We start from the raw sequence: 60948 nt of genomic DNA, 5'->3' as shown, positions 1-60948 counted from the left end.
GCACTAAAACAGCGGAGCAATGCCTACGGTCTGCGAAATATACGAGTGCTGACATACTATTTGATGACACAATGACAGCCACTGTCACACAAGGAAAGTTTCTGGGCAACGCAAAAAATAAGACCCGATTGATTTCAATGTTATCGGAAAAATTTGAGGCTGAAGGTTTTACCGTTAAACAGGCTATAGACGATGCTGATACTCTTATCGTCACAACAGCGATAGAAGTATCTTCTTCCGAAGAAGCTGTGATTGTCGGTGAGGACATAGACCTTCTCGTTCTACTAATTGCTCTAGCTCCACGAGAACGGAATATTTATTTCCTGAAACCAGGAAGAGGAAAAGCCGAACGCAAGATCTACTGTTCTCGTACTTTACAATCATATGGAGGACTTCGAGATAGAATTTTATTTGCACACGCTTTTAGTGGTTGTGATACAACATCGTGTCTCTTCCAAAAGGGAAAACTAAAATGCTTTAAACTATTGAGGCAACGAAAAGATTTACATGATATCGTAACAACATTTAATGATGACAACGCTTCTCATGATGATATTACTCGAGCTGGAGAACGTTTTTTCTTGGCTATATACGGTGCACCTATAACTGAGACATCTTTGAATCGACATCGGTACAATCTTTTCACAAAGTCAGCGTACAAGAGTAAATCGAATTTAGCTTCGTTGCCCTCTACAGCTGCAGCAGCTCAGCAACATTCGTTCCGCGTGCATTACCAGGTACAAAAGTGGCGCGGTAATGAGAAATGCCCTGAACTTTGGGGTTGGAAAAAAATCAATGACTTTCTGAAACCTGTACTGACACTCAAGGCACCAGCTCCGGATTCATTGCTGACATTAATATCATGTAATTGTAAAAAAGGCTGCACTTCATCATGTGGGTGTAGACAAGCAGGACTAAACTGCGCGGCTATATGTGGCCACTGCCATGGTACATCATGTCTGAATTCAAATTCTACTTTTGACATGGAAAAGGAGAGTTCCATTGAGAGGGAGCTTGACGAGAATGATTTCTTCGTGATCGATGCTGAAGATCGAGATGATGATCATAGCCCTGCAGATTCACAACCTCAGGAAACGGCTCAGAAGAATCTTATAGATGACGCTACCCTCAGTACTAGTCGTGTACTACAATTTTAAATAGTAAGAGTTGCCAAATTTTCATATGTACGAGAAATATCACGCACACATTTGATATTTTCTATCTATTTAAATTTTTTCTTACAGATTTTACACCGAGAGTGATTTTTACGATAGCCTGAGACATAAAATACAAATATCCATATATTAAACAGTGTATTACAAAAAAACTATTAAAGATATGAAAAAAATGTATTCGACCTTTTTTATAGAGAATTTAATGAGCTTCATTTTTCATTATAACCTTCAATACGATAGGATCAACGATTACCGAGATATGAAGAAAAAACTGAATTGAAGCACTTTTTTTCCAAGATGGCGGATCGAGCCCTGCAGATAGAGATCCGGAGTTTCAGTATGTTCAATAGTATGCTAAAATAAAGGTCTCCACCAATTTATAGCTTTTTACCGGTTATTTTTTTAAATAGCTATATTTTGATCTAATTTGACTGGACTATCTGGCCGTTTACCAGAAACTTTCGTTAAGAGTTGTTACAATCGCGTCACCGAATAATTACCAGTAATGTTAACGGGAACTACAATATATCTAACACTACGACTTCCGCAAGCACTAACAAGCCCTGTGGTTGTAACGAGTCGATCGGCCCGCGGATATAATTAATCACGCGACGATATTCTTTCGTAGCCCGGGAACAATGGCCGCCGATATGCGCACGGTACACGTGTTACACGAATGGACTATTAGCCGACTGAACCACGAACAGTGCGTGGTCATCGCTTATATACTCCGTTAAGCTCCTCCCATTGGTCGCTACGGAGTGGCTTCTACTGCGCATACGGTCGCCTTCCCAGAGCATCACATTCTACCCATAAGCATGATTTACCCGATAACAAACTTGACCTTGACACAAAATATCCGGATAAATAATGATTCGACATTCTTGACCTTGACATAAAATATCCGGAATAATAACGCCATGACAATCTCAACTCGTGTCATGATTTACCAAGTATATATAATATTTGTTGTGTCAATCTTGACCCTTGTGGTAAAACGTTATCTCTCATCTGGGCAAATCGTGCTTTCACAATCTTAACATCCTGGAACCGTCATAAATGATTATAAAATCGCAAATATATCTAGTCTCGCATACATGTGTCTCGAGAAAAACAGATATGCTCATTACGCATGCACGCGAGTCTACAACGGTCATACAACATTTGAACTCTTATACATAGTCCTTATATATTAAAACATCGGTACGCATAACGCTCAATAAATAGTTCAATAAATAACATGAGCCAATAATATATATGCGGCTTATATCAATGTCTGGGAATGATTCGACTATATATATATATATATATATAACAAGATAATATTTGACTCTATCTTTATATTAAGTGAAAAATGACTCAAATATAACAATTAAACATATTTAGATTAATAAGGTAAGTTACTCAAAATAATTAAAGTATATTAAATAAGTACTGAAATTATATCAACAGATAAGTATATTAAACTTATATAAGTAAGTGTCAATAATAAAGAGTACATGGTAAGGATGATCCCGGTAAGGTAATATATGGTAAGTATTATTATTGGTAAGGACACAAGTAAGTACTTTATTACTATCATAATACTATGGTAAGAAAATCACTCATCCGCCAAGCATTTCCCATTATAGATTCCTCAGCACGCTCACTCTCAAGACTCGCTTGACATTCTTCGTTATACGTTAAGGAGTAGAACTTACTAGAAAAGAGTTTTAATTAACGTAGTCAACAAAACATTGTAAAAAATAAAACATAACATACTCAAAACTGAGTATATACAGGACTATAAAACTAATTATCCTAAAATACGCTATTCGTAGCGTTCAAGCAATGCGGTCAATGCTTCGCTAAGCAATACCGGTACAAAGTTTACTTCGACGAGTATCCCGAAATGGATGACTTCCTCGAACGGCCTTTCTCCCCTCGGGAAGGATGTTCGGTCCTCTCCAGCCTCACTTGGGACTGCACGTCCCTTCCTGGTGTTGGTGGGCGTTGATTCTGCAACGGGGTCACCTGTGATGCCGGTTGCACATGTAGCGTACGCTTTGCCCTCTGTAGTATTTCTCGAAACTGCTCTTCCGGGTCGGGGTTCACGTTGTTCCGTCTCCTGGAATCGACAAACATTACCCTATCCCGTAACTCGGGATGTAAGTTTTATGGGTAATATCCGGTACTTCTGTGTTCTGTCGAATTGATTGTCTTCTCTGTCCTCTCGATAATTCTGTCTCACGACGTTTGACGGTCATGAGCGTACAATCGGATAATTCTGTCCAACTCTCGCATCACTCTTTCCACCGGATTAGATTGTGGATTGTAAGGTGATGTTTTGCGACACTCTATACCTTTGCTTGTCAGGTACTCGGACCAACGGTCAGTAATAAATTGACCCGCGTTGTCAGTTAATATTGTCACAGGTATTTGCATATTACGAAAATAATGCGTTTCAAGGACTTGTATAATCGAATCGAGTTTTTGATTTTTCATCGGATACAAATGTACGAGTTTCGAAAATTGATCTAACAAAACTAAAATGTATTTATTACCCCTTGTGTTTGAGGTAACTGTCCGAATATATCCATCGATATCGCTTTATTCGGCGCATCGGGTAAATCGTAATATTCGACTCCCCTCGTCGGTCTAGTATAATATTTAGTTGCCAAACATTCGTGACACGACGCTACTACATCTCTTACGATGCGCTCTAAATTTTTGATCATAAAAAATCTATTCGCAAAATCGATTACTTTATTCGTGCCAAAATGTAACAAATAATCATGTATTTTTCTAACAAAATCCCATTTGATTTTATCGGGGATAATTATTCGATCTTTCTCGTTGTATATTACTCGAATCAATTCTTCGCGTACAAAATATTTGTCAGGTTCGGTATTTAACAGTCTTTGTAACTCCGGATCGTTATATTGCGCTTCCATCACAACCTTGACCCACCTGTGAGTTTCGACTTCGTCGTCGGGATAACGAATAGCTGCTATACATCTACTCGTATCGCGCTTTTTTAGAAATTCATTACCAACATTATTCCGCAATAATATATCGGCAATAATGTTTTCCTTACCCGGAATGTGTATGACTTCCAAGTCAAACTCTCGCAAGAAAGCCAACCATCTAGCAATTCTTGAACTATCGTCTGCGCAAAATGACAAAAACTTTAGCGCTTTGTGATCCGTGTATACTTTAATAGGTGTACCTAATAACATTACGTGCCATTTGCGTAACGCCCATACGAGAGATAGACATTCTAATTCAGTAATGGTATAATTTACCTCGGCTCCTCGCAAACTACGACTAGCGTAAGCTACCGTAAATTTCTCGTCCGGTTTTGACTTATGATATTGAAAAAGTCTCGCACCTAAACCATTCTTAGACGCATCCATTGATAAACCGAATTCGAATTTCGCTCTTATTATGAACAAACTATTCGCTACGCGAAACGCTTCTTTAATGCTGTTAAACGCGCTTTGTTGTTCCTGATTCCAAATAAATTTTACATCTTTCTTCAAAAGATTTTCTAAAGGCTTGGTCATTTTCGCAAGGTTACCAATAAATCTACGGTCCCAGTTAACTAGACCTAGAAACGATTGTACCGCTTTTTTGTTACGCGGCATCTTAAAATTCTCAATCGCTTGTTTAGTATCGTTGTTCATGTCAACCTTGACCTGGTTAAAAATATGACCCAAGAATGATATTTCTGGTCTAAAAAACTCACATTTTGATTTATTCAGTTTAAATCCAGCTCTACTTAATCTAGACAAAATTATATTTAAATGACGCATGTGATCTGCAATCGAATCTGAAGCTATCAATATATCGTCTAGGTAAATTATTGCAAATTCGTTACAATCATCACCTATGGACTTAATTATCGCTCGCATAAAAGATGATCCCGCGGTTTTCAATCCGAAAGGAAGTCTCTTAAATACAAACGTCTGATTATCAAATTTAAATCCCGTATACTTTTTATCACACTCTCGCCAAGGAATTTGCCAGAATGCTTTGGCAACATCTAGAGTTGAAAATATCTTTCGCGATCCAATACGTCTGAAAATTTCGTCTATAGTAGGTGGTTGTTCATGATCGTTCTCCATCCGTTTATTGATTTCGCGCGCGTCGAGACACAACCGAATCTCACCGGATTTCTTTATTACGACCACTAACGGATTTATATATTGAGTGGCTGTTCGCTCAGTAATGCCCGTTTTCTCCAAGTCAAACAGATGTTGATTCACTTTTTCTCTGTGTATGTCGGCGACTGGATACGATTTCGACTTAAACGGTGCTCTCGATGTTACATGAATTTCATGCTCATAATTATTTACACACCCTATAGTATCCTCGAATATCGCACTATATTTGTTTGTAATATTCTCGAGTCCGATGTTTGACTCGTCTAAAGTCATTACGTTTAACGCGACATTCTTGACCTTGGCTGTTTGATCAAAATCGAGTACCATATTGTACGACAAATTTTTTACCACGTATAAACCATACGAGAATTCGCGATTGTCTATGCTAAATTTGACAAAGATCTTTTTCGCAATCGGCTCCCCCTTCTCCGAGAAAGCTCCTACTAAGTTAAACTTGCGTATGGGTATAACTCATTTCAATTTTTTTGTCGGTCAGTTTATCGTAAAATGTTTTGGTTACCGCCGATATTTGCGCACCAGTATCTACTAATCATTTTACACTAACCGTATCAAATTTGACCGTAGTATAAGGTCTACGACTACGTATCACGTTCTCTTGATCCTCGCGCGTAACCTCATCCACGTCGCGAAGAATATTTCTCGTTCGTATTATATTTAGTTGATAATCCGGGTTTTTGTCATTTTCGACCTCCGAATTTATATCTATTTCGCTATTATGTGATTATCGTCCTCTTCGTACGAATTATATTCATCCGAATCTACTGATTCAGCGCTTTCACTATTTTTATCGATTACCGCTACTTTTCTGTTTGCGTTCGACAAAGTTGATTTATCGCGTTGTCACGAAACGACGAAGAAGTCTTGTCATTCAGTATTTCCGTAATCCGAACCGAAGTTGGCGCACGACCTCCGCTCGAACCCACGAATTTGTTAGGATGATATTCAACCGCTCTACCGAATTTATCGCTCTGTCTATTATCACCGTAACGAGGTTGACCGCTAAAACGGAATATATTACCCCGATTTCTTTCATTATTTTCCGCGATGTTTTTGCGGTTTCTCTCCTCGCGATCTCTTTTGAAATCATTATCAATCTCGTCGAAAGTTTAATAAAATCTTCGATATTAGATGCGGTCGTCGGTCTTATCTCGCGTGTTATATTGGTACCAAAATGACGTCTAACACATCTAATAATCTCTTTTCCCGACAAAGATGGTTCTAAATTTTTCGCTTGTCTGGATAAATCCAGAGCATAATCGGCCATTGACAATTTTGATTCCGCTCGATTATATTTACCGATATAAATTTTTTCTCGCAATCGCGCCTGTTGTTTGTCGCCCCAATAATGATCTTTAAACGCGAGAAACGCTTCTTCGATGTCGAACGGGTCTCGAACGTCGAACCAATTCGAAGCTGACCCCCTAAGACATTTACCGAAATAATGCATTTGATCGGATCATTTATACCCTCGTACCGAGCTGTACGTTGAAATTTTCTAAGAAATTTCATTGGGTTCTGTGTGTCGTTTCTACCCGAAAACGTTATGTCTTCGAATGAATCTTTAAGCCATCCGCCTCTGGGTAGTTTGAGGTTACCAACGATATTATTGTGGTTCGGATGATCATTGTTTTCGATCAATAAATCGCGATTCGCGCCACCGGTATCACACGAACGCAACCCTGACCTGCGAACTTGATGAGCAAGTTCGTCAGCAGATATTTCCGCCATTTTTGTTCGCCTATCTATTTCGTCGAGTCTCAACATCATAGCGGCAAACATTGACTCGATATAGTCGTTCCTACTCGACGACAAGCTTGCACCTAAGCTTGTTATTGTGCTACTAGATGCCTGTTGCGATTTACCTGCAACAGCATAAACTTTTTCGGAAGTTATCGCGGTCACACGCTCTTCCGGACTATGGGTTACCGTAGGCTCGCTAACGCTTTTCGCGGTTGGTTTCCCCTCCGCGTTTTTAGCCTGTGATCTTGTAGTCACTTTTTTACTAGGTGATCTCTCTACACACGACATGACGATATTAATTCAAAACGTTTCGCAAGGTAAATTTCGAGCTCTCAGTCTCGAGCCAAACTAGGTAAACGCAGAGATAAACACTTATGACTAGCATAAGCATGAATGTTTACCTGTCTATGCTCTCTTCCTTTCCTCTAGGCTACGTAGGAGTTACTCACTATCGCAATTACAAGCAAGCAAAGTTATTCTGATTTTGACGTCGTGCAAAATCAGAATATTAGAAATAAAATTTTACTTCAAATTTGACTTCAATGTCAATCTCGACCTCAATGTCGAATATAATCTGCTCATTTATGAGACTTATTTTAGTGTATTTCATCATTATTTTTTTAATGAAATATTGTGCAACTTTTTGCTTGCTTGTTTGTCTGCTCAACACTGTGAGACTTACTGTAATAATTTATAATGATAATGCAACTAAGCCTACAAATCATTTATTTGCTCATTCACGTAAGACTTTATCTTTTGCTCTACCTTGAGACTTTTTTATTTTGCTCGTTTACGTGAGACCTTTTATTAGAGGTAATATTTGCAATTATGCTTCTATCGCGCCTATTTTATGGCAATTTATTTATCTATCAATAAGATTTATATTAACGTAAAATTACTTCAAACAACACTTTGATCTTATTAGAGCTCCCCCGACAGCTGTACCTTATCGATAATCTGTCGCGGTTTTCACTTTACGTATATCGTTTACGAGTTTACGAAATTTCCGGATATATGTTGCGAAACGGATTGATACGCGTTACAATCCTTATTGTCGTTCGCACTCCAGAATAACCTTACACACTTGACTTCCGCCGTCACGACATAATTTATCGCGCACGCGATACAGCGGTCCTGTCACGGTCGCCAAAAAACGAAAAAACGTGACACTATTCTGTTAAGTTTAGGTACGTCCGCTTTAATAAGGTCTATTTCCCAACAATGAGAAATATCGAACTCAAATCCGAAGTATACAAGCCCTTGAGTCGCGTGTGTGCGAACAATATACGCATTAATTACTGTGACCGGTCGACTATGACTCGAATCAACAATTTTATAATATTTGCCTCTCTGGCTTATTTCACGAGGTATCAAGTACTCTGACTCATCTTATATAAATGTTCCCTTTCAGGTTCTTCACGGTCGCCAGCAGTTTTGACCACCAAACTGCAAGGTTGGACCGGAACGTCAATGCGCCACGCCGACAAAATTCCACTCGAATATAAGCGCCGAGTTGTCGTACACCTTCTCGCTCGATCACCGTCGTTCCCTCTCACCATATGCCGCAATATAAGTTAACGACGGACAAGGACTAGACAGTAAAAGGTTTAGCAGGGAGAAAAAGTTCAAACACGCACTTCGATTCCAGTAAATATAATATTATTTATTATATATGAGGAAATTTTCCTCTCATATGAATCCACCGGATCCACAATGTTTACACAGGGTAACCTTAACCCCAAGGACGATGCTGTGCGACGTCTTGCTACAGTCAACACTATTTTCCACACGGGAAGTTCACGTGATCACGATTTATGTATACGTACGTCACAATGACGACGTTTATTAATATGTTCGCTCAGCGCCGCGGTAAAGCGTGACGATTCAATATAGAACAGAGTCCATGCACGAGGTAGACAAACACTCGCTTCGCGGTTGCATGAATTATGCTGGCCCGAAAGTATATCCAGCTTTGTTAGAAACCGGCAGAAAAATATCTCCGAATCGACCAGGCTGACACGTTCAGCTAACTAGCTTTATTTAACGAGAACGTATTCCCGGGACAACGACTGTCTTGCTAATATTACGAGTTCCCGTACGAACCAACTTTACGTCGGTTGACCCGCTACTCAGACATTACGCCGACTGACCCCGAACAACGCGTGGTCCTAGCTTATATAATGTTAAGCTCCGCCCTCATTATGCTACGGAGCATCGCCATCGCGCATACACTCTGAATCCGAGTGAACAAAATTAATACGCGACAAAATTTACCCGCGTCTGTCTTGACCTTCACACTGACAATCTCGATCTCTCATAAATTATCAAGTATTAAATAATCCATGTCAATGTTGACCTTCACACATATTATCGAGTATAAATTATTACATGTCAATGATAACCCCTCAAATATTATCGAGTATAAAATATCATATGTCATTCATGACCCACAACAAATAATGACAATATAAATTATGTCATGTCAATCTCGATCCAACATGTCAATTATAATATGCCGGGCAAAATCAGTCTTGTATCATTATAAAAGAAAAACTGGAAGTATCATGTTATATCATTATTCCACAGAACCGCATACATAAGTCTGCAGAAAAACAGAAACGCTCCAAATATATGCATGCCTTTCTATTTACGTCATTCAACATCTTATAACATTCATATATACATTATCTAGCCCGTTCATAAACCCGCGTATATAAACTAATAGGTTAATATCAATAAATAATGTATAAATATTCAATAATACTCTTAAAAAATTGCAGCACTTTGAACAAAATAAAAGGAATGACCAACAAATATCAGGATCATATTTCGGTAATTATTCATTAACCCAGATAAAATATGTTCTCCAAAAGTAAGTATAATATTATTCTAAGATAAAATATGTTTTGCAAAATTAATTAAATATTAAGGTAAGTATAAATAAAATTTGTTTTATATAACAAAAGAAATTAATAGTTTAAAATATTGGTTAGGATGAAAAGAATAAAGACATAATTAACCCCCACTTGGTCAGGTGTAATTACCTTGGTCGACAAAGTCACACAAGGTAATTACACACATTTTATGGATACATATATTTTATTATAAATCAGGAAGGTTTAATGTGCAGCTGCTATATAATAGTATTTCTCCTTCATATATTAACTTTGCATTCAAGCAAAATAAAATCTCTTCTACGCATAGTACAAACATATCACATTCTGTTGGCGCGGACTAGAAAGATTATCAAAATAAGAGAACGTAGTCAAATAACATTTGCAAAATATTGCACGTAACATCATATAAACTTATTTAGTAAATCGTTACTAATTTTTTCTTGTCAAAACTAAAAAAACTAATAAAATAACAAAATTGATATATCTAAATATCAGACAAAGTGTATAACTGACTTAAAACTAATGTACGCAATATATGCGTTCAGTCTTTCTTGTCGTGCTTCAAGCACATTTTACCGTAGAAAACATTAAGAATCGTTTTAGCCGGATGATGCCTTCCTCGTTTTACTTCCTTCCTTCTTGGAAGCGTATGGTGTTCTCTCCAGCCTTACGCAAGGCTGAATATCTCTACCCGGAGTTGGCGGGCGTTGAGACTGCGTCGGGACCACCTTTGGCACCGGTTGCAACCTTACTTTCGCCCTTGTCAATTATCTCTGAAATTATAACCGCATCAGTGAATTTCATATTCATGAGAGTTTCGGGATGAATATATCTTTTGTGTCGTCGATTTTTGTTCGCAGGTATTAGCCTATTAGGACTTTTTATATCAGATGTTACATGGATTGGCGAACAGAATCTTTTTGCGGCGACGGAGGGAAGATGTTCGTCGATACTGTCGAGATCCATACGAATTTGTGCTTTTGATACAACGAAAAAATTTTTCCGCCTTTGCCACGATTCTTTCGCCAAATCCCAATAAACATTTTCGTTCTGAATAGTCTGTCGTCCTGTGTCACTTAAAGCCTTTTTTTCATGACGTTCTTTTTTTTGTCTTTCTATCCTCAATGAATATTTTCGTTCTAATAAGCGTGGTTTTAAATATTGCTCCAGTTTGGCAATAAATCGAGCAGGATGTGTGTTTATTTTTTGTTCAAATAACAGGTACTTGATCATTTTAAACTAATTTTCTGCTACAGCATTTGTATCACGCAGAAGTCCGACATGCCGAATGATTAATGCTGACCACAAAGGGAAAAAAGGCATAATATGTTCAAGGACATATTCGATAAACTGTGGACAGTAGAACGGATTTTTTATTTTTTCGGGTTCTTCATGCCCGCTGTTCACGATACTGATCTCGTTGGCTTTTTCGGCGATATAAATTTCATTAAAATATCGATAAAATGTGGAGAACCGTGACGCAATTTCTTTTCACTGTTCAGGTAATCGTCGTCGATTATTTCCTCTCGAATCTTCTCCGTGTAACAATCGATCTTTGATGCGTGCATATTAGATAATCGATGCAATTGTTTTTCCAATTCATCTGATATAAATTGGGTTTCGAAAACAGTTATTCCACACTTAAATACTGCCTGCGCTTCCGTTAGGTTTGTAGTGTGGATGAGTTTTGTGATAAGACACTGCGCAGCGCAAAGGAATCTTCGGTCCTTTAAAAGTTCGTTGCCTTTTCGTTTTACGGTTCGTAATATATGGGTGGAACAGACATGAACTATCGTGAAGTTTGGAATGCTGTTAACGCTTTCGGAGCGAAGTCTATGGGTCCGTTCGGTTTCACGCATTGAACGCATACATCGCAGTCAATGCGCTGCGCGCATTAATATCGTTCCGTTTTGTTAATGTGGCTATGCGCTCGTAAGAAACGGAACGACTTTTGATGCGTTTGTTTTACAAACGAAAATGGATGCTAATTATGGATGATAAAAAAACATTAATAACGATAGCCTCATTTTTATTATTAAATAATGATAATGATGAAACCAGTAATAGTGATTCTAGTGAGAGTGAAAATGAAGATGAAAATACACTTTTTAATTTAGAACTTGAAATATTATATACAATATTAATTATTAACGAAACACGTGGAGAGATGATGTTTGTGGAAAAAATATCAGATTATGTAGAACGAGTTATTCCTGGTTATTCAAGAACAATATTCAAAGAACATTTTCGGTGAATAATAATTATATAATTATATATATATTTTTGTATAAAAAAATGAAAACATGAGATAAAATTTTTCTTGCAATATCATACGTAGAAAAGTAGCTGTAAATTATTACAAAATTTAATTGTTTTTATTACTTTTTTAAATTTTCATTATAGTTGAACTTTTCTATTTTAGAATGTTTCCTGAAACATTTGAAATGGTGCTGAGAATAATCGGTCCAGGATTACATGCTATTAATAATGCATTGATAGAAAATGCAACTAGTAGAAAAACAATATCAGAGGAAAAACAATTACTTATTGCCATCTGGTTTATGGCTACACCTGATTCTTACAGGTATATTTTGATGTGATTCAAAACAACGTATTCCTGACTTAATTCTAAGATAATTTTTCCTTTATCAAAATTTTGTCCAAAGCTTATAATTTTTAAATTATAAAAAGAAATAATTATAGCGAATTACGGAACAAATACAAAAGTATATACTGGCTAAATGTCATTTAAAAAGGGATAGCATTATTTAATTTACATATGACATTATTGTAGATCTATAGCGACGAAATTTGGTGTAGGAAGAGCAACTGCTTTTCGAGCATTACGGCGAGTAACATATGCTCTACATTGTGTTTCACCTCGTTTCATTAGATGGCCGAGAGATCAGATTGCTCTAAATGTGATGGAACGATTTCAACAATCATGTGGCTTTCCCAATGTAATTGGCGCTATCGATGGCACGCATATTAAAATCCGAGCTCCCGTTGAAGATGCAAACTCTTATATTAATAGAAAAGGATTTCATTCTATCAATGTTCAAGTTGTGTGATTCTCTGGGCCTATTTACACATTGTTATGCTGGGCAGGCGGGATCTGTCCACGATGCTAGAGTATTTCGGAACTCACCGGTAGCTCAATTTCTTGAATTGCCTGAGGAGTATTTTCCGAATGATTCCCATATCATCGGAGATACTGCCTACGGTATTCATCCACATATAATGGTGCCATTCCGAAATAATGGCCATCTTACAATTCGACAAACAAATTATAATTATTGTTTGTCATCAACAAGGATGGCAGTTGAAAGAGCAATAGGGTAATTAAAAATTCGTTTTAGAATATTATTAGATTGTTTGCCATTAACTGATATAAAAAAAATTCCAGAATTTATTATTGCATGCTGCGTACTTCATAATATTTGTAAACTTCAAAATGATGAAATGCTCATTGGCGTATATGAACATGACGATCAAATAAATCCCATTGTATATGATAATGCGGTAAATTTAGGCAATGAAAAAAGAAATAGAATTATGAATGCCTTGCCAATGAGAGTGTAAGAGAAAGTTATATATATACATATATGTTTAATAAAGTTTTTTTCTTATTTGAATTCTTTTGATTTCTTATTTGACATTTTTCTTCTTCTTACATTTTTAAATTTTTATAATAATATTATAAATATATATTATTATATTTATATATATTTTAATCTTCTTTATTAATTTTCAAATTATTTATATTTATTCAAAATTTTGGAATAATTGAAAAATACAAAAAAAGAACAATAATTAATAAACTCTTAACTACTTATAAATAACTCTTGAAAATAGTAATAGGATAATTAGAATATAAATAGGATAAATAAAGTAATAGCTAGGATAAAAAGATACATTTTACTTCTTCGCAGCAACTATAATAGCTTTTGTAAAATATTTACTAATGATTGCTTTATTTTCATTCGATCTTCGTGCATTTTTTCACGTTCAGCTCTTCTTTCTTCGTGCCTTTTTTGTCTACGTTGTTCGCGACATTGATTCTCTTCATTCCTTTGAGTCTTCATTATTTCTCTTTTTTGACGAATATTTTCAATGTAATTTTCTAAAATGGTTTCAACTCTCCTTTTTTTAACTGGATCTAACGTATAATTTATAAGATGTAAGAAAATAATATTAAGAAAATAAAAGCCCTTGCACAATGTCAAGTATAATAGACAATAGAAACAGAGAATAGAAAATATCCATCAATAGAAAAAGAGAATAGATTTTATTACTTTGGACTTCACGAGCTGGTGACAATGAGGCACTCGACATAGCCGAGGTCGAGGGTACAGGTGATGTTGGACCATCACTCGAAGCCTCAGAAACAGGTTTAATACTAGCTTTCTTTCCAAATATCGAATCCATCACCTAATCAAATAACAAAAGATATAATGTAAGGAATAGTTTCTTACAATTGAAACGTTAGTATATTAAATGTGTGCATGTTTATAAAACATATAATTACTAATAAAAACGGCCATGAGCTATGGCAATTGCCGCTCCGTTTGTTTTGATCAGAAATACTTTTATATGTACGCTTTAGTCCTGCCAACTTATTTGAACACTGCTGTTCACTTAAATTATATATCTGATTGGTTTCCTTTATCGCCATAGCAATTTCTGCCCACAAAATATTATGACGCTTAAAACCTAATAGAAATTCTTCTTCTCTCTCTCGATATAAATCTAAAAGCAGAAACACTGCACTCTCCGGCCATGAGAAACCCTTTCCAAGTTCATCTAAAAATATCATTAAAATACATTTTAATTGTATATATTTTTATATCGAATTGTATATAATTGTATATCAAATATATCATTGGAAGAGTGCTTAAAAAAACTAACCTGAGTCTTTCAAATTGTTTGTATCACAATTATTTTTATTAGAACAACTTTCATCAGGCTGCGGAGTATTTGGTGTTTTTATCACAGTATTTGATTTTTTTATCACAGTATTTTGTATGAGTTTTATCAAGGAACTTTTGTCTTTATAGAAAAATATTTATATATATATACGTCAATTTAAAAATATAATTTATTTATTTATAGAATACATTTTGTAACTGTATATTTCAAAAATAACTAACCTGAGCCTGAGCTTTTCAAATTATTTGTATCACAATTTTTATTCGAATAATTTTTATCAGGCTGTAGAGTATTTGATTTTTTTATTAAAGTATTTTATACAACTTTTATCAAAGAACTTTTGTCTTTATAGAAAAATATTCATATACATACCATTAATTTAAAATATATAATTAAAAATATAATTTATTTATTTATAGAATATTATTGTAATCATATTGTTGCGTCTCCCTGGACGCCTCTTGCAATTCTCCCGAGATATCTCACTCACACAAGCACTCTCACTCGCGCGCGAAATAAATCAAGACACAGTTGTGAACAGATTGGTGTTTAATGGAGTGACGACCCTTTGAGATACAAATAGAAGAAGTACAATTAATATTGGGAAATTAGTCAGAGGTCTCGTAACGTCAAAACAGTATGACAGCTAGACCAAGACTGACATGGCGAAGGAAAACAAAAGTAACCCGGGGGTTGTTTATCAACAACCCTCTTGACGACGATCTCCCGGAAACATATAGGGGATGATCTTGAAATATAGATCTGAGAATGAGGATGCAGATCCGAGGGGGCGCAACACTACCCCCCTTCTCCAAGATTGTCGTCCCAACAATCCAACACGGAGACTGCTGAAGATCCAGGACACTGACGCTAATTCCAGGGCATCGACGATTCTCCTGCTCTTCCCAAGCTGCTGCTATGGGTGGTCGAGCGAAACGCCTGGTCCCAATCCTTGCGTCTTCTTTGTCCGGACGAATTCTGCCCTCCCTGAGCTGCTGCTACAGGTAACCGGGCTTCGCCCTCTCTTCTCCGTACTCGAACGGTGTCTTCTGAGAAAAGTTGGCCAGACTTTTCCCTACACCCGCCGAGGTAAAAGAAAATCCCTGCCGTCCTCGCTGTTGTTCTGCTGCTCCCACTGAACTGTCTTCCGGGGAAACATCGAAGAAGAAACGTCGAATCTTCAGACAAGGGGGGGGGGTATCATCCGTGGACCCATCGTTCCTTGTGGACTCCCCAAGTCCCTGCCTCGGCATTTACGTCCCACGGGAAAACCACGGACCAAAAACCGTGGGTGAGACAGTCTTCTCAATCGAAGAATCAAATGATCGAAACGAAACAAATGGGAAGTCTCCTTCTGGAAGGTGTCAGCTGTTCTTGAGCTTCGGCCACAGGAACTTTCTCAGGAGATTCTTCTCTTACCGAAGACTCAGACAAACCTCTCGAAGACTTCAACTGCAAAAGAAAAATATTCCTTACGCAGTACAAATTCAATAATAGAAATACGCTCATACACGCACACACACCATACGCCCCCATTTCCTAATAATCTTTATGGGCTCCAACCTAACTAACAATTAACAATATTCCTTTCTAAAAATAAAGCTAATCTATCCGCGTGAACCACTTTCTTCCTATGTCTGGGCGTTTTTTGGATACAATACACCACATCGTTGAACTTTTTCACTATAGAGAAAGGTCCTTCCCAATTACTCTGTAACTTAGGAGCTTTACCTTTGACTCTTTGGGGGTTATAAAACCAAACTCTCTCTCCCTCCTGAAAAAGAATCTTTCTAACTCCCTTATCGTACCAATTTTTCACCCGAGAAGATTTAATAATCATCTTCTCTCTAACTTCAGAATGTATTTTATCTAATTTTTCTTTCAAAGTTCTAGCGAAATTTCCTAACGAAGACGATTCTTCTTCTTCCGGTCTAGGAGGATTTCCCCGTAACAAATCCACAGGAAGTATTAAATCTCGACCAAAATATAACTCCGCAGGAATCATCCCTGTGGTTTCGTGTTTTGAAGATCTGAAAGCAAGAAGGAACATGGGAATCCATCGATCCCAATCTTTTTGATTTTCAGAAATATATTTCGCTAGATAATTGATTATAGTCTGATGTTGTCGCTCGACTTGTCCATCAGACTGAGGATGTAAGGCCGAGTTTTTCTAATTCCTAGAAGTTCCATTAATTCTGCGAAGAGTTTTGACTCAAAATTCTTCCCTTGATCGGTGTGTACCTCTAAAGGTACTCCATGTCTTGAGACAAATTGATTGATGAAAATTTCTGCCACCGTTTTTGCCTTAATATTCTTCAGAGGAAAAGCTTCTACCCATTTGGTGAAGCAATCTACGATGACAATCAAATATCTATTCCCAGATAAAGTTGTTGGAAGTGGACCTAAAATATCCATCTGAACTCTCTCGAAAGGATTTCCAACATTATAAACTTGCATAGGAGATTTTCCCTTTCCTGTGGGGCCCTTCTTACAAGGGACATGTCACAACTATCCGGAACCGATTTGATTCTTCTTCAAATATGTTGTTAAATACACAAATCTAAAAGACACGTATTTTTTTATATGTGCGGATATTGAGTTTTAAGGGGTGAAACACCCCTTTAAAGAAAAACGGTATTTTTCTTTAGGATCGAATATCTGGTAAACTATAAGAGGTAGAAAAAAAAGACGTACAACAAATTTTAATGGCTTGAAGAGTACTTTAAAGTTATATGAACAAAATTTTGTTATTTTTCTTTTTTTTAAATACCCCCATCACTTAATTTTTTTTTTTCAAAATTAAAAAAATTTTTTTACCTAATTTAAAGCTTATTTTTTTCCAAATTCAATCATGTGTAATAAAGTTATGTTACGAAATATCATTTTCGATAATTAATTATAAACGCTCACGTATATACACTCATCCATGCTATGTGCGTAAGTAATTACCGTCGAACAATAAGATATATAAAAAATGTTTATATATAATTTTTATTTATGTTTTCTATGTATTTATAACTGCGTATTGTGTATATTTAGATTAAAAAAAATATATATTTGCATTTTATATTATTCACTCATTATATACATTACAATAATGATATTCGACAAAAAAATGTTTCAAGCATAATGACTTTTTGCACCAAGAACATTTTACTACAGCTATATTATTGCAACCTTCGATATCACATTTTGTTGACGTTTCGTCTAAACTAAAGTGTACTGGATTTTCAAATTCGTCTGGTCTTTCATTCGTATAACCACTTTTAAACCACGAATATTTAAATAAGTTTTGATATCGTGAGGATGACAATTGATTATGTATCAAAGATTGCAATTTTATTATATGATTTTTCTCGCCTATTTTTCCATTGTAAGTACGAGGTTAATTGATAATTAATCAAATGGGACTCAGTGATCTCAAACCAAGAGATACTGTTCCGAAAAATTAGAAATTAATTTTCGCGCTTGGCTCTATTGGCCGACATCTATAACATCAGATCACATTTATTTATTTATTATTTATTATATTATTTCGTTCATGTAAATTTATATTACTTTCCAACAGTAAAACCGCATCTGAAAATCTTTTAGCAAAATTTTTCCAAATTCTGAATCCATAAACATCTTATGGTTGTATTTTCCCTGTAGTTCCTTTCGGTATTATCATAGTAGTAATATGTGTTCCTGGAGGTGTTAAATCCGAAATAGTATTGGGGCAATGTCCATGAATCAATAAGAAGAACGCTATTAGGACCAATGTTTGCAAAATAAGCTTCTTCTAACCACATTTTAAAATGATCTGTATAAAATATAAATGTTAATTTAATAGTTTTTTATGACTCTTATTAAATTGTTAAATGAAATAAGTTTGTTAAAGAAAGTAATTATAAAAGGAAAATACATGATGTCATTTTACCAGATTTCGATGCTTCTACAATAACATTTTCTGGTTTAAATAAATTTTCTTCTACTCTTGGTCCAAATTTACCATTAGCTTCTTTTAATACAATAAATAAAGGTGACAACAAATTGCCATTACAGGATATTATTGGTTGTATCGTATATGAATGGGTTGTTGATGATATGGATTGCACGACACGTTCTACCTTTTTTTCTCCCTGGTTAGACAATGATCTTCCAGAATGAATTTCCAATTGGAAACCACTTTGATCTGAATTGTAAATATTTTCAGACCCAAACTGTTCAATAAGAGGTTTTACTATTTCCAGAAAATCATCAGCTGATTTTTGCAAATCAACAGAATCTTCTAATGTTCTTCTAGTGACAAACTTCGTAACTTTTCTTGAAACAATTCGGTGAGACTTCTTGAATCTTGCTATCCAACTGTGAGATGCTTTAAATATAGGATTTAAATTTCCTATTTCTTCTTGAGCTTATAAAGCCCATCTTTTTAGATCAATGTCATGAACCATGAATCCTGATTCAACAGCTGCAGTAAATTTATCATGTGTAAATTTGGAGATGTAAGATAATTTTTTTATACGACTTCCACCTGATTGTATTTGTTCTTCCCATCGCCTTAACTGACGTTCAGATGAAACTCTTCTAAATTTACTTTGTACTACTTTTAGAGGACGATTCCTTTTTTTGTCATTACTGTTTTCATCAGTGTCCCGATGTCGCCAATACTCAACAGCTCGTCTTTTATAAGAACTATCAAAATTTGTATCATCATTTGAACAATGAGGACGAGAATTTAAATTATCTTCATTCCATGCTTCTTCGTCATCTTCAATTATTTCAAAACTATGTAATTTATAAGGTTCTTCATAATCGAGATATATTTCTTCCGTTACTTCCACCCCATTATAAAGAAAAACGCTATCCAGCAATATTTTTTTTATGTTTTCCTTTAATTCCACTTCTGCTTCAGTTACTGGCGTTTCTGTTAGATAAATTAAATTTATTGACATCAATAAAAGTCTAACAACGTTAAGCTGATTGATAATCATATTCAAAGATGTTAAATTTTGCTTTTTATTGCAATAGAAAAACAGTTTACACAGATATTATTACAACGAAAAGACATTACTGAAATACATATTATTACAACGAAAAGACATTACTGAAATACATTGGCTGTGAGAATTATGCTGCTACATGAACAATTTATATTAACTTATCAGAAACACGTAATCACATAATCTTATGATTCATTTAACGTAAGATATAAAATTTGTTTATGCCAAATATTGCGACATGTATTTATTTGCAAAGATTCAATTGTAAAATAATTTTATTATAGAATAAAATTGTTTTTAATGTTTATAGAAGAAATTAAATATTAAAGAAATAATAAAAGAACTGGGGGTATATTTAAAATAATTCTTATTAATTATATTTAAAAATGTTTTTAAAAATTTAAATATACACAATACGCAGTTATAAATACATAGAAAACATAAATAAAAATTATACATAAACATTTTTTATATATCTTATTGTTCGACGGTAATTACTTACGCACATAGCACGGATGAACGTATATACGGGAGCGTTTATAATTAATTTTCGAAAATGATATTTCGTAACATAACTTTATTACACATGGTTGAATTTGGAAAAAAATAAGCTTTAAATTAGGTAAAAAAATTTTTTTAATTTTGAAAAAAAAAAATTAAGTGGTGGGGGTATTTAAAAAAAAAGAAAAATAACAAAATTTTGTTCATATAACTTTAAAGTACTCTTCAAGCCATTAAAATTTGTTGTACGTCTTTTTTTTCTACCTCTTATAGTTTACCAGATATTCGATCCTAAAGAAAAATACCGTTTTTCTTTAAAGGGGTGTTTCACCCCTTAAAACTCAATATCCGCACATATAAAAAAATACGTGTCTTTTAGATTTGTGTATTTAACAACATATTTGAAGAAGAATCAAATCGGTTCCGGACAGTTGTGACATGTCCCTTGTTAGAAATACAAATTTTGCAAGACTTACACCAATTTTCAACATCTTGTTTGTAAGTCGCCCAATAGAAACGTTTCCGAACCTTCTCTAAGGTTTTATTTATTCCGAAATGACCTTCCGAAGGAGAATCATGTACTTCTTCAAGGATCTCTTTCACTCGTTTTCGAGGAACAATTAATTGAAGAAAGCTAGATTTTAAACTTGGGGCTTCCCACTTTTTGTAAAGGATTCCATTCTGAAGAACTAATGCATCCCAATAAGTCCAATAAATTTGAGCGGAAATATCATGGGTCATTAAATCGGAACGAGGTGGACGTGTGCCTTCCCTTTTTCCTCGAATAATAATAGTAACACTTGGATCTTCCTCCTGGTCTGTAAAGGAATCCTACGGGGTGCCTGTTTAATGGGGAGAGAGTCTTTGACATTTATAACATGTTTAATAACGTCACAATTTCCAGCAATAATATTGCAAGAGAATAAATCTTGAAATTCGTTTAAGAAAATAATAAAAGTTTCTTTTTGAATTTCTTCCAAATGAATAGAACTTTTTTCATAAAGTTGGTTTAGAATAGACGGGATTTTTTTAGAAAAATTTTCCATTCGTGAACATTGAAAATCTTTTTCAAACGTAGATTCATTAAAAGCTTCATTAAAAACATTGTCTAAATTAATTATCTTAAGAAAATCAATTCCAAGTATATATTGATCATTTATTTCTGCAACAAATAAAGGAATTTCAACAGAATAATTTCCAATTTCGATCTTTACTTTTACCAAAAATTCGATTGAAATTTTCTCTCCCGTCGGATATTTCAAATTAATATTTTTAACTCGAATTTTTTCAAGATTCTCTTCTATCAATTCACTATTTAATAACGAAACGTCGGAGCCCGTATCTATTTTAAATAAACAACTTTTTTCCATTTACTCTTCCAAAATACGAAAAATAATTTCTCTGTTCCATCCTCCTAACACTATATTCTACAAAATCAAAAGTCGGGGTGTTATCCGCAAAAGTCAAACTTTCCCCGAAAAGCTCGACTAATTCGAGTTTCCCTTTCCGTCGGGACACTGAAAACGAAGATGTCTTTCCGCAAGACCAACATTCCTTCTGTTTAGAGGAAAAAGAGGAAAAATTATTCGCTTTCTCTCCCGAATTTTTCGAGAATTCGTCCTTCTTTTTCTCCGCGTAAGTTCGCGCGTCGTTCCTCTCCGCCTTTTAATAATTTTGCCGTTCAAAATTCTTATTAAACCTCCCGTTATTTCCGAAATTTTCTCTTTTCCGATCGTAATTTTCTCCTTGAATAATTTTAATAGTCTTTGCTCTTTCAATAGCCAAATTTAAGGAGGTTATCCCCTCCAATTGAAGAATTCTTTTTACAAAACCGTCTAATAAAGCAGAAACAAATTGAGCGCAAGCAATTTTATCGCGGACCGCGAAAGGACATTCAGGATAGGCGAGTCGCGATAATCTTTCGAGTTCGGCTCCATATGAAGCGAAATCTTCCCCGAATCTTTGCTTCCTACTTGTGAAGAGAGAATAATAATTTTGTGTCAAATTCCCTTCCCCAAAAAGCAACTCTAATTTTGATCTTAATTCCGCGAAGGTTATTTCTTCAAAATTCTCGACATTTTCTAATACGGTTCGCGCCTTTCCCCTTAAATTCGCGGCGAGAGCAATCGTTTTCGTTTTATCGTCCCAGTTATTTGCAATCGCTATCAAAATAAATTGAGAGAGGAACTCCCGCAGCGGAACTTTTCCGTCGTATACATCGGGCTTTAATTTAAAGTGCGTTTTCGCGCGGAAATCGTAATTCGGATCACCCGCGATAATCACGGCACTCGCGGTACTCGCGCAAGCTCTAGGATCGTTTTGCGTGTCTCCGCAAGCTCTATTACTAGAAGGACTTAGCTGTTCATTCTGACGTGCTGAAATTCTCGGCTGTAATCGGTGCAGGTGATAATCCTTCTCTCGAAGAAGAGCCTCGAAGCGAGCTTGTTGTTGTTCTCGCTCTGCACGCATTTTTTGTAGCTCTCGTAATGCGGTCTGCAACGCATCCGTTTCGGAAGTCTCGTTGACAGTCGTTCGAGATCGTGTCGTTCTTGGAGAATGCTGCGGTGTCATTTCGTTGTTGATATTATCCTCGTTGGTCTTCTCGGTTTATCCCGGACGAGCCCCCAAAATGTTGCGTCTCCCTGGACGCCTCTTGCAATCCTCCCGAGATATCTCACTCACACAAGCACTCACTCGCGCGCGAAATAAATCAAGACACGGTTGTGAACAGATTGGTGTTTAATGGAGTGACGACCATTTGAGATACAAATAGAAGAAGTACAATTAATATTGGGAAATTAGTCAGAGGTCTCGTAACGTCAAAACAGTATGACAGCTAGACCAAGACTGACATGGCGAAGGAAAACAAAAGTAACCCGGGGGTTGTTTATCAACAACCCTCTTGACGACGATCTCCCGGAAACGTATAGGGGATGATCTTGAAATATAGATCTGAGAATGAGGATGCAGATCCGAGGGGGCGCAACAATATATATCAAATACATTAAAGAGTCCTTAAAAAAAACTAACCTGAGCTTTTCAAATTATGTGTATCACAATTTTCATTCGAACAACTTTCATCATCAAACTGCAGGGTATTTGATTTTTTCATTACAGTATTTTCCACAAGTTTTTTCAAGAAATTTTTCTGTATAGAAAAATATTCACATATATATTAATATTATTAAGTTAATTTAAAAATATTATTTATTTATAAAATAACTTTTTAAAACTTCAATTTTACTTTTCGATGCTCTTTCAGCGGTTTCTTCTTTAAGAAACAACGTGATAACCTCGTTGTTTAGTAATACAGGAAATTCAATTAAATTATCCATCTTTGCGTGGACCAAGGACAGAAACACGGGATGAAATAAATTCATGTATTTAAAAAATAAATGAGCAAATACGTATCTGCGCATGCGCGCATTAACTGCTTCAAGTCCGAGCTGTAGTAGCTGATGCGTGTTTGATGCGTTGGGGATGGGGAGATTCTAGGGAATTCTTTGCGCTATCAATGCGCACATTAGCTGAAACGGAACGGTTGTCTATGCAATTCATGCACATGATGCGTGAAACGGAACGGACCCTATACGTTTCCTCCAAGTATTTAGAAAGATTCATGTCATTAAACGATTTTAAGACAGCTTGAATTAGGGCTATGCTGAAATTGACTTCGATCTTATTTACAACGAGTTCACGACTTGTCCGTTTTCTGATAGCCGTAGTGAACGTTGACAAAAAATATGCAATGTGCAAAACACTGTGGACGGATGAAATGAACTCGGCCACAGGTAGAGATCCAAATTCTTTTGAGTCAGGTATTATCAATGCATAATACATGACAGGACCCGTTGAATTAAGTGCTTTTGCGACTACTCGTCCGGTTGCATCCAAGTGAAGAAATACCTCTCCATTAGCCGGAAGCGATAGCAAGTAATCTATTTACTGTCTCGTGAATAATATTACGTAAAATGGATCCACCGAAATGCTCTGGATATATCCTTCGGTAATGCGGTCAGGCCATGCGTTAATAAACTTTTCTTTTAGTTTCAAGAGAAACATTACAACATCTTTATCGAGGTCATCTCTCGTATTATTTTCACTAGAAATCTTATGAAGAATCATAAGACTTAACCCATCATTGTGATTCCCTGATTTCATAACGTTTTCGGAAACAGATCCGAGAAGATCGAGTTTGACGATTGATGGTTTTTTACTTTCTAGTTGTCGTGCTATATCGGCTCTTCTACTTCCTTTAACAAATCTGCGATGGATTTCATTCGGTACATGGCACAATGGACCTGCTGTTGTAACATGAACGATTTTATCTTGATATGGATCAATAATTTCGGTTTTTACTACAAATTTAAACGATGTACACTTACAATTAGAATGCTTACAATTAGCTTTAGCATAAAAATAATAAACGTGCCTTTTAGTATCGCCACTAATTGTAAAACATTTATGATCTTTGAATGAGATGACACATTCGATAAACCATTTTTCAAAATATTTATGAAAATCATCGGTCCAACCATGCTTAAGGCGTTTCAGGCCGGTCCGTACTTTTGCCAAAATTCACGTGGTACAAGAATTGTATCTGAGACGCCACAGGTTACTCCATTGATTGAGTCGCAAGTAATCTCGGTACAATCGTTTGATATATTATAATCATACTTATTAACGTTTCCGTCGCTATCGCTTGAACAACAAGAATTATCAATTTTATCATTTAGGTCCATGTTTTCATGAACATCTTGCGACCCTTCTACTACAGTATTTGCATTTTGTTCATCTCTCGCCCCGGAAAATGGAAGTTTTGTTCCACCCAAACAGCGCAATTCCAATTCTCCTGTTTCAATAAAACAAACGTCATCAGGATTTTTGATCTTTGAATATCTGTTATCATGAGCAATATTTTTTTGCATTTCATCGCGCTTTGTGTTATATCGATTATTGATCGTATTGTAATGCCTGCGGAAAGTCCAATAACATTTGGAAGTGTGCTGTTTAAGTGTGATCCGATGTGAGCACGAAGGCATTATATGTCTACATACTTCTTCCCATATACATCCATCCTTTTTATACAAGCAGGCTGCAGCCGAATTTCTAAATTCGTCGAGATCTTGGTCTAAAATGTCAGCCAGAGAATCGGCTACTTGATCCGGCGAAATATACGTTTTGTCAAAGCAAGAAATTGAAACTAAAATATATTTTCAGCGACTTATCGAAATAGAAGCAAACAAAAAATTCGAGCTCCGAGTGCGTAGAGCAGGAAATAATTTCCCATTAATGTTGGATATTTGGCGAAAAAAAAAATATTTTGATGAAGTAATTGATGAAAAGTGCGATAGATCAAAAGAAATGCGGAAAGAAAAACTAAAACGAAAATAAAAAATTTCGAGCAGTTTATAATTGCTTTTCTCAAGCTGCTTCTTCATGCTGTTCAAGAACATAAGGATTTCGGCCCGATACCGTAACAAATGCCTGTTATTACCGTCCTCAACTCACCGCTCGTGCGTTAGCAACGAGTCACCAACACGCGTAACTAAGGAGAGCGCTTCGTCTCAGGAGCGTTCATATGTAATAATACCTAGACAATACTTTTCTAAAAGCATCGCAAAATTCTCAAAATTAAAATTTTTTCTTTAATATTTTACATTTTATTGATAAGGCATGTAAAAATTGATGGACGTGTACATTGGCATACGCCATGTCGGTTATTTGCTAAAAACATTAATAAATTCGTTCAGCTCCCAATTTTAACATACACCATTCGATTCAGAAGATCGAAAACCATAAGAAACTATATTTTCCATAATTTATTTTTACTGCGAAAACATCGAACAAGACATGCAAAGATTGATGAACGTGTACATTGGCATACGCCATGTCGGTTATTTGCTAAAAACATTAATAAATTCGTTCAGCTCCCAATTTTAACATACACCAATCGATTCAGAAGATCGAAAACCATAAGAAACTATATTTTCCATAATTTATTTTTACTTCGAAAACATCGAACAAGACATGCAAAGATTGATGAACGTGTACATTGGTATACGCCATGTCGGTTATTTGCTAAAAACATTAATAAATTCGTTCAGCTCCCAATTCTAACATACACCATTCGATTCAGAAGATCGAAAACCGTAAGAAACTATATTTCCCATAATTTATTTTTACTAATAAAACATCGAACAAGACATGCAAAGATTGATGAACATGTACATTGGCATACGCCATGTCGGTTATTTGCTAAAAACATTAATAAATTCGTTCAGCTCCCAATTTTAACATACATCATTCGATTCAGAAGATCGAAAACCATAAGAAACTATATTTTCCATAATTTATTTTTACTGGGAAAACATCGAACAAGACATGCAAAGATTGATGAACGTCTAAATTGGCATGGGCTATGTCGGTTATTTGCTAAAAACATTAATAAATTCGTTCAGCTCCCAATTTTAACATACACCATTCGATTCAGAAGATCGAAAACCATAAGAAACTATATTTTCCATAATTTATTTTTACTGCGAAAACATCGAACAAGGTATGTAAACATCGGAGAACTGGAATGCCGTTTATTCGCTTAAAACGTTAATAAGTTTATCTAGGACCCGATTTGATGGTACACTGTTCGATTAATTGGATCCATAACTATAAAAATGTGTATTTATTTTTTTATTTCCTTTAGCTGCAAAAAAATTAAACCTGCAAATTCAAACATTTGTGACTCGCGATATACACGTTACACGCTTCTGACTCGCTGCGCCGCGCTGTTGCCACTTCAGCGGCGCGGCGGCTACTACTAGGCGGCTAGTTTCAGCGTCATATAAGCGAATAGACTAGACCGTTTTTTCAAAGAGCGCGTGGTCCAGCGGTTAAGTATCAGACACATAATGTCAACGTTGCGGGTTCGAATCCATTTGAGTATTTTTTTTCTTTTTTTATAATAAAATGCTATTATGACACACAATAAATGTACATTAATACACTTTATGGATTAATACGGCTGTTTTATTTTACAAAAATGCATTTTTTATTTACGTTCTCTCTCTTTAGACAATCTACTTGTGGAATAGCTTCTGTAGAAAAAGTACCATACACAATATAAATAAATGTAAAACTTGTTTTGGAACAATAACTTATTTTTAAAATAACGTTTAACATGTCTCCTTTGTCGAATGTTTTTATGGTTATACCCTCGAAACAGGTAGAAAAGAAGAGGGTCGGCAGGCTAGAGAACAAAGAATAAAAAGGAAAAGGGAAATTCCGTTACACAGTGACGAAGATTTGGTTCATTTTATTGCCAGTAAGAATAGAAAGTAGATGGTAAAGGAACGTGTGCGATAATTTACAAATATAATTTACAAGTAGATTGTCTAAAAAAAGAACGTAAATAAAAAAATGCATTTTTGTAAAATAAAACAGTATTAATCCATAGAGCGTATTAATGTACATTTATTGTGTGTCATAATAGCATTTAATTATTAAAAAGAAATACTCAAAAGGATTCGAGCCCGCAACGTTGACGTTTTGTGGCTGGTACTTAGCCGCTGGACCACGCGCTCTTTGAAAAAACGGTCTAATCTATTTGCTTATAACGCGCTCAAAATTTTTATTTTCGGTTTTCTCGCAAACGCTTGAGAAGCGCATCTTATCCTTTTACCCAATATTACTCGACATCAATACCTACCGCTACAACGAGTTTCGTTCAAATCGATTGGTATCACGTCGTAATGTCCCCTTGTGAGATGGCTGGGATTGTCCGTAGATTAAGGGCCCGGGGAAATAAAGCCCCGGGTCCCGATGGAATTCCCGGCAGGGTCTGGGTTATAGTCTTGGCCCATCTGTCCGGACAAGTTCGACGGCTATTCACGAGCTGCCTCCGAGAAGGAGTATTCCTCCCAGTCTGGGAGAGGGCCAATGTGGTCCTCATCCCGAAGGGGGGCAGGCCAGCGGGGACACCTTCCGCGTACAGGCCCATGTCTGATGGACGAGATCGGCAAACTCCTTGAGAGAGTTATCGCCAATCGTCTCGTCCGGCATCTCAAGGAGGTGGGACCAAATCTCCACGAGGAACAGTACGGGTTCCGCGAGGCGAGATCCACTACGGACGCCATACTCCGAGTGAGATCCCTCGTGAAATCCGTCACGTGTGAGGGCGGGGTGGTGGTGGCGATATCACTCGATATCGTCAACGCCTTTAACACCCTGTCCTGAGGGAAGGTGATGGACGCCCAGAATCATCATGGCGTTCCTCAGTACCTCGTGGAGATGGTTATGTTACGTCCAGACTCAAGGAAGGAAGAGTCGAAAGGAAGGACGTAACTACTTAAATCGAACAACGTCAGGTAGTGCGTTTTGTTCGAGCCGAACGAACGTGTTTAGGCCCCAAACAGGTCAACGACCGCGAGGGTCGCTCTTACGTTATTTAAAGGGCGTTCGCTCGGTGGTCCCTTTTCGGCAAGAGAATTTAATCTCTTTTGCGCGGGATGGGACCTTAGTGCGATCTCTGGACGGAGGAAATGAGAGCGGGTTAATCAATTAATTAAACGCGAGTTCATAATAAAATTAAGTTTTATTTATATAAATAAAAACGGTGAAGAGACGGATACATAAGTAACAATTAACTCGCGCGCGGGATTTAATCTATAAAAAGGTGTGTGTGTGTGTGTGTGTGTTTCGCGGGTGTTACATAAGTACGGAGGTCGTCAATCGGGACATAAAGGGGGGAGAGTTTATTGTCTAAATATATTATGGTCCCGATTGGTTATTACAATAATTTTTCATTTTAATAGTTAGGTAACAAATAATAATAATGTATACATGTGTGCGCGTGTGTGTCATGGGAGTTCCCGAATCTGGATGGTGGAGGGAGGATAGGATCTTAATAAGACGCGCTGGGACGGCCAAGGGATATCTACGCTCAGGAACATACCAAGGGATAATCTCTTCAGGATTTACGTCGATTAGATGTTGACACAGGGCCTCATGTTCTACTGGCCCCGGACCGATTGTAAAGGTTCCTTCCGGGACTTCCCTTATCCCCGGGAATTGATTAATTAACCAAGCTCTGAATTGGTCGTAGGTGAGCTCGGCGTGCGATTCTAGTTCTTCCGAACCGTCATCGCTGAGATTTATCGTCTCAAAATCTTCCGGTAGTTCCCGGTTTTCGGAGGGCGTTGGGGAAGAGGGAGGTGAGTCCCCAAGGGTAATAATGGAGGGAAGCGGGGACGGAGATCGAGGTGAATCTGGGCGTGCGGGAGAGAGGGGAAGTGGAGGAAAAAGGTTCCGCTGAGATTCAGCAGGTGATTCAGGTGAATCAGCGAGAAGGAAGGGAGGAGTTCGCTCCTGTTCGATGGGTTCGAAGAGAGAGGGAGAGGGAATTCGCGGGGTTCCTGCGTATTCGGGGGATGAAATCGGAGAGTAATGAGGTGGGTCGCGGTTAGGTGTATTACAATTTTTTTCTTTGGCGTAACTATTAATAGTATTAATGTTTTCTCTAGTTAATATTTCGAGTTTTTCGCGGAGTAATTTATGGTCGTCGGTTGTAGAAAATAAGTCCGCCGTAGCCCGAGCCAACTCTCGCCTTAGACGACGATTGCGACGATTTCGGGACCGCTTTATGACCCGTTGGGAATGGCGCGTAGTCTCCACTAACAACAGCGATATATGAGAGCTGTTCTTCGAGAAAGAGTCCTTGAATTCAATATTTATTTAAGAAGTGAAATTTTAATATTTATTCCGAAGAAATTTGCATCTTTGCAATTTTGTTTAGGGTGAGGGAACTTTGCGAGGGCTCTCACTGCAGTTATGCAGGAAACCCGACGGATACAAGGGAAGGTCGCGGCTTGCGCTGCAGCTATACAGGAAACCGTGAAATCAGGGCTTGCACTGTAATCATGCAGGAAACCGTGAAACCAGGGCTCGCACTGCAATTATGCAGGAAACCGTGAAATCAGGGCTTGCACTGTAATCATGTAGGAAACCGTGAAACCAGGGCTCGCACTGCAATTATGCAGGAAACCGTGAAATCAGGGCTCGCACTGCAATTATGCAGGAAACCATGAAACCAGGGCTTGCACTGTAATCATGCAGGAAGCCTTCAGCGGGGGAAGGAAGGGTTCAGGAATAATTAATACGAACTTCTTCGAATATTAGGTAACAGCTTTGAATAAATGAAGTTAATTTATTCAAGAACTCTTTCTAGTAGAGTGAGATTGTATATGCATATAAGGGGACTTACTACTTATGGCGTGCGTCGATAAAATGTTCGGTTCAAGATCGGCCCGTTGTAGGATCAGTGGGCCTCTAGGTCTGGCTGGTATATCCAATTGTTGCTATGCCGGAAGTTCACAGAGTTTCTCACTGAGTGTTCACGCTGATTTCACACTGAGAATTCGCACTGAGAATTCTTTCGCGCACTAAGTGTTGCGGTGAAAACGCAAGGAAACTGTGGATGTTCGACGAAGAACGATAAGTGACGCTCCGCAGAGAAGTTCGCGTTTATATCCCGGTTTTTGATTCACGCCCTCCGTTCCGCCTTTTGACAAAATCCTGCGAATAGAAGTTCATAATCGCGTTTTTAATATTTTTACTTTCCCTTTCTATGGGGAGCGTTGCAAGGATCGACGAATCAAAAGTTTAGTGCAGGCGTCTGCGAATCGGAGCTCGCTTTCCCAAAAACGGGGATGTCTCGAGATTTCGATATCGGCGGCGGTGTTTGTTGTTAGTTTTTCCTATATCGCGATATTTGTCGTTTGTTAGTGCCGCTTTTATCGGCGGGTTCTCGCTTTATTGCCCTCACGTGCGGCTTAGAGCTTGTTTGCTGAGAGGCGATGCGTGTGGCATCTTTTAATCTTTATATTTTTCGCCGCTTTCTCGCGAGAATACTCGCAGGTGTGCTATCTTATTTTGCACACTTTCGTTTTCATTATTTGTTTTCCCCTAATCTTACTAGGGAAGGATTTGCTTTCGGCGCGTTCTCGCCGTTGTTGTGTTTTCCCGATTTACAATGTTTGTCAGTTTCTCGCGAGAGTTTCCGCTGCGGTGCCGCTTCGCTTGGCACGTTTAATTTTATCAATTCGTTGTTCTAGTTTTCCCCTCAAAGGTGGGCTCGCTTTCGGCCCGCTCTCGCCGTCTTTATGTTTTGCCGATATGTGATTTTAACTTATTATTCGCGAGGGTGTCGGCAAGAATCCGCTTTCGGCATCTTTCCGCCTGGTCTCTTTTATTTACCGATTTTGTAATATTTATCGGTCGCTCACGATATCTGCAGCTGTCCGTTTCGCTGGGCACGTTTTCGTTTTATTATATACGTGCCGCTTAGATTATTATTATCTCTTTTCTTCCTTTTTTATTTACCTAACAACAAACTTCGCCTTGGTCGTGGGAAAGAAAAGAATCGTGAAGTCCGCCGGACGTAACAGTTAATTACTTTCTAGAGAGGGGCCTGCAGTACCGAGACAAACTCGGTACTGCACGCGGGAGGGCGATGTACTGCGGGTCCCGCAGGGGTCAGTGTTGGGCCCCTTGCTGTGGGACCTCGCGTACGATCGGGTCCTCCGCACTGCCCTCCCCCCCGGCTGCAATGTAGTCTGCTATGCAGACGACACACTACTGCTAGCCGGGGGACGAGACTGGGGGGAATCGAGAGCGACGGCAAACGTCGCGGTGGCATGCGTTGTGCGCGCAATAAAAGGCATGGGCCTTAAGGTGGCTCCAAGGAAAACGAAAGCCATCTATTTTCATGGCCTCCGAAGAAACCCACCCGACGCCCATGTCTTAGTGGACGGCATCCCCGTTCAGCTGGGCCCTAGTCTTAAGTACTTGGGGCTCCTGCTGGACGGTTCTTGGAAGTTCCGCGATCACTTCGATCGTCTGATAGAAAAGACCGATAGGGTAGCGGCGGTACTTTGCCGTTTGCTGCCCAACATTGGTGGACCGGACGATCGGGTACGTCGACTTTATGCGAACGTGGTGAATTCGGTAGCCCTATACGGGGCACCGGTCTGGGCGGGCGAAGCGGTGGCTACGAGGCGAATACGCGATATCCTACGTCGCGTACAACGCCGAGTGACCATCCGCGTCGTCCGCGGTTACCGCACCATGTCGCACGCGGCGGCTTCGACCCTAGCGGGCTTACCTCCCATGGAGCTCATCGCTAACATGCACTCTCGTGTGTATGAGCGAGTCAAAGAGCTCCGTAGGATGGACATCACAATCACCGACAGAGTCAGGGGGATCGTGAGACTGCAGGCCCGATGACGCATGGTGGATGAGTGGAAAGACTACCTTTCCACCATCCCCCCGAGTCAATCGGGGAGACGCGTCGTCGGGGCCGTGAGGCCTATACTCGAGGGATGGTTGGAGCGGTCTCACGGCAAGTTGACGTTCCACCTTACGCAGGTGCTCGCCGGACATAGTTGTTTCGGCGAGTACCTGCATAAGATTGGAAAGAAGCGCACAACTGCATGCTACCATTGTGAAGAGGAGAGGGACACGGCGCAGCACACGCTGGAATTTTGTCCAGCGTGGACGGACGAGCGCCGTGTCCTAACCGACACTGTCGGGGTGGATCTCTCGCTCCCGACCGTCGTTATAAAGATGGTCGAGAGCGAGGAGAACTGGAAGGCGGTCGTCTCCTTCTGCAACGTAGTAATGTTGCGGAAGGAGACGGCCGAGCGTGAGCGGGAGAATACCCGCGAGGAGGAGGATAAAGAGGACGACGACGGGGCGCCGAGACGAGGAAGACTTCGTCGAGGACCCCGTCGGCGTCCTAACAACCCCCGTAGGGGGACGTGACGGTGAAGGGGTGGTATAATCTTCCTTCCCAACACCGTCAGGGGATTGAGGAAAGACTCGGCTGAATAACGTTAACCGAGTCTCTCCCAAAGTTAAAGGGTGAAACCTCCCCCCTATCTACTGGAGGGGGGAGATATGAATGGGGGTTTGGACGGGTGATCCGAGCCCTCATTCCGCCCCGGGGGGATGATCAAACATCCTTCCCGCGTCGGCGCGGCGTGGAGGCGTGGCCCCTCCGCGCCGTAACAGTTACAAGAGTGGGCTCCTCTCCGCCAAAAGAGAGGAGCGGGGGTTGCAAACTACACGCGACCCCACGGGCAGACAACAGTAGGCGAGGGGCCCTCCAGAACTAATGCAATTGCAAGTTTCTGGAGGGCTCCCCAACCAACGCCCGAGATGGCCACCGCAGTGGTTTTAGTGGGTCGGTGGCTGATAACGCTCCTAAAACCCACATAACCCTATGTCCCTTCTCCGAGGGCTTAAGGTATCTCTTTGGAGATATCCACTGCGTTAAAAAGAAAAAAGGGGAGTAGGGCCGCCCTTGTTGAAGGGCCTCTATGACCCGGAAGACCGGAATCAAAAAAGCCTCTTCCGATGGAACAGGCACCACCTCCTGGACCGTACGTACCCCGGTCGCACAATCCACAGACACCCGCAAAGAAAACGGAGTGCCCGCGGTCCGACGGATAGCCGCACGGACCCGTCCCAAACGGGTGGCCGGTAGCTCCGGCCCTACCCAAGCGCGCGACGCACTACACGCACGCACCCGGAGCATAAGGGCTCCCACACGGGCGTGATCTCATCACAGCCCAAACCACTACTGAACTTTTTTTTTACTTAATATACCTCCCGGCATCAAAATCGTCAGAAGACTAAAGGATGAGATTCAAAAGCACCCCAGGACTAAAGAGTCACACACATGAACTAACACCTTTCTCAGCTGATAAAAAGTTGCAAACCAAAGTGACACCATGAAAGATATAGATAATGACTTACAAAACAACGAACAAAATTTATATGCAACGACACAATTTATCTATACAATGACATCTAGCGCGGAATAATAATAATATTAATTATAATATCCACTATAATATTTTGGATAATAATACGGCGAAGAAATAAAAACATAAGACAACCATCAGTTAGGATAGTCGATGACTTTGACATACCAAGATCAATATTATAAAAAAGCCAAAGTACTATATTTTTGAAATAAGAAACGATTATAATACTACATTGTAACCGGGAATTATAATTGTACGTAGCATTAGAAATAATTTTAACGTAAAATAAGAAAGGAAGCAAAAAACTTCGTACCTCCGTTTTTCTTTTTTTTATGGAGGAGGGATGTTATAGCCCGAACTATAACCAATATTAAAATAGTATTAGAACTAAGAATTTATTATAAAGCATTATGAAATAAAAGAGTGCTCTCGCCAAACACTCGTCGCGCGAAAACGCTAACACAGCGAGACACGCGCGAAGCACCGGAAATCGCGAGATGGAAGCGAAGACCTGCGACTTCGACCTGCTTCGCTTGCACTTAGACCAAAAACGCGTGAATACTATTAACCAATCAAAGACCTGTTTCCAAGGGCCTCTCCCGAAAGAAATCCAAGAACCAAAGAATATATGAGACCGAGAGTCAGCCCGCGAGGGCAGTTGCTAACAGGAATCTAAAAGACTAAGACGAAGAATCGCTAGGAAAGACCTACGCTTGTTAATTAATTGCCGATTATATATATATCTAACTGGAAAGAAGGACCAATAAAGTGTAAACCTGTTCAACTCAAATAAAAGTATATTTTAAAAGAGAGAGAAGAGTACAACACTCCTAACTTCCTACGAAGTTCTGCACGACCCGTCGATCCCTATCCTTAAATTCGGCGCAACCCCAGTGTCGTAGAAAGGCACACAACAATTTATTAAAAATGTTAAATATACTACCAGTGCCTCAATCTCATCTTCATCATTCTTTAGCACATTCTCATAGTTTAAAAATTGATCTAACGTTTCAATTGGAACTTTGACAGACAAACGTGTTTTTGTTGAAGTTAAATTAGGTCCAGCTGCAGAAATCAAATTCGCACAAATGATCGTATTTTTTAATTCTATTATTTTTGTTCTCAAATCATATCTGATTCTATCTCGTAGATTATCCAATTTTTTATCAATATAGTATTTCAAATCATGGAATAGTTTAATATTATCAGCAGTCGACGACTCTAGATTTTTGTTTAAATTATTTTTTTTATATTATGTATCGAGAATTTTTAAAAATTATTTTTTTATATTATGTTTTGAGAATTGTTCAAAAGTAGACTTTTAATTATGTTTCATACCATTGGATACATTTTCACCGCTGGATTTTTTGGTTTTTTCTGTCATGGGTAACTGTTGGTATTCTGATTTTAGTTTTCCGTTAGAACTTAATAAATTTGACTCAATGTCAGTGTCATCTTCACTGTGCATTGATTCCACGCTTTCGAATAATTGTTTCTTTGGATTGCTTGCTATAAATAAAATAATAACATGTGTCTGTTATTTTCCATTATTGTGGCATAAATTAATTAATTAAATTCCCGATTTATTATTTGAGAAGTAGTAAGAAACAGCAAAAGAGAATTTTACCACGAAACTTTTCACGATTTGATAAAGATTGTTTGGTATGAAAACTTGACGTTTTGTGCAACTTTTTCGGTGGTGATAAATCTGTGGAATAAGAGGATCTGTGTTCCTCATTTTCACTGTCAGTATCACTTGAAATTGCTGTAATCCTGCTAAATCGTGACTTGGATTTTAATCGTGTGCCTAGAGAAAATTTAATTTAATAAATATTTGAATTATGACTTTTTTTATAAGAAGTTTTTGTTACATCCAGACTCACGGAAGGAAGAGTCGAAAGGAAGTAAACTTATTTCGAACGACGGCAGACTATCTGTCGATCCGAACGAACGTGCCTAGACTCAAATAGGTCAACGACCGCAAGGGTCGCTCTTACTCTATTTAAAAGGCCGTTCGCTCGGTGGTCCCTTTTCGGCAAAAGAATTTAATTTCTTTTGCTCAGGATGGGACCTTGTGCGATCTTGGACTACGGGAATGAGCGGGAACGGGTTTGCTAATAAATAGAAATCATTTAAGTTTAAATTTATAAATTTATTTTTAATTTCGCGACGAAAGAAATTCTATACATAATAATATAATAGGCGGACTTAGTTGCTAATAAAAGTGTGAGTGTATGTGTATGGGTCGCGGGTGATACATTAGTACGGAGGTCATCGACCGGGACAGAGAGAAGAGAGAAGTTATTGTAAAAAAAAAGACTTGTGTCCCGGTTGGTAATTACAATAATTTTTCTATAAGTAAATATTAGATATATATATATATATATTGTTGCATCCGCTGGCAATCTCACATTCACTCTCACTCACGCCCGAAATGAATACGCGCTCGTAAATTATAAAGAAACTTTAATAAGAGGAATATGTATAAGATTATAACGAAATGTAATAAGAGGATTTGTAATAGTCGGGAATAATAATCAGCCGTCGGAGGAAACGTCCTCACGGCACGACAGCGCGAGACCAAATCCATCATGGCGTCGGAAAACCAAACGAAAGCCAGGGGTTGTTTATCAACAACCCCTTAACGACGATCCTCCGGAAACGTTAAATGCATGGATTCAGGATGCAGATCCAGGGGCGCAACACTGCCCCCCTTCTTCAAGATTGTCGTCCCGACAATCAGATACGGAAACCGTTAGTGGGATTGCTAATTTCAGGGCACCGACGATCCTCTTACTCTCCCCAAGCTGCTGCTATGGGTTACCGAGCGAAACGTCCCAATCCAGCATCCACATTGCTCAGACGATATCTTGCCCTCCCCGAGCTGCTGCTACGGGTTACCAGGTCCTCTTCCTCCGTACACAAACGGTGTCTCTTTCGAAAAGAATTGACCAGATCCTTTGCTATTCCCGCCGACCAAAAGAAATTTCTGCTATCCCTTCCGCAATTCACCGTCTTTCTTGGAGATTTGTCGAATAAGGCTTATCAGGTTTATTTTCTTCGGACATGAGGGGAGTATCCACCGTGGACCCATCGTCCCCGAAGGGACTCCTCAAGTCCTTGCCTCGGCATTCGCCCTACGACCCACGGAAAAAACCACGGATCGAAAACCGTGGGTGAGACAGTCTTCCTTTATTAAGAAATCTTCCTCAGGAAGGTCCTAGCTGTTCTTCAAGCTTCAGTCACACTGAAATTCTCTTTAGGCAGACCTCTCCTTGGAACGAAGATTTCTTTCTAGAAAATAATACGTTTCTCACGTAGTATTTTCATAATTACAAAATAAATGAAAACATTCACACACTCCTTACTTTCAATAATTTTTATTGAATTGAACAGACATTAAAAATCTATTTCATTTCTATCTGGGCTCTGACTTATTCTAACAATTCTTTACATTTCTTTCTATAAAAAGAGCTAACCTATCCGCATGAACCACCTTTTTTCTAAGCCTAGATGTCTTCTGAATACAGGGGGTCGATCATGTAACTTTTCTTTAGAGCGAAAACGTGAAAAGTGAACAATTTCACTATGGAAACTAATGCGTGATTGGCGGAACAGAGCAAAATTTTTCACTTTTGACGTTTTCACTCTAAAGAAAAGTTACATGATAGACCCCCAGTACACTACATCATTGAATTTTTTTACTATGAAGAAAGGTCCTTTCCAATTACTTTGCAATTTCGGAGCTTTACCTCTAACTCTTCGGGGATTATAAAACCAGACTCTCTGCTCCTCCTAAAAAAGAACTTTTCTAACTCCTCGATCATACCAATTCTTCACTCGAGAAGATTTTATATTCATCTTCTCTTTGACTCTAGAATGAATTTCCACCATCTTCTCCCGTAAGGTCCTAACGAAATTTCCTATTGGAAGCGACTCCTCTTCTTGACGCTTTGGAGGACTTCCTCGTAACAAATCCACAGGCAATCTTAGATCTCGAGCGAAGCATAACTCCGCAGGAGTCACTCCAGTGGTCTCATGTTTCGAAGATCTGTAGGCTAAAAGAAACATGGGAATCCATTGATCCCAATTTCTCTAAGTTTGAGAAATATATTTCGCTAAATAATTAATTATAGTCTGATGTTATCGTTCGACCTGACCATCAGACTGAGGGTGCAAAGCGGTAGTCCGCGTCTTTCTAATACCAAAAAGTTCCATCAATTCCGAAAACAACTTTGACTCAAAATTTCTCCCCTGATCAGTGTGAACTTCCATAGGTATTCCATGTCTGGAAACAAATTGACTAAAGAAAATCTCTGCCACTGTTTTCGCTCTTATATTCTTCAAAGGAAAAGCTTCTACCCATTTAGTGAAGCAATCTACAATGACAATTAAATATCTATTCCCAGATGAAGTCGTCGGAAGTGAGCCAAGGACATCCATTTGAACTCTCTCGAAAGGAACCCAAACATTATAAACTGGCATCGGAGATTTCCTCTTTCCTATGGGACCCTTCTTTGAAACACAAAGGAGGATGGGTAAAATCATCGGATTTTGGCCCAAGCGATGGAACCTTTTTTATGCATGTTTTCGTATATTTTTGGATGTGCTGAATTCAAATCAAACATTATTTTCAAGGTACACCAATGTGAAAATATTGAAAATCGCATTTAAATTGCAGATCTGCTCTTAGCATGACCCAAGATCAATGACGTAAACGTGGCGGCTATCTCATCTCGTGTGTGTGTGTGTGTGTGTGTGTTAAAAGTCAAGCATTACAAAAAATATTGTATGTGGCATGTGCGGAAGACAACGAATTACGTCGCGCGTGAAGTTGCCGCATTCGCCTCAGCTTATGATACAGATACATTCACACTCGTACTCGTGCCTTCGGCTTGTGCTACAACTTCACGCACGACGTAATTCATTGTTTTCCACACTTGCCACACAAGATACTATTGGGATATTTCAGAAAAAAATTAGTTTTATTCTCACATTTAGACTGACTTAGTCAAATTCGGCTCTATTTAAAAAAAAATTATTTTTATTAGAGCGCTTAGATTTATCTTTTCATATTTTCCGGCAATAATTACTGCGGCGCGGTGTTATAATATATTTCTTCAATTTTTTATTGATTGGAATGGATAAGATTGTAACATTTGTGGCGTGAGCTTAGCTAAAAAAGCAAGATCATCATATCGTCATGTACGTGATAATATGTTTGAATACGTAATATGTTACAGAAAATCTCATCGTGACCAAACTCAAGCTGTTCAAAGCACAATTCCAAATAAGTACGACGAAGGGTCATGCTAAGAAGAGAACTTCAATTTAAATGCGATTTTCAATATTTTCCCATCGGTGCACCTTGAAAATAACGTTTGATTTGAATTCAACACATCCAAAAATATAAGAAAACATGCATAAAAAAGGTTCCATCGCTTGGGCCAAAATCCGGTGATTTTACCCATCCTCCTTTACATGACTTGCACCAATCTTCAACATCTTGTTTGCAAGTCGCCCAATAAAAACGCTTACGGACTCTGTCCAGAGTTTTATTAATTCCAAAATGTCCTCCCGGTGGAGAATCATGTACCTCTTCTAAAATTTCCTTCACTCTTTTTCGAGGAACAACCAGCTGAAGAAAACTAGATTTTAAATTTGGAGCTTCCCACTTCTTGTAAAGAATTCCATCCCGAAGAACTAAAGCATCCCAATACGTCCAATAAATTTGAGCAGAAATATCTTGAGCCACTAACTCAGAACGAGATGGACGTACTCCTTCTCTTTTTCCTTGAAGAATAATTGCGATACTAGAATCTTCTTGATTTTTACGCCATTCTTCTAAATTTTCTCTTTCTAACATTACTCGAGCGACCATCTTTTCATCCTCAACTGTGCTCTTTCTCTCAACCTTAGCACAATATTCACATCCAAAAGTTTCGCATAACCGTCTGGACAGTCCATCGGCATTCATTGGAATTCTCCCTTACGATGAACCACTTCAAACTCATATTCTTGAAGTCTTTCCAACCAACGAGCCAGCTGTCCTTCTAAATCCTTAAAGGACATTAGCCATTTCAAGGAAATATGATCAGTGCGAATTAAAAATTTCCGACCTAAAAGATAATGACGGAAGAACTTCATGGCGTCAATAATCGCTAACAATTCGCGGCGAGTGACGCAGTAATTACGCTCAGTTTTACTAAACACCCGACTAAAGAAAGCAATAACTTTTTCCTTTCCTTCATGTTTTTGTGATAATACCGCACCGATACCGATATTTGAAGCATCCGTGTCCAAAATGAACTCGCCCTCTCCTTTTGGAAAAGATAAAATCAGAGAAGATGACAACATTCGTTTTAATTTTTCAAAAGCATTATTACAATCATCTCCCCATACAAATTTAACTTGATTCTCCGTCAATACATATAAGGGTTTAACTATGGAAGAAAAACCTTCATAAATTTCCGATAATATGAACAAAACCCAAGAAAACTCCGTAATTGTTTCTTTGTATGAGGTGTTGGCCAATCTCTCACGGCAGTGATCTTTTCAGGATCTGTAGCAACGCCCTTTGCCGAAACCGTATGTCCCAAATATTTCACGCTTCTTTGAAATAAAACACATTTCTTGGGATTAATTTTTAAATTTACTTTCCGTAATCGTGAAAATACAATTCTAAGATTCTCTAACATTTCATTAAAATTCTTTCCGAAAATTATTACATCATCCAAATAAATTAAACATTTCTTTGGCAAAATTCCTTGTAAAACTTTTTCCATTAATCTCTCAAATGTAGCAGGGGCGTTACACAAACCAAAAGGCATCACTGTAAATTGCCATAATCCCCTACCGATTGAGAAGGCCGTTTTCTCCTTGTCCTCCGGACGAACTTTCAATTGCCAATAACCTTTTTTAAGATCGAGTGTAGAAAACCAAGTGTTACCTGAGAGCTGGTCCAGACTATCATTTATTCTAGGAAGAGGATACGAATCTTTTATCGTTACATTGTTTAATTTCTTATAATCCACACAGAATCTTAAAGTGCCATCCTTCTTTCTCACCATTACTGCTGGAGAAACCCAAGGACTTTGTGATTCTTCAATAATTTTTTGCATCTTCATATCCTTAAGAATTTTATCAACTTCTTTTCTCATATAAATAGGAATTCGACGAGGTGCCTGTTTTATGGGGAGAGAGTCTTTTACATTTATAACATATTGAACAATATTGCAATTTCCTGCCACAATATTGTCAGAAAACACTTCCTGAAAATCATTTAGAAAATCGGCGAAAATTTCTTTTTGAACTTTCTCTAAATCAACAGAATTATTTTCAAATAGCTCTTTCAAGACAAATGGAACTTTTTCAGAAGAATTATATAATACGAGAATAATGCAAAATTTCTTCTTTATTAAACTTTGATACATTGAAAACATCATCGAAAATATTTTTCAAATTAATCTTTTCTAGAAAATCTACTCCTAATAAACCTTCATCATTAATTTCTGCTACAAACATTGGAATTTCAACAGAATATTTTCCTATTTCCACTTTAACAATAATTTTAAATTCTACCAAAACTTTTTCTTCTGTTGGATATCTTAAATTATGATCTTTAATTCTAATTCTCTTCATATCTTTTTCTACCAATTTACTATTTAAAATGGAAATGTCAAAGCCCGTATCTATTTTAAAGGAACAATCTTTCCCATTCACTTTTCCGAAATAACAAAAATTGCCTTGTTCAATTCTCCTAACACTATTATCTACAAAATTATTAATAATCGGGGCGTTCTTTTCGTAAGTCGAACTCACCCCGAAAAGTTCAACTAATTCAAGTTTCCCTTCTCGTCAGGGCATTCAGAACGAAAATGTCCTGTTTTTCCGCATTCTTTATTCTTTGAATTAAAATTATTTCTACGCCATTTCCCTTTCTGAGAATGTTTATCCTTCTCCTTCTCATTTTTCTTTCCTTCAAATCGCGCGTGATTCCTTTCTCCTCTCTCAAAATTATTCTTTTTAAAATTTTTACTGTTATCCCAATTTCTTTCTTTTCTTTTTTCAAAATTTTCTCCTTGTATAATTTTAATTGCTTTAGCTCTTTCAATTGCTACATTTAAAGAAGTTATTTCTTCTAATTGAAGAGTACGTCTAAAAAAATTGTCTGACAAAGCCGAAACAAATTGAGCACACGCGATCTTATCTCGAACCGCGTATGGACATTCCAGATATGCCAAGCAAGATAAGCTTTCTATCTCAGTACCAAAAGTTGCCAAATCCTCCCCAAATTTTTGTCTTTTATTCGTGAAGAGGGAGTAATAGTTCTGAGTTAAATTTCCTTCCCCGAGAAAAAGCTCAATTTTAGATTTTAATTCTGAAAAATTCAAATTCTCCATATTTTCTATCGTTTCTAACACCATACGCGCCTTTCCCCGCAAATTGGCAGCTAACGCAACCGATTTAGTCGCGTCATCCCACTTATTTGCTCGCGCGATGAGAGAAAATTGGGAGAGGAATTCCCGCAGCAGTACCTTTCCATCATACGTATCGGGCTTTAATTTTAATCCCGTTCGCGTTTGACAATCGTTTTCATTAATATTCCTTATTTCTACGTCCCCTAACGCTTTATTATCTGAACGACTTATCTGGTTTTCCTGTGCTGCGATTCTCTGCTCTAAACGACGCAGCTCCCCATCGCGTTGATGTAGTAGAGCTTCATACTGTGCCTGCTGCTGCAATCTTTCCTCCCGCATCTTCCGCATCTCACATAATGCAGCCTGTAATGCGTCCGTCTCCGAAGAAGCTTCACTGGCAGTCGCTCGAAACGGAGATCGTGTCATTCTCGGGGAATGTGTCGTCGTCATAATTATTTCCTGGCGTGATTTTCCTTATCGATCCCGGACGAACCCCCAAAATGTTGCGTCCGCTGGCAATCTCACATTCACTCTCACTCACGCCCGAAATGAATACGCGCTCGTAAATTATAAAGGAATTTTAATAAGAGGAATATGTATAAGATTATAACGAAATGTAATAAGAGGGTTTGTAATAGTCGGGAATGATAATCAGCCGTCGGAGGAAACGTCCTCACGGTACGACAGCGCGAGACCAAATCCATCATGGCGTCGGAAAAACAAACGAAAGCCGGGAGTTGTTTATCAACAACTCCTTAACGACGATCCTCCGGAAACGTTAAATGCATGAAAGTAGGAAAACTATGCCGCTTCTAACTCAGGTCCTCTGAGGGGGGTGCGAGGCGCGGGGGGTTCTCCGGGGCGAGGGGTATGACGTCACGCGGGGCGGGGGTATCTCGATGGTGCGGGGGCTGACGTCACGCGGGTGGTGGGGATATTTCGACAAAGGAGGGGGAGTTTTCTGAGTGCAATATTTGTAAATGGTATCTTTACGACTTTTTTATGAGGGTTCTTAGACATTTTCCCAAAAAGGTATAGAACAAGCGCCGATGATTGACTATTTTGTACCCTCGTTAATATAATTTTATTACGGAAGCGCCGATGTCCGGCTGCTCGAACTTGTCAACGGAGCGTTCTAGAATCCATAAAACTATGTTTTTTTTTCATTTTATGGACAAAATGTCCATTAAATGTCCATAAAATCATTAGGATATTATGGAAAGGAATGAAGATTTTAGGGCCGACGCTGCGACGAACATGTCAAACGTTATTTATAGGGGTGCAAATGTAAAAGCGTTGACGTTCAGCAGCTTTGTACCCTCGCGGAAAATCGGTCGTAAACGAGAGCGAAACATTTTTCTTAATATTTTTTAAGGAAGAATTGCGATAATTTTGAGAGGGATGGGGGTTGAAACTTATGGAGAGAGTCTGTCTCCACGACGTTTGTCATAAAGTCTTCAACGTTTGTGCAGTTAAGTACAGTGAAGTTAAAGTGGAAAAATGAATTTTGAAAACATTGAGCGTCATGATGATCGGCCCAGGTGGGTCGATATGATATTTCGCGATGATCGACCCAGGTATCACGACTTGTGGTATAATTCGGAGCGTGAGGTGCATATTAGATGGGTGCGAATAGGGCGGGAATACGACCGCTATTACAATGACCAGCTGTGGGATGACATGGAGGAAGATTACAATGAATGGGACGATGTGTGCTGCCTCCGCAAATTGTTCGGTGAGGAACCGTACCCTTCTGAACCTGTCAGGGAGGCACTATGGGTATAGTAAGTACCGCTATTTTTATTAAAAAAAAATTTTTAAATAATTAATAATAAAAATTTTCTGTTATGCAGGAGTCCTGCCTGGTCACTACCGCAGTTGCCGCCACCGCAGTTACCGCCACATCATCGCATTCGGCCGCCCCACTATTATCCAGCCACTCAAATTTCATATTTTAAATTTTATATTATATTCATATTATATTATTATATTCTTATATATTCTTATATTTTAAATTTTAAATTCACACACACATACACACACACACAAAATTAGAAATATTACACATACCTATTTTATGAATAAAAAAAAATTATTTTAAATATAAAAACACATATTTTACTTTAGAATAATTCCTCTCTTTCCTCCCATTTATATTAAGAATATTATTATAAAAGAATTATTATTATTAATATTGGAAAAAAAACATTAAAAAAAAAAAAAAAAAAATTTCTCTCTTGCGAACACCTCGCGCTCTCCTTCGCTGCATCATCTCTCGCGTGCGCCTCTCGCTATCTCTGTCTCTCGCGTTCGCCTCTCTCTCTCTCTCCTCGCTGCGCCTCGCGTCATATCTCTCTCTCTCTCTCTCTCTCTCTCTCTCTCTCTCTCTCTCTCTCTCTCTCTCTCTCTCTCTCTCTCTCTCTCTCTCTCTCTCTCTCTCTCTCTCCTCGCTGTGCCACGCGTCATCTCTCTCTCTCTCTCTCTCTCTCTCTCTCTCTCTCTCTCTCTCTCTCTCTCTCTCTCTCTCTCTCTCTCTCTCTCTCTCTCTCTCTCTCTCTCTCTCTCTCTCTCTCTCTCTCTCTCTCCTCGCTGCGCCTCGCGTCATCTCTCTCTCTCTCTCTCTCTCCTCGCTGCGCCTCGCCTCATCTCTCTCGCGCTATCTCTCTCGCGCTACCTCTCTCATGGTCCCTAGCCTCTCGGTCCCTAGCCTCTCGGTCCCTAGCCTCTCAGTCCCTAGCCTCTCGGTCTCTAGCCTTTCGGTCCCTAGCCTCTCAGTCCCTAGCCTCTCGGTCTCTAGCCTGGCGTTCCTCCTTCCCCGCATGACGTCATCCCCCGCAAAGACCATGCAACGAGCTACGTATGAGAGCTGGGACTGCTTACGGGTGGGAGAAAGATGGAGAATGGAAATGCATGCAAAGAAATTACATCATAATTTAGACTTAAAAACTCTTTATTCTTCTTTTAAATATTTTTTTCTTACATATTATGGACTAAAAACTAAAGCTGCCAGCTCGCAATCGATGAGCTGATGCTTGTTGAAGGCGTCGCTAGCGCGTATTTGATACTTTTGATACTTTTGATACTTTTACATTTGATACTTCTTTAGGACTCGTTATATTGGACGCGATATTTGAAAATTGTGTAAACTTGATATCGATTGTATTGGTAATTTTAACCAATTGGTCAAAAGTTACATCGATGCATGGATCGAGATCGAACATACGGTGTAACGTCGATTCGATCATCATCATGCATACATTTGAAGATTCAAGACTTATTAACTTGGCGTCGTTAATCGTACGAACTCGCACTGTTAACGGTCCAACGCTTATAAAACTGTAGGCATCTTTAGAATCGTTTCGAAGCAGATTCTGAATATTGTAACGTTGCTCGTAGAGTCCCTTCCACGCTTCGAGAGATAGTATCAGTTCCTTTCCTCGATGATCTCCTATGGCGATTTCCACGTAACTCGGTGGATCCACTTTGATACCAATTTCGAGGAATTTAAATTCCGTAGCTGTCAATGCATATCGTCTAGTATACGAACTACACGAGGGTCCAACGAAATGCTGTAAAAATGAAATTAGTTTGAAAAATAATACAATTTGTAAAAATATAAAGACATAAAAATAGAAAAATAGAAAAAGTTAAACTTACTTGTCGCATTTGTTCTCAAACGATGGAGTTTCATTACAATTCGGTATGTAATTATTCACATGTCTGCCGGAGCCGCTGCTTCTTTCAGCGTAGTACATATTTCCAGATTTTAAAAGTGAAACCACCAGTATGAACGGTTAACGCGACACTGATCGTATAAAGAAATTAATCGAGTGTTGTACATGACGCTTATTTTTAAAAGTAGTGGGGTAAATGTGGTGGGAGATTCTAGAATACTATTGGCGCTATGAAATTTAGGAGAAGGGGAAACGGCGCTCGGATAAAAAGAATTCTTAGAGACGATTCGTGAGGAAAGGATTGGAGAAGGGGAATAAGAGATAAAACACATTAATGTTGAAATATTTTATTTTTCGAAATCTTGCAATTCTTTCTGGCGTTGCGACCACCAGTTAAATATTTTGAATACATTTTGTAATGCGCAATTCTTAACATGTTTTCGCATAGTGTTTTTAACATCTAGATTATTTAGAGGCTCGATATCGTCGTAATCAGCATCCAAGGTCTCAATAATGAAACCGTTTCCCGCATCATCCAATATATCGGCTAACCATTCTCGCTTTTCAAGTCCTTTTACATATACGAGAATGGATTCTTCTTCTTCTTCATGTGGTCCACCAACGATAGCTGTTGTAATCAAACGCTGAGCCATGCTATATGGAACGTTTCCATCTTTCCATTGTAATCCATGATGATTTTGAGTCAACCATGAGGCTTGGCGTCTCTCCGATTTTATGAGCACATCCCATGGTACAGGACATGCGAAAAAATAATGTGATAAAATAAATCCTCTTCTCAGGATTGCCGCTTCCTTTACAATGAATTGTTTATTGAGGATAAACCCCTGTAGCTCTACAAACGTTGGTACGGACATGACGAGATCTCTCTCTTCGATGTATCAGTTAAAAAAGAAGAATGACAACCATCTCATAACACTTTGATTTATATTCTGCTATGCTTCCCCCTCTCTCTAAATTGTTGGTGCGTTTAGGTGATTTTGCGCACAACATTGGTCAACGGGTTGTACTGGATCACGCGATCGTGTATGATGAGACAGTACGCAGTGGTATTCATCGGCACATTCTCCTTACACTCGAATTCCAATCTCACATCCACGGTTGCGCTCTTGACCGATTCGTTTTGTCGAGAACAATCGATGATCACGAACGGACCGTTACGTAGAAACATTGAGACGGTGAGACTCGGCTCGAGATACTCGTATCCATAATAGTTCTTGCAGAAACGCGCATACGTATCGTACAGAATCGACCATCTGTTTTTATCGAAATCCAGATTCATATCGTCGTACGGATAACATTCCGAGTTCAGATAGAGTTTCACATTGGTCATCTTGCAATCGTCGAATCGACTCATATCCTCAGACATGATGTTTTTCCGACCTGTCTGCAGAGCGAAGATAACATATCGTGGCTTCTCCAGCTGAGTCGCTGTCTTAATGGCCCATGAATGCTTGTACGCTGCAATAGCGGATACTCATACAGATCCCACGAGCGAAAATCCATGCTGAGGTAATGTCCGCTTTCCAGAGCGCGCAGCATCGACAGCTTCTTAATCTCGCTCAATAACACATGTGGCATTCGCCATTGTATCTTGAATATGTTGATCACAGGCTCCAGCGTCGAATCTCCAACCAGACAATTGTTGTCGTTGCGCGATCGTATTAAGATTAACTCATGACGAGCGTTAATCAGCACTCGTCTGTAATCCTCGCAAAATCCCAATAACATGTAGAGCGGTACGCAAAAATTGAAGTTTCCATTTGCAGTAGTCGGATCAGTCCAGCCGGCGTTTCTCATAATCACGCTTCTATCGGATGATATTGTTACATAGTTTTTGAGCAAACTTGTTATTCCCACGTTTCTGTTGCGATCAATCTCCACGCCATCGAGTTCGTATCGAATCTCATCAAACATGAATGCGACACAATTATTTCCCAGTATCACAGCAGATCCTTCGGCTGGTTTATTTATCTTTAGTTCTCCCTCGATGTATAGGAAACTTTCATACGGTAACGTATACAGAATCTGTTGTTGTATGGGTATACTTATCTCATCACTGTGTCCGAATGTTGTGTTAGCGAACGGGTTGTACGTGTGAGTCTCGATCTTGACGATGCGATCGTCGAAGATTGGCTCGTCTCCAATGTTGAGGATGTCGGTCATTGTTCAAATGTTTCGCACCGCGAATCCCAAAGATTGTAAAAACGCAACGTTTGATGCGTTCAGTTTCTTTTTCTTAGTGCAACCGGATGATTGGATATTAGTGAATGTCGACGTTGTTGTTGTTGTCGCTGGCTCCGTAAAGATTGTGTTATCTCTCGTGTCTTTCGATCCGTTCAACACGAGCATCTCATACGCCGCACACGTACGTTATCGCTGTCGTCGTCGTACGTGCAATCTAATGGTGATCTCTTCTCGAAAATCGAGCAATCGTCTGTCCTGGTCGACAACGCGTAACGTTAAATCCGTAATGCTCCGCACGATGATCGGCAGGTAAATGATGTGCGCCGGTATTTCCGATATCTTATATCCTGGTGGTACCCTCGGTGAAAATTCATGTATCGTATGAACGAGTTTGCCGTTGCTGTACGCGCCCGCGGTCACGTTACACTCTACGCGGATAATGTTCACGTTGATAATGTTAATCGGCATGTCCGACTCGTACCATTTTCGCGGCTGCAGTATACGATTCGAGAATCCCAGCAGCGATCCAATGTTGTTAGGCTTGTTAAAATTCATTCTGTAGGCGCATTTGATCTCACTCCTCATCGTATTGTAATTAGCGCGGAGCACTATCGGATATTCTCCATCTTCAAAGTCACCATTGTCAATGTGTTTTTTATCGTCATCACGAACAGCATGTCGCGGACGTTTTCGTGAAATTGCATGTTTCAAAAACTCATGTATCGCTTGCAGCTAGTACGATCCCTCGGGAATCGTAATTTCCGCGTCATCTTTGCCAAAGTAAAATTTATTATTCGAGGAATTCACGTTCGATATCGTATGATAAGTCTCAAAATCCGCTAGACCTAGCTCGTATTCATCGTCGCTCAAATCTACGGCGGGAAAGTAGTTTACCGCGAGAACACTACTCTTCCCGGTCAGTGTGAATGTCATAGACATGTTGACAAAACTGTTAAACGAATACTGAGTTAAATAATGCAATGTCCCTCTTTAAATTCACGTGTATCGACCGTTCGGAGAAACTGCAAACACAATTGTCCACAGATGCTCTGATCATAAGTTTGAACAGGTGTGTAATTGTATTGTATCTTTGTCACATTTAAATATCGCACCAATTCATTCGGTGGTCGAAGATTGCCGAAACTGTCAAAATATATAGCGCGATCCCCCCTCTTTGCATACGCTACCCAATGAGTACCCGATCCTTTAGCGTTATCCAAATTTACGATGCCGCTCTCGTTTCGATATATACCACCGATCGGTAATGAATCACGCATGAAAACACCTCTAAAATACGGAATGTGCATACGTTTTGCCAGTTGTAGCAATTGTATGTTGGTAGTTACGCCCTGTGGCATTTTTAGCGTCTCTTTGACGTTTTTTTCCCCTTTTTCTCGTTGAAACTCCTCGTCCGTGTTTGTATGGAGCGAGATACAATCCGTGACCTTCCATGGCGCGATTGTGACGTAGCATCTCTTACAACTGACGTTGCGAGGCTTTTCCGTTGTTCACCATCTTTGCTACACCAGCCGCTCCACCAATCATGGATCCAAGCGCGCCCAACATTGGTAGAATTGGCAATATGCCACCGCGTTTCGATACCGGAAGTATCCGTTTCTTCGTCGTCTTTTTCTTTGTCTTCGTCTTCGTCGTCGTCTTCAGGCCCATACCGAACTTCGTCTTGGCTTTCATCGCTGCCCAGACAGCTGTGGCGGCGGCTCTCTCACCGAGAGTCGAATCTCTCGCAACGATGCGAGTTTGCGCTTCCTTGGCGAGTATCCTATCTGCCGCGTGTCTCTCGATGAGATCGTTGCTTCGAGAGTACGCAATATCGTGTTCACGGCACGCCGCGTCCAATGGGTTGATACCTCGATCGCCTCTGGCTAATCGCTTTTGTAGTCGCGTGCCCGGACCGCAAAACTGATAGCCGGGGATATGGAATTCGATCGGAAGTGCGTTTATCGCGAGATTTAATAGGCCTCTACCTATTTTCGTTGACATTCGCTGCAATCTTTTATCATCGGCGCTGGACCGTCAATGTGCGTTCGCTGCCACGGTCGATTGTAATGTTCGAAACAGCGGCGATAGGTTTGAACCTCCAAATCCGCCTTTATATGTTCCGGAAGCTTGTCCCACACGCAGTGGACGTAATTGCCGCACATTCGCAATAAAACTGTTTTCGATACAAATTGTAGCTGTTCGGCGCTCAAATTACAAATATCGTAAGGACTTGATAGCAAGACAAACATTTTTTCGTTACTGAGCAATTCGCGGTTCCGCGCAGTTATAAATAGGCAGACGTTCGATCCAGTCAGGAGTGTGAAAATGAATTTCGTGCGACAACCTTTCGCGATACGCATGACGAATTACGACGCCAGATTACGATCGATGGGGGACAACGCGGAGATGCGTAGACACGGTACGATACTGCCAACTACTATACGCGCGATCGTTTACGGCCCCTCGAATTGCGGTAAAACTAACGTGTTGATTAGTTTGATAGAAAGCTCGCACGGCGTCCGCTTTGAAAACGTGTACGTGTACTCAAATTCGCTGCAACAGCCAAAATATCGGTATCTGGAGAATTTGTTGACGTCGATCGATGAAATCGGCTATTTTACATTCTCCAATAACAGTGACATCATTCCACCGAGCGAAGCATGTCCAAACTCGATTTTCGTTTTCGATGACGTGGCGTGCGACAAACAAAATACGATAAGAGAATACTTTTCAATGGGACGCCACTCGAACGTCGACTGCTTCTATCTCTGTCAAACATACGCAAGAATACCGAAACATCTTATACGCGACAACGCAAACCTGCTAATCTTGTTTAAACAGGATGGTACCAACTTGAAACATGTGTACAACGATCACGTGAATACCGATATGTCATACGAGGATTTCAGTGAATTATGTCGTACTTGTTGGCAGCAAAAGTATGGATTTCTAGTGATAGATAAGGATAGCTCGCTTACGAACGGCCGATACAGAAACGGATTTAACGTGTTCGCGATACCGCAAAACAATTAGTCGTTGCCGATGTTCTGTCGAGAGAGGTGAAACACGAGCGTTCGTCAAGCAGTGGTATCAACGCAGAGTACTAATATTCGCAAGCGTGAAAAGATAGCGAAGGAGATTGCGAAAACGAGTGAATCAATCCACAAGAAACATCGCGCTTTGAAGACCGGTAAGATCGATGACGATATCGCGGTCAAGACCCATTTTAGACCTATTATTGAGCCGCTACAAAAGATTGTCGACAACTCGATCGCGGTGAAAAACGAGCCGGAAAGTACCGCAAAGATTAAAATCTTACCCATCAAGCGGTACAAGGAGGAGGAGGAGGAGGAGGAAGAGGAGAAGGATGATGCGACACCGAAAAAGAGGAAACGGTCAAACCCGAATCGTTCATCGACACCGCGTACATCAGATGCTTTACTGGATGAACCGATGATAACCTCTACACCATTCGCGACAACGAGAATCGTACAACCTATGATACCCGAAACACTCGCAAACGAAAATGTTTTCGAAACCTCGGGCAGCACGCTCGAAACATCGTTTGTTCGAAACACATTACAAACGCTGGAAGGTCAAGAAATGTTGCGAAAGCACTTGGGACCACTGGGACAAGAGTACATGAGCACTCTCCTCGGTGGCGACAAAGAAAGGAAAATCGATCACGTGTACGGTGTCTATTTCGACAAGGATGAAATGCGTCTCGGTAACAAACGATTCGACATTGACAAATATGACTCTATAATTATAGACAAGTGAGGTACATTGGTACACCAGGATTATACGAGTTGAACTTCAAGAGAATTCCCGATGATGACATTTACACGGAGGATGATATGCATAAATACAAGAGCATATTATTGGCGACGAACGCGCATAAACGCAATTATGACACACAAGGCCAATTACGAAGCAACAGGGGATACAAGTACAAACATATAATCGCACCATTGATATCGATTGAAAAGAAAAAATCTGGAAAGGGAGTATTCATGCCTCACGCGATGGCGCTAACCGACAATAAGATCGATTACATACACTGGGATGACCCCAACGAGCTAGTGGATCGGGTACGATTGCTGGACGCTTCGCGCCGAGCTGGTCACAACGCTCACGACAATGAGATCCTGTCGATCATCGCGAAGCAGGCATTATTATAAATTGAATGGTGTCTCGACAAATCTAATCCGTCGATCAGCGTCACTCGTATCGGGGGAAAAAAAAATGCCTATCAACAAATTTGGATTATTCGAACCAAGAAATGATGAAACCGGCACAAGCGTTTCTTGGGATAGATTGGTGAAAAGTTGCACGAAAACGCTCTGTGTCGCGTCGTTACGGACTATGACGCAAGGTCGCGGAAGATTCGTCGTGTAGCGCAACCTGAGGCTGACACCGATGCCGTCAACAAACTGTATGTGGAATCCTGCGTTAAAAGATTGATGAATCAACAGAAAGAATCAGATGAGAAGCTGACTTCGTTCGAGAAGGATGTGCGGGCAATACAGATTGTGATAAACGAACTTCAACGCGCGGCTAACGCTAACTCAGAAACGGCTATCAACCTGAATGAGCAGCAGTGAATGGGTTAGGAACGGCTATCGAACGGTTATCGAACATCTACGAAGGGTTATCGAACGGCTACGAACAATTATCGAACAGCTACGAAGGATTATCGAACTACTATCTAACTACAATGAGTGGTAGTGGTAGTGAACGGCCTAGCAACAGCGAACGAGGCTACCAACAACTCAAGCAGGGCTGCGAACGAGGCTATGAACAAGTCATTAACGGCTACATGCAAGGCTACAAACAACTCAAGCAGGGCTGCGAACGGGTCAGTAACGGCTGCGAACGGGTCAGGAAAGTCTATGAACGGGTTAGAAATGACTGTGAACCAGTGTTGTGAGACGGGCCGGGTTTTCTCGCGCATGCGCGGCGGACATAGCATCACTGAGGTATATGTACAGATAAAAAGATGTACCATGATCACATAATTCTGCAAAATTTTTTGTAATATAAGGAAAAATTTGTAATATATAATTAATAATACAGCATACATATGCACAATTATATATATATACATATACCTTCTGCTCAAAAAGTATCCGGAATTTGTAAATAAAACATTAAATGGTTAATTATTCTTCTATATTTATTTTGTCTCCTTCAAAATAATCTCCATTCTGAGCTACACACATATACCAGCGGTTAACCCATTCTTGAAAACACTTTTCATATGCCGATTTTGGGGTGGCCTTCAGCTCCCTCTGCGAATTCTTTTTCACTGCCTCTACCGTCTCAAAACGTTTACCACGAAGCGGCAATTTGAGTTTTGGGAAGAGAAAAAAATCACACGGGGCCAAATCTGGAGAATACGGTGCTTGTTCGATGATATGGACCGAGTGTTTGGTCAAATAATTGCGTACAAGCTGCGATGTGTGCGACCGCCGTCATCATGATGCAAACTCCACGAGTTGTCTTTCCACAAATCTGGCCGTTTGCGACGAATATTCTCTCTCAAACGCTGCAAAACGCTTAAATAATATTCTTTATTGACTGTCTGGCCCTGCGGAAGGAATTCCGAGTGAACTACACCACGAATCAGGAAAGGTTACTAACGGGTTAGAAACGACTGTGAACAAGGCAGCGAACGAATCAAGAACGATTTTCGAATGGGTCAAGAACGGAAGTAAACAACGCAAGAACGGCTCAAGAACGGCTACGAACGACTACGAATGGCTCAGAAACGGCTTTGAACGGCTCAAGAACGGGTCAGGAACGGCTATTGAAGAACGGCAAACGAAAATGAATTATAAAACGAGCGACAAACGGCGATCGAGAAAAACCGACGAAGCGAAGAAACAACATAGTTTGGAGAAATGTCAGTTGGTGAACGAACTGCACGCGCCGGCAAGGAAAAATTTTCCCCGAAGACACGTCATAGTGCGGGGATACGATGACCTGTGGCAAGCTGACATCGTCGAGATGCGTCCGTATTCTCGTTTCAACAAAGGTTATCACTACATACTCACCGTCATCGATGTGTTGAGCAAGCATGCGTGGGCCATTCCACTCAAGAGTAAAGGTGGAAGCGAGACGGCTGACCCTATCGCCGAGATAATTCGAGGTAGCAAGAGATGCCCGAGAAACATGCAAACCGATAACGGGAAGGAATTTTACAACGCCGACGTGCAACGGCTTATGCGGAAACATAACATCAATCACTATTCTACATATTCAGTAATGAAGGCATCGGTCGTCGAGCGATTCAATCGCACGCTGAAGAACGACATGTGGAAGATGTTTACGCTGAACGGAACTTACAAGTGGATCGATGCGTTGTCGGAATTCGTATCGGATTACAACGCGCGCAAGGATCGAACGATCGGCATGCGACCCGCCGACGTCATCCCCGCGATCGCTGATAAACTTTTAAAAACAGTATATAGTAACATAAAGATTGTCGCTCCGGCAAAGTTCAAAGTAGGTGACCCGGTACGCGTTAGCAAGTACAAGAAACTTTTCGAGAAGGGTTACACACCAAATTGGACAACCGAAGTGTTTACTATTGTTAAAGTGCAGCGTACTAATCCCGTAACCTATCTACTCGAGGACTATCGCAAAACATCTGTCGCTGGAGCGTTTTACGAGCACGAGTTGCATAGCGCGAATTATCCGGACGTATATCTCGTGGAGAAAGTACTGCGCAGGAGGGGTGATGAGGTTTACGTAAAATGGCTGGGATTTGACAATTCGCACAACTCTTGGATACATAAGGACAATGTGATTTAATTCATACAAACTGTATTTATTAATTACTCAAAAATTAAAAAAATAATGTGTACAACATATAAAAGTATTTGAAATATTACAATATACATGAAATATGTGAAATACAAAATCTTTATTAAAACATCCTTTCCGTTCCAATATATGAAATACATACACATATGTCACATAACATTATATCGCACATACATTATATTACATTATATTTTATAAGGGTATCTGGTAATGTCCCCATGGTAATGTATCAGTGGTTTCAGGTATGATATACCGCTTGTCGTCGTACGGACTTAGAGCAATTTTCGTCTCGCGAATGGTGTACTATACTTCATGCAACTTCGATCTAATACATGACTGCTGACGTGTCATTTCAATCTCGTCATTCAGACACCGCGTATAATCGTCAAATGTTATCGTTCTCGCGACGTTACTTTTGACTCCTTTTGCTTTTTTAGTGTCCTTCTTGCCATCCACTCGCAAGGCATACATTTTTGCTCTAAACCCTACAAATTCCGTCATTATCGCGCCATTATTTTCATCCTTCATTAGACCCGGTACTTTTTTATTCACGAGCGGTATACCGTACGCATTATCCATAGCGTAATCGCTCGTATCGAATCTAGCGATATCGCGTTTCATATTCTCATATACATCTTCGCATTTAATATGGTATATTAAACTATCTGTGTCGGTGTACATTACCCGGCATCTGTCACGATAGAGCGGTGACATGTACTCATGATGAAATTCATACAAACATGTTTTAGAGATGTCGAGTATGCACATGCCGACATAGATTGGTTTGTTAAATTTTACTTCTAGTTTACGTAATTCTACGGCAATTAAATTTTCCGAAAAGACGCTCCTGCTATGGAAGTTTGGTTTCGCTATCATCGCCTCTGCTCCGTATCGTCCGTCCCAGTTTGTCAATAATTTTACATCTACATGATTACGCACATTTTCCATAGTTTTACCGAATACCGCGTTGTTCATCAATTTATATAAATTTTTCTCAAAATCATTTTTCGCTTGTGTTCTAAATTGTGTGTTAAGTTCAATGTAACCGCGAAGCCATGCGGATTGAGTAAATTGTAATACGCGATGTATCTTTACGATACGAAGACCGTGACGCGTGCACTACTGCAGGTTGCGGTAGTGTATGACGTAACGCTTCTTGTCGTATAGCGTTGCGAGAAGCTTATCTTCCCGCTTACCGGGCGGCTTGTCGCGTGTCGGGCAAAACGGTAGGTCAGTATGTCTGTCGTGAAGATGTTGTGGATATTCTAAATCTACTTCGAGGATATAGCCTGTAGGTGAATCGAGCGCGATAAATGATATGTCAAAGTTAGATACATCGTCGACCCATCGAAAATCGGCATAAGGCAGTGGTTGACACATTGCCCATCCGTACAAATTATTTACATCTAAATACATTAAATATGATGATGGTTTCGATGGATCATACGATTGGATGTACTTGTTATTAGCATGGGCGTATCTATTGGAACATTGACTTAAACCACCGCGTATTCCCCGTTCGATAAACATGACCATATCGATATCGGTAAGCAATTCGAATGTTATATTTGTATGTTTTAACATGGCGTCCCATGTATACCCGGGAAGAGTATAATAATACGCAGGGTCGAGTCCGTAACTCGCGATGCAAGTGTTGCGAAAGTTTTCAAATATATCTGCCAACAACAAGACATCAGTTTTTAAGTACAGATCGCTGTATTCACCCAAGGTTTGAATGGAGAACTGCTGCCACACGTTGACGGCGTGTGCGTAGTCGCTCTCGGATACAGTGTCACCGGTTAAAGAACTGTAAAACGATTCGCGTGGTCGTAAACGCGTGTCCTGCAGCCTGTCCACGCAGTCAATGTACTCGTACGGAAAGACACCTTTTCGCGTTAATAATTCAAAATTGTGAGCAGATAATGCAGAAAAATTGGAACGTAAAATTTTTAACTTATCCTTATTCAAAAAGATGCCAATTTGTCAAGACTAGCACTGAGAAATTTGTATGAATCGATGAATCGTAATTTCACGCAAGCTTTCCAATCTTTATCGTCAGTACTATTGACAGTCTTTGTAAATGAAATGTATTTTTCTTTTGTTATTGGAAGCACATCTACGCGTCCTTCATACGCGGTAGCTATTTCTTTTATGATAAAATGTGCATCATAGCCGGATAGATTATGGAAAACTACAGGAATGACATAAGAGTCTTTGTAATTTAGATTACAGTTTGAGTGTGCGGGACCCCTGTATCGCCCGGTCAGATGACAATGATCGCATACGCGTGTATCATCCGGCGCAAACGGTTTTTCGCAAATGTGACATTGCGTGGCGCAATGAAATTTTTCCCGTTCATCTTGCGTTAATTTTGTCATGTGGACATTATCAGACAAAATACCCTTTACGCGATGCGCTAAATTTTTAAGTTCTTCGGCGAACCACGCGACACAATCGACGCCGCGATAAAATCGGTAGGCGGATAATGTTTTATCGTACGAACAATGCACGTAGTACCCAACGCTAAATACCTCGTGATGTTGATCGTATGACACGCGTTCGGGCGTCTTCTTCAGCACACACTTCAAGTCGGCGTACACCACGAAGGGAAGTCGCTCCTTTCTGTTGCAGTTGTCGAAGCCGAGCCACTTGTCTTTATCACTTGGTAATCGGATAGCGCAGTCGTTCATTTCTCGACAGTCCGCAATGTGAGTCTCCAATTTTTCGCTCAAATTAAAGAAGTGCAAGCATCTGTAAAATAAAAATTACAATTTTATTTACAATTATTTTATATAATTTGCAATAAATATACGTACCGATCGCAGATATATTTCTTGTGATCATGTTTGCTCAGTTGCGAGCTTACGAGGCGAGACAGATTTTTTATTTACGTGAAATGCCCAATGTTATCATCCTCCTCCACGTACAGCAAATTTACATGTTTCTCTTTTTTGCGATCGATGAGTTGTATCGGAAGAATAGATAGTTCTTTCTTCCTCTCGATGCCGTAAATGTTGATTGAGATGTTATTTATATGTTCAAATTTTTTTATTTGGTTCGACGTCATCGGAAACTCAATGTCCTGAAGATTTAACACTGTCGTGTAATGAGGATATGAAGATTCCCGTGTCACATTTCTTTCGGCGGGGTACAGAGCGGCCACCACTGACCACGCGAAACATGCATTGTCTTTAGACTGCACGTTCACCACTGCTCTCTTCGTCATAATTTCTCGTGGCAAGTTTAAATAACACCCCGCACGCATAGGATTGCATTTGTTGACGTTGACCGTAAGATCAAGGATTCGTGACAATGCCCATCCGCTATCACGTTCCTGAAACTCTTCGAGAGACGCCAATGTGGATTCGATGACATGCCGCTCATACCACTCGCGTAAATCGGACGTGCGAAAGAGTTCATAATTTCGCGTGTTAATACTTTTGTTGGCGCGCTTATCACCTGTCACAAACTCACCGTTGAACGGTATTTACTTTTGCACAGTTGTATATTTTTATAACATCTTGCACTTGCTCGAATACTACACTACTAGCGTCTTCCAAAAATTGTCGCGGTTCGATATAGTCTGCGTTAATCACCGCACCTGTCAGTATCCGATTTTCGAACGCGGTATCGATCTCTCGCCAAACGAGTCTTCCCGTGTTATTATCGCCACTGTAATTACCACCACTGTAATTACCACCACTGGGTATAAACTGTCTCTGCAATCGAGTCTTTGCACCCTCGAGTCGCGCGATTCTAGCAACCAAAGATTGCCTATATCCAATCGAGAGTCGCGGACGCTTGACACGACTGCGTTCTTCGAGCAGTTTGATAAAGTCCTCGCAGCGCAGCGCCCATTCAAAATATTCGCCCAAGGTGGTGACTTGATGGGACCGCTCCAACAGGTCGCGTTCGTTCTGCTCGATGTTTTCCATTATTTCTTTTATTCACTATTATACCACTAACACTTCTAATACAAGAAAGTAACCACTAAACTTTTTTCACCGCTGCATCTATGCGCTTTCAAATCGTACTATGGTTTGACGCGCTCTCATCCTCCTTATATATATTTCACCTAATTCTATCTCCTTTTCTAACATTTGGCGTATCTCAAAAGATAGTTTCCCGAGATATCGATTTTATGGATAGAGGAGTAAGGACACAAGCTGCCGATCGTTGGCGCCGATACGTTGCATTCTTCCTTAAAAAATATTAAGAAAAATGTTTCGCTCTCGTTTACGACCGATTTTCTGCGAGGGTACAAAACTGCCGAACGTTGGCGCCGATACGTTGCATTCTTCCTTAAAAAATATTAAGAAAAAATATTTCGCTCTCGTTTACGACCGATTTTCCGCGAGGGTACAAAGCTGCTGAACGTCAACGATTTTACATTTGCACCCATATAAATAACGATTGACATGTTCGTCGCAGCGTCGGCCCTAAAATCTTCATTCCTTTCCATAATATCCTAATGATTTTATGGACATTTAATGGACATTTTGTCCATAAAATGAAAAAAAACCATAGTTTTATGGATTCTAGAACGCTCCGTTGACAAGTTCGTGCAGCCGGACATCGGCGCTTCCGTAATAAAATTATACTAACGAGGGTACAAAATAGTCAATCATCGGCGCTTGTTCTTTACCTTTTTGGGAAAATGTCTAAGAACCCTCATAAAAAAGTCGTAAAGATACCATCTACAAATATTGCACTCAGAAAACTCCCCCTCCTTTGTCGAAACATCCCCTCCACCCGCGTGACGTCAGCCCCCGCACCATCGAGATACCCCCGCCCCGCGTGACGTCATACCCCACGCCCCGGAGAACCCCCCGCGCCTCGCACCCCACTCAGAGGACCTGAGTTAGAACCGGCATAGTTTTCCTACTCATGAATTCAGGATGCAGATCCAGGGGCGCAACAATATATATAGTGTTTATGTGTGTGAGGGTCATGGAACTTCCTGAATATGGAAGGTGGAGGGGGGATAAGTTCTTAAGAGGAGATGTGCAGGGGCGGCTAAAGGATATCTGCGCCCGGGAACATACCAGGGAACGATGTTATTCCTACTTGTAGTTTCTAAGAATTCTCGCAAGGCCTCATGGTCTACAGGGCCTGAACCGACTGTAAAAGCTCCCTCAGGGACTTCTCGTATCCCAAGGAGCTGGTTTATTAGCCAAGCTCTAAATTGCTCGTATGTGAGCTTGTTGGGCAATTCCGATTCTTCAGAATCGCCGGTATCTATTGTTTCAAACTCCTCCGGATGTTCCCGATTTACAGAGGGCGTTGGGGAGGAGGGAGGAGAATCTTTGAGGATGATTGTTGAAGGAGCCGGAGACGGAGATCTAGGTGGATCGGGGCGTTCGGGAGAAGCAGGGATGAGAAGGGCAGAAGGACTCCGCGGAGAATCGGCGTTCCCAGAGAAAACAGAGGGGTGAGGAGAAGAGGCCCGTTGAGGTATAGCAGATTCGGGAGGAAGAGAAGAAGGAGTTCGCGGGGAGTCGAGAGATTCTGCAGAAGCAGGGTAGCGGGGGACGGAATCAGCGGAGTTTCTGTATGTTCGGGTGAGGAAATAGGAAAGACCGTAGGGTGATATATACAGGGTGTC

The 60948-nt window shown here is 39.6% G+C and overlaps 2 pseudogenes; both read right to left on the bottom strand.

The window, feature by feature from the left end:
- Positions 1-17980: 17980 nt before the first annotated feature.
- On the bottom strand, positions 17981-19883 carry LOC145943001 (uncharacterized; annotated as a pseudogene).
- A 38248-nt stretch (positions 19884-58131) lies between these two features.
- The window catches only part of LOC145943000 (uncharacterized), a 6370-nt pseudogene continuing 3553 nt past the window's right edge, over positions 58132-60948 (bottom strand).

The sequence above is a fragment of the Prenolepis imparis genome, unplaced genomic scaffold, assembly GCF_030444845.1.
Source record: "Prenolepis imparis isolate NDT839.2.m4 unplaced genomic scaffold, iyPreImpa1.0 SCAF_11, whole genome shotgun sequence".
Lineage (NCBI taxonomy): Eukaryota > Metazoa > Arthropoda > Insecta > Hymenoptera > Formicidae > Prenolepis > Prenolepis imparis.
The sequence above is the reverse complement of the archived record's forward strand: the minus strand, read 5'-3'. Positions and strand labels throughout refer to the sequence as shown.